This window comes from Cryptomeria japonica, chromosome 6 (assembly GCF_030272615.1).
Source record: "Cryptomeria japonica chromosome 6, Sugi_1.0, whole genome shotgun sequence".
Taxonomy (NCBI): Eukaryota; Viridiplantae; Streptophyta; class Pinopsida; order Cupressales; family Cupressaceae; genus Cryptomeria; species Cryptomeria japonica.
Genome location: NC_081410.1, coordinates 300420837 through 300492925, shown reverse-complemented (window position 1 = coordinate 300492925; position 72089 = coordinate 300420837).

Below are 72089 nucleotides of genomic sequence, written 5' to 3'. Positions count from 1 at the left end.
GCTTCTTTTTAATCAAGCTAATCAACCTGGCAGGGCAACATTCTAAATTTATTATTGGGAAATGAATCAGATCGACTTGGAAACTATCTTAAAACCGTAAAATCATCAAAAAATTCAAAAACATCATAAAAATTGTGAAAAATTTAAAAAAATCAAAAAATTATTTGATTAATCTTCTGAGGGGGCATCCTCGTACTGCATTTTATCAATCGGCTTCTAGGGCATTTCACATCAAATCATATCACATCAACATCATCAACTCAAAATTTCTTTGAACCAATGTGTCATCATGCATCGCTTCAAAGAGGGGCAAAATGTATACACCTAAAAATGGTTTGGAGATTATTGATTAAGTACGCAATTATTTAATTAATAACCCTTCCCAATTAATTGAATTCATAAGTAATTTAATTAATTTCCCTAATTCATCTACTTGTAAATAAATCTAAATAATTTATTTATATAGTTTGCATCATATCCCCCTTTGATTAATTAATCCAAATTAATTAATTAATTCCCCCCCATTTAATTCAATTCTTCTAATCCCTTAATTAAAATTAACAAATTCCAAGTTTGTTGAGTTTAATATCTTTTTTCTAATTATTTGAATTTCTAAATTCAAATTGAGCGCATGGCTCCTAACTTGTAACCACCTAGCCTAACCACCCCTTAACCTAACCCATTCTATCTAATCCTGGGTCTAACTAACCCTACCCTAGCTTGCACATCCTAACTTCCTTATCCTAACCTCATGTGGGTTGGATATTCCCTCTTGGAGACACATGACACCTTTGCCACATGTCTTCTCCTTTTTGGCACTTACCTTCTTGTGGGAAACTTGTTAGAGATTCCTTGACACTTGTCACCACAGAGATGACATGTGTCCCTCCCTCCAACCTCTTCTCCAACTTCTTCAATTCTAGCCCTTGATATCTTTAGATCAAATCTAGACCGTCGATTCCTTCAACCTCAACTTTGGCCTTGGAATTCCTATAAATACCCCTCATTTTGGAGCAATAAGGATCCCTTGCATCATAGCTTTTTGCATAGTTATTATAGGTATTTACATTCTAATCATTTAACATAATTGGTAATTAGATCATGTTTGATATAGTTTTTATCATGTTAATCTAGTTTCTATATCAAATCATGTAGCTTAATCAATCATTTTAGCTTATCATACATCAAATCATTTGCATAATAATGATCAAGTAGCTACTCAACTTTTGCCACTTTGGAGGTCATTGCTTGCTGAGAGCCAACAATCCAACACCTTCAAGGTCCTCAAAAATAGAGGAAGATGGGACATCTTAAAGGAGGCCATTGGTTTGCATTTATTTAGTTTCCAATTTGCTTCCTATTCACATTTGTTGTTTCATCTATGTGCTTGTTTATTATGATTGATACTAATTATAGCAACACAATATAGATAGACTATATATTCACGATATGATGAATTATATCTTTCAAATTCATAGTCAACGCTCCCTTCCCTTCTATCGAGAGGACATGTATTTTCATAATAATGTAACTCTTTATCACTCCTTTTAATAAGTCACACCTCTTCCCGAATCTCATCATTTAGAAGGTATTTTCCTTAACAAAGTCAAATCACATCTTATTAATTTTGAATTGCATCATTTGATATTTATTCAATTGTTCTTTCACCTTTTGTCTTATTAGAATGATCTTTGTAAATTGAACCTTTTGAAAACAATAACATATTTTTGTCTAGTATGATTGTTGTCACTTTTTTGTCTTGTTCTTTTAATGGCAGCTTTATACTCATGAATTGTAGCTTTGGACATTTTTTCAGATTTTTCTTTTTCTTGATTTGTCTTTCTATTTTGTTATCTTCCGATTTTTGTCTTATTATTTTGTCTCTTGCATGCTTTTTTATATATAATATTTGAATTTTTGTAATATAGTTGTTATGTATATATTCAAGATTACTTAATCCACATTAATTTGCCAACTAATATATCTGAATCATACTTTTCTTTCTTACATTGGAATGTCATTAATTGAATCATCATTTTTGCCTTGTAATAGACTACCATTATAATATACTTAGCATTAATCTTAGTTTTGTATGATAGATTGATTATTTGCCTAAATTAGAACATTTAATTGCTTTCTAATTTTGTTTTATTGTTGTCTTATAAAGTTGCTCTTTATACAAAATTGCTTCATCTTTATCAAGTATTTGCTTCTATTGTAGACAATTCGTTTCATGTTTCATGTGCTATTTATATATTGGTGTCATGTAGGAGCATTTGGTGGTGTAAGGGAAATCCTGCATCACCCAAAAATATTTCCTTTTTCATAGTTTTCTTTTAATGTTTTTGCATTTCTGAATACCTATTTGGATGAATAAGAAATTCCAACTATCATAATTGTGCAGCTGTTTTTTCTAGCCAAACCACTATTTTTAGAAAGTTTCAATTTGAAGGAAGATGGAGCCATAAATTTGTGGAAAGCTTCAAAATGGAAAAATAAGCACTTTGGTGAAAGAATCAAGTCAAAATCATTCACGATTTGAAAGTTAATCAAGTTTTAGTTTCTCGAAAAACTACTAAAAAATCTTTCAAGTCAGCTTTGAGGTATTAAATGGCCCCAAACGACCCCAAAAATGGCATGAATCAACAAAGTGAACTTTCAGCATATTCCTCACTCAGAGAGATTTCCGACAGTTCAAATGGCGGGTCAATCTGATTCCCAGATCAAAATTTATGGTTGTTGGAAGTTGGACATTTTTTTAGAAAGTTTCCAGTTTTCAAATTTGGCTCAATTTCGAATTCAAATTGTATGTTTTTGCGCTATGTACCACCAATTTTTAATTTTTAAATTGTAATTTTGGTTCCAAAGCAGGAAAAAGGCTATTTAGGAAACTTGTGGGTAAGTTTTTGGAGTTAGTTTTTGGGGGTTAAAAAAGTGGATTGTGAGAGAAGGGTTTTCCAAAATTTTGTAAGTTGTGTTGTAGCCTGTGAAGATTTAATCCTCCTATATGTAACTGCGTGTATTCAAGATATTTTTCAAATAATAATAATAAAATCTTTTGTTGCAAATTGTTGTGTTTTTCTATGTCTTGGGTACTGCCCTCATCAAGTGGTATCAGAGCAGGTTGTTTTTGAGCATATGGACAGATTGTTGAATGTGAGATAGTTTGCACCAAGACTTGTGATTGTGGGCTCAAATTCAAGATGCCTCCAAGAGTGACGTTTGGTGATATAAATGCTCATGGCAGAAATGTTGGCAGAAGAAATGCTTTAGTAGACGATGGTTTTAGGGCCCTCAAGAGAGGAATTGATGCATTGTGAAAGGAGCTTCGAAGAGGGTTTAATTTCAGAAGAGGAGAAGGTGAAGGTGAAAAATAGGTTGAAAATAGATCTAGGGAGGAAGTAAAAGAAGCAGTAGATCAAAATCAGGCTTGACTGTTAAGGGCAATTTCTCATATTGAGAAGAGACCCAGAATCAAAGTTGCCAATTAATCTAGAAATCTAAACTCGAAAGAGCTGATTGACTGGATTAATGAGATAAATGAGTATTTTGAGTATGAGGAGATAAAGGACCCTGTGCATGTGAAAAAGTGAAAAGAGGTCTGATAGCTATAGGTACAACACTTCAATTAAGTCATTACATGTATGGTTAGTAAATCAATAATCAATAAATAATAAACCATAACAAAGCGACTAATTGCCTTCTAAAAGATGCGAGTATAAGATTGCTCTCAGATTTTTATAAGTAATACCAGTGACTAGACTACACCAAGATGAAGGATTTAATCTATATGAGCATGATATGGATGCAAGATGGATGAATAATTCAAGCAATAGTGATTCAAGCAATATGGATTCAAATAATAATGGAATAAACTAAATATGGATGCAAATAATTAAAAAAACACAATGTATTCAATGACTCTAGAGAAAAATCAGCATAATAATAATCTCCAAGGTTTTTCTCAAATATCTCTGGAGTGATTTGGATGAGAGGTGAAGGCTGAATTTATAGAGAATTCTCAAGAGAGATAATGAAAAAGCTCAATTTAGGATTAATTGAAATAATTAAGAAATCAGGTTCAGTTAACCTTGAGATAGATTCCAATTATAGTTTAATTGAAATGCATTTAGATAGGAAGTTCAAGTTGCATTAGAAATAAGAATTAATTAATTCTATGCATTTGTGATAAAAATAGACAAATTCTTTGATTTATTCAAGAAAAGAGTCTTTTTAATGCAACTGAACTTCTTTTTCTCAAAAGCTTTGAGTTCTAATTTTAGAGAATGATTAATAATTAATTAATTGCTTTTTTAATTTCAAGTTCTAAATTTAGAAAAAGAAATAATATCTCAAGTTTGATTTCTCTCTCAATTCAATTCTTTTATTCTATTTTCAGATTAATTCCTCTTTTGCATGATTAAATGACAAATTTATTAATTAATTAAATATGCTAGGATATTTAATAAATTAAACAGGATAATTGATCAAAAATGATATTCTTGGAATGATTCAATTAATTAAATAAATATTTAATTAATATTGAGTAATTGATTTGCCATGTGACATATGATGATTAAAGAATTAATAATGTGCTCAAAGTTGATTTAATTGCCTTTCGTTAGGATCTTGGTGATGTTGTCAAGATTAGGGGCCCATGGTTTAGATGACCAATTTTAGGGTATTACATTTTCCCCTCTTTGAATTAATGTGTGAGAAGCGCGATTGGTTCAAAGAATATGTGATGTCTAAGAGATACCAGTTTTGAACTTGATTGATCATGAACCATATAAAGAGCAAGGTGTTTAGCTTGATTTGAAGCGATGAAGCTGAACATAGTTGATTAAAGTGATACCGATCCCGAACTTGATTGAACTAGGAACAATAGAGAGCAAAGATACTGAACTTGAACTTGATTGATCAAGAAGAGAATCTTACTAATCTAGAACTTGATTGAACTAGACGCAGTGAGCGAAGATAAAATTGATCCTGAACTTGATGGATCAAGACACGATGAGCGAAGATAAAATGTCCAACTTGATTTGATGCGATGAAAATGAACACCTTCTTAGATTGAGAGTGTGATCAAAGATACTCTTTAAACTTTTGATTCAGTTTAAATGAATAATCAACTTTATGAAAAGCAATGAAACTGATTAATGTTACGAGACTGATTCAGAAGAAGACAAATATCAGCTTGATTTGAAGCGATGAAACTAATATGCCCCTAGCGATTGATTTGGTTCAGATGATCGAGAGAACTCAACTTGATATGAAGCAATGAAGCTAAGATGCCCCTTAGCAATAAGAATTTGATTTTCTTTAGTCAAAAAGATTTTTTTCTTGACTTTTGATGAAGATTTGAAAATTTTCTCATCTTTGAAGATATGAGGTCATGAGGTCATGAGTATGCCCCCTTGGGAGCGAAATCAAAAGATAGTGAGGGTACATGATTATAGGAAATTTTTGGCAATGATAATTATTTGAGCACAAATTGATTTAGAGGAATTTTTGAAAATTCTGCGTCGATTGACGAGAAAGGAGTTGAGATTCAACGTTGATTAATGAGAATTTGAGTACAAAGTTGAAGCGAGAATGAGCCTCTGATGAAAACGTGCTACGTGGTCCAGATTGTGAAATTGAATAGGAAAATGATCTCGTATTTTGATTTCAATCCTGAAAATAGAATCAGAATGAGGAAATTAGCTAAGGGTACAATTTTCATGTCCATTGGAGCAAGTTGAAAAATTAGGGTTTTGACTATATACGGGGTAAAAGTGTCATTTTCAAATCATTTTAACCCTCCAAGTTTTAAAATTCAAAAAGTTTTTTGTGAAGAAAAAATGGTGGTTCCCACTCATGAGCATTGATTTGAGCACTAGAGACGACATAATTGATCGTGAAACTATGAGCCAACGGTAAGTGATCTATCTTAAGCCAGTTATTCATTTTATTTTTGAATTTTTTTGTTGTTTTTTTTAATTTTTAGCACGTTTAAGTTGGGTTTTCTTGTTTTGTCATGCGAGATAGGATCTTGTCTCATACGACAAACTGATGAAGTTTGTTTTGTCGTTTAAGCCTACTAGTTTTGTCTTTTGAGGCCTACCCTTGTATTGTACGACAACATTCAAAAGAGCCCCTTTTGTTGTCCTAAGTCTAGTCCTATATCGTATGGGAGTCTTTTGTCGTATGAGGCCTATTCCCGACTCATATGAGTTTCTGCCCTTGTGTGTTTTATCGTTTGAAAAATAGTGAGCATTTTTGAAGGTGCAAACTTGAAATTTTGATTTGGCAATTAACGTAGCTGAATTTGCATGATGTTTTACTTCTCTTGTAGGCTTATTTGAAATGTTTTCTGATGCTTCTTTGTTTGATTTTTGCAGGTTTGATTGCCTCATGTTCTTTTCAAATGTGTCTATCCACCGACAATGACTTTAGTGCAGCAGTTGTCAGATTTGGACCGAGCACATATTGATTTATGCGGATTCACCCACCTTCCTGATTTACTCGATATTCGTGTGAATCACAGTATGCTCACTGCACTATTTGAGAGATTTCATTTTGAGCATAACATGTTCCACTTGCCAGTTGGGGAGATGACCATCACTCTCGAGGACATTTATAGGTTTCTCTGTATTCCTTTTGCTGGGGGTAAGGTAGATTATGATGCAGCGCAACTTCCTGGGTTACTAGCTGTCAGACATGTTTTCAGGGATCTAGATTTTTTGACACGTTCTATCAGTTGGGACGTGATGATGAGTAGGTACAGTGAGGATTTTCCACTTGCTTACATCTTGGCAGGGTTTGTCGATTGTTTTCTTATGCCAGACAGGGAACAACAGGGATTTTTGTGTGGATGGGGCAGGATGCTGGAGAGGCTTATTGAGACCCCTTAGAGGTTAGGCTGGGGTTCATGTATATTGGCCCACATGTATCGCGAGATGCATGAGATTGTTTATAGGGAGGGGAAGAGCATGGCTACCAAAGTATTGATTTTACAGGTATGGGCCTGGGAGCACCTCCCAGTATGCAGGCCAATTGTAGATGATGATAGGGATCCTGGTCAGCCCTTTGTATATAGATATTCAGGTTATGTTACTCAGCCCCATCTAGGTAAGACAAATTTTTGGAGATGATAGCTGGATGATTCGATTGTCGTGATATGGAGACCTTACATGGGTTTAGAGCCATGGGATGATTGGAGGATTGTTCGTAGAGATCTATTCGTGACTCACCCCCTCATTGGCAGATCGCAGACTGTGGTTGAGAGATTCATGGTTTCTCAAGTGATGAGGCAATATGGTAGACCTCAGGGGATCTCATAGAAGTTCAATGCATATGCACGATATGCAGATGAGGAGAGGTAGGGATGGGCACTGAGGTTATCTTATGCCCTCGGTATGCAAGAGTTGACTGGGTTACAATGATTCAGGTGGGATTACATGGATGACATTGCAGATGCGAGGGTATTACCCCAGTACAGGGATTGGTTCTAGCAACATCCATTCCCTAGATTCACTGATCCGGCTGAGTAGGCACCTCATATAGAAGAGGTTGAGGATGATGCCCCTGCATAGGGATAGGGACATGTACAAAGATAGGGACAAAGAGCCAAGGATCCGAGGCAGGCAGGTGGTGATCCTAGTGCTAGTAGTAGTAGGGTTCCAGCGGGAGGTAGACAACAGAGGGGTGAGGGTGGATCCCTAGGGAGTTTTGGTGTTAGGTTAGCCGGAGGTGAGGAGGAGCGAGTAGCTCCTAGATAGGTTAGGCAAAGATGGGATGAGCAGGGTGGAGCCAAAGGTGGAGATGGGAGTGGAGAGCTAGCGAGGGAGCAGGGGGCCGATGCAGCATGGTCGATGAGAGCACGCCTAGTGGATCTCTAGTCACAGTTGATAGTGGCACAAACTCAGCTAGCAGAGTGAGACCGATAGGTAGCAGAGATGAGAGCAGAGTGAGACTCTTTGCGGCAGGAGGTACTCCATCAGACGAGTAGGGAAGCGTATTATGTTGTAGCTTACAGCATAGCAGTTCCAGTTGCACAACAAGTTGTTCCATACTCGCAGTACATGGCATGATCAGAGGAAGCACGAGCACCTCGTTAGGAACCCAGTCAGTAGGATCCTCCTCCTCCACCACCTGGCAATGAGGGAGAGGCCAATAGCTAGATATTCTTTTTGTAGCTCTGAGATTTTTTGTAGACACACCCATTTTTTGTAGCCCTTACAATTCTTGCTTCGATGAGAGCTTGTATATGTCAGTTGACATTATTTTGTACCCTCAGATTTGATGATTATATATTTATGAGATCTTATTTGACTTCATTGTACTTGTGTTGATTCATTTTTTAGATGCTTTCTATATGCTTTATTCTATATGTATGCATATCTTTTCAGTATGGATGTATGTAATGCAAGTAATTATGGATGTCTATTTTTATTTCTTTTCTTATGCGAATAAATGAATGCACATGAGTAATGCAAAAATTTATTTTTCTATGCAATAAGGTGAATGAAAATGAGTAATAATAAAATGTATGGATCTATATAAGATGCTTATGTATGCAACTAACATCTCAAAACACAAGTACTCGATCAAAGAAATGATGAAAAAGAGACCACTCAGCTAAGAAATGATGATGCATCCAACTCTCATTCAAAAGATAAAGAGATTATTACCATACCGAAATCACTCTAAATTCAAAAAATACAGAATAAAATGCAAAATGAGATGCAAAATGAAATGCAACCTAAACCTAGTCACTGGATTTAAAATGCTTAAGTTTCATCACTGAGCATAACAAACATAATAGGCAGATTAGAGTTCCTTTCTTTTCATGTGCAATATTAATTATCTTGTCCGCAATGACCCTTTTTTCATTCATATCCTTGGATAGATTTCACAGGGACCCAGATTGCGTGATAAAGAAATTCCCTAAAAGCAGACAAAGAAATGATGGGAACCTCCCTGTAGCATACAAATAAGTGGAGTCAAGGTATGTGCGGTGATTTCACCTTGATGTGAAGGCTCTTATCACAGACACCCAGCTTATTAGATGTTTCCAGATCATCAGAATCACTCCTACAAGTAGAAAACAAAGAAAATATTATGCCCCCAATCCTTGCTTCTCTTAGTCAAGATAGACTTCCTTGAGTTACTCCAAGGGATAATAATTGAAAACCAATATAAAAGATAACATACAAAGACAATTTTCATTCATAGCTCAAACTGTTTAGTGATTGTTTTCAGTAATGTTGTTTTGCTTGTTTACTTAGTGATAAAACACTTCAGTAGTCAGGAGACAGGTGACTGACTCGGAGTGGATGACCAGGTTTCACTGATGGAAAGATGACTTGGTTGATACTACTTAGGACATGTAATGTGCTCTGTTGATTAACCTAAGACTACGACATTGATCTGTTTCAAGCCATGAGGGTTCCAACAAACCATGATGTCACAAAAGTGACTGAAATATATGTACAGGCAATAATAAAGATGCATGAAAGCGAGAAATGCCAATGTTGCATTGATAGATGGAGCATTGAGTACAAGAGGCACCTTTTTGCCAAGTTTTCACCTACTTGACAGAGATTCTTTTTTTTTTTTACCAAGATGCATGTTTACCAGGTTTTCACCAGGGCATAATTTATTTATTTTTTCCTTTTTTCAGGACTTTTTATGATTTTATGATTTTTTTTTAGGACTTTTTCAGCTGTATAGGTTGCTGAAGTAGAGAATTCTAAGTGAAGAATTTCTTCAAATGGATGGTGTTAATTGGTTCACAAAGCTATTCTCCTTCCAATGTTGATAGCTGATAGGCACCAAAGCCAAATACTATAGTGATGATGTAGGGACCCAGCCAGTTGGGTTCAAACTTCCCTTTGTTGTCTCGAAACTGTTGATTTTTAGGATTTTCTCTCAGAAGTAGGTCACCAACCTAAAATTCTCTTTGTCAAACCTTCTTGTTATATCCTCTGGACATTCTCTTTTGATGCACTCTGAGATGATCAAACGCCACTTGCCAACGTTCATCCAACAATTTGAGTTCTTGCAATCTAGATATCCTATAGTCTTCATCAATAACAAGACCTTGCAAAGAAACTCTTAGAAATGGTATTTCCACTTCAATAGGTAATATTGCTTCAGACCCTTACACCAAAGAAAAAAGTGTAGCCCAAATAGGTGTTTTGATACTTGTTCTATAAGCTCATAATGCAGGATTGAGTTGTAGATGCCAATCCTTCCCATATTTATTTTATTGTTTTGTGTAAGATAGTCAACAAGTTTTTGTTAGATGCCTCAGCTTATCCATTACCTTGAGGGTAATATACAGATGACCAATTTTGTCTAATTTTGAATTTCTCACAAAGCTCATCTAGATCTTTATTCTTGAATTGTCCTCCATTGTCAATCACGATGGATGAAGGTATCCCATAACTGCAAATGATATGGTTTAGAATGAACAGAGCTACTTGTTTACCGATTGCTTTGGTGAGCGGAACTGCTTCTACCCATTTAGTGAAGTACTTAGTGGCAGTTATGATAAACTCATGTCTATTGGATGATGCAGGATAGATCTGACCAATGAGATCAAAGGCTCATTGCTGGAAAGGCCAATGTGTGATGAAGGGGATGGGATCCCTTGCTGGAGCATGTATGAGATTTCCATGTAGTTGACACTTCTCACAAGTCTTAGCAAATTTAATAGCATCTTTCTCCATGTATGGCCAGTAGTAGCTAGCCCGTAGTAGTTTACAAGCTAAAGTAAGACCATTTGAATTAGATCCACAAATACCTTCATGGACTTCTGATAATGCATGTTTAGATTCATCAGTTTCTAGACACCTAAGCAATGTACTGTCCAAACTTTGTCTAAACAAATCACTAGCAATGATGACATACTGTGAAGCGTTTCGGGTTAAGTTCCTTTTCTCATTACGGGTAAGATTTTCTGGAACAATTTGGTCACACAGACAAGAGTAAATATGGTTATATCGAGATGAGTCACGTCCAATAATAAAATAGACTATTTGGGACTCAGGAGAATCATAGGCAGGGTAATGTAACTCTTCCACCAGGAATTCAAAGCGAAAATTAGATCCTGTAACTCGGGTAGAGATGCCAAGGTGGCCATAGCATCTGTTGCTCTGTTTGCTAATCTAGGAATCTGTGGAATGCTACAAAAGTAAAATACTTATTGAGATCATCAACCATCCTCTTATAAGGCATCAGTTTCTCATCTTGAGTCTGATATGTATCATTGATTTGATTGATAATTAGTTGAGAATCTCCATAGATATGTAATTCAACAACCTTCCATTCAATAGCTAGCTTGAGCCCATTTACGAAAGCTTCATACTCTGCAATATTATTTGTACAAGGGAAAAGAATCTTGTAAGCCTTCAGGATTAAATATTTTTGAGGAGTGATAAATAGTATTCTAGCACCAGAACCATTTTGGGTGAAAGATCCATCAAAGAACATCTTCCATGATTGTTGAGTAAGGTGCATTATTGATTCATCTGGAAACTCTATATGCAACTGTTGAGTGTCTTCAAGTGGAGCTTCAACGAGTTGATCTGCAATTACCTGTCCTTTGATGGCTTTGTGTTCCACATATTCAATATCAAACTTTATAATTACCATGACCCATTTTGCCAATCTTTTGGTGAGTGTTGCTTTGTTGAGAAGATACTTGAGTGGATCAATCATAGCTACTAGCTTGATGGAATGTGCCAATATGTAGTGTCTCAATTTTTGTGATGCAAAGACTAATGCCAAGCATGCTTTTTCTATTATAGTGTAGTTTATTTCATAAGACACCAATGTTCTTCTGATGTAATATATCGCTCTCTCTTTTTTATTTTCATCTTGTTGTGCCAGAAGTACCCCTAATGATGAATCAGTGGCTGATATGTATAAGATCAATGGTTTTCCCTAAATTGGTGGCATCAGTATTGGTGGATTAGACAGGTACTCTTTGATCTACTAAAGGTGTTGTTTGCATTCTTGATCCCAGTTGTATATTACTCCTTTCCTTAATACTTTTGTGAAAGGTTGAGCTTTGTTTGCCAACTAAGAAATGAAGCGTCTGATTGATTGGAGACATCCCTGTAAACTTCTCATATGACTGATGTTCTTCAGAGGTGAAATTTCCATTATAGCTTGGACCTTCTGAGGATCAACCTTGATTCTATTTTTTAAAATGATGTAGCCAAGTAGTTTACCAGATGTCACTCTAAATGCACATTTTTTTGGATTTAGTCAGAGTTTGAATTTTTCCATTCCATCTAGTATAGGGCCTAGCTCTTGAATATGCGTGGATCTCTTCATAGTCTTTACTAAAGTGTTATCAACATATTCATCCATATTCTTATGCATCATATCATGAAATATAGTTGTTACTGCTCTTTGATAAGTTGCTCCTACGTTCTTGAACTCAAATGGCATGACATTCTAGCAAAAGGTTCCCAATGCACAGGTGAAAGCTGTCTTTTCTTGATCTCTGGGAGCTATTTTGATCTGATTATAACTAGAGAATCCATACATTAGTGAGTACATCTCATACCCATTAGTCATATCAGCTATCATACCAATGTTTGGTAATGGAAAGTCATCCTTCAGACAAGCTTTGTTGAGATCTTTGAAGTCTGTGCAAACCCTAATAGATTTGTCTACCTTTGACACATGTACTATGTTTGAAATCCATTCTACATAGTCTATAGCTCTGATAAATCCATCTTTTAGCAATTTTTCTAACTCGATTTTGACTAGTAGTGCCACGTGAGGGTGCATCTTACAGAGTTTTTGCTTTACTAGTTTAACTCCTAGTGTGACAAAAAGATGATGCATGGTAAGATCAGGATCTAGGCCTGGCATATCAGAGTATGTCCATGCAAAATTGATCTTCTTTTCTGAAAAGAGATGAGTGAAATCTTTCAATTCTTCTGCTGATAATGATTGAGCTACATGAATGATGTGTGGTGTCTCTTGACTCCCAATGTTCACTGGCTGAGTTGGCTCAATCAATATAGAAGATCTCTCTTGGAAGTGACTTGGAAATATATCAAGTATCTCACCTTCAGGCACCTCAGAGAGGTTTTCACCCTTAGGTATGTCCTTTATTTTCTCTTTTTAGATTTTGACACCGCCACAATGTGGTTTTTGCCATCATATCTTTTATTTTTATTTTTCTTATTTTTGTGAATAAGATACTTGATATCTGTTTCGGTCATGTTTTCACTTTGTTCACTGGTGGAAGAGTTCATGGGTTCAACTGTGTTGAGGTAATAGGCTAACATATAGTCATTGGCAAAAGTAGGTATATTCATGGGATGGTTTTGTAAAGTACAATCAATTAGTTCTGGATGTAGTAAGGATAAATGTTGGATAGGTTCGAGGGAGTTCACGGTATTGTCATCACAACTGCAGAACAAAAAGTCAAGTTCCAAAAGGATACCTTGCGTAAATATCTCGAGACCAAGAATAGTCAGAACATGATTATTAAAGTGCACGTTAATATTTAGTTGACCTAATCTAATAGACATACTTGTAGTGTCGTTCTCTACGCCAGACTGAACTTCATATCGAGGTTCGACAACAATAAGATTAGTAGACAGATTTTCATCATTTACATCAGATGATTCAGAGTTTGATGTTGAGTAGATATTTTCATAAACATGACTGTTGTTAGAGTCATCAGAGTCATCGGATGAAATTTATGAGTCTTCTTCAAGTGGTTGAGTGAACATATTTATGGTATCAACACCAACATCTTTAATGCTAAAAGTTCCTTCAAGATTTGTCTCATTTAGCATTTGTATCTGACACACCTGTTGACATGATCTTGATGGTTTTGTGACTCCTTGTCATCTACTCCATTCAGCTTCCTCTAGAATGATGACTGGTTTTGCTTCTGTAGCTTCCAATTCTTCTTATGTAGTGCTATACCTGATTTGTTCTATCTTAGTAGAGGGGTACATAATAGATGATAAACTTTCTGGTATTCTTCCTTCTTTCAATCCTTGTTCATAGTTTGCTTGTCCTTTTAGTCTGATTTCATGTATCTCCTTTTCTAGTTTTATGTGCATCAACTCTTGAGTATCATCTGTGATACTATTAGTCTCTTTTGGAGTTTCTATACTGGATGTATCTAAGAGGTGGTTTGGATCCCATTCATACTCATTTGAGTCAGTCTCTGAATCATCTACTTGCTGCTGACCAGTGTATGTGACTGGAACTTTCAATGGTGCAAACAATTTTCTGATTCTTTCTACTTTGTCTCTTATATCCTCTGGGACCTCAACTCCTTGTATTGTTGTAGCTGACACCATTGGAGCTTGAGTGCTGAATACTTCTTCTTTCTTGATTGTTGGTTCCTCTTTTTATTTTACACACTCTCCTTGAGTTTGTTGAGTGTTTGTTTCTTGTAATGTTGAAGGCGATATCCTTTTCTGCCACTTAGATTTAGAAGCATGTTTTTGGTCTGATGTCTTTTTTGGATTGTACCCTAGTCTAGCCTTATCATTTGTTGATTTTGTTTGCAGCTAAATCGGTTCAATAATACCCTCTTGATGTTTTCCCAGGGGACCAGTACCTAAATATCCCATGCATTGAATCATTTTGTAGCCTGGAGCATATTGTGTTGATGAAATCTCACAATGTCGTACTTCTTTGTTTTCACTATTTTCCTTAAAAAGCCATTTTAAAATAACATCTTCTTCTATTTCATCTGCTAGGGAAGTAGAAGATTGTACAAAAAGGCCATCATATATAATAATCAGAGTTGAAGTCTGTGTTTTCATAGCCTCTGATGGTTTTCCCAACTATTTTGGTGATGGAGGGAGAGAGACTAATGAAAGTACCGATTCTATCTTGTAGCCATCCATGCCAGTATTTGTAATCTTCAATTTCTTTTCTAAGTCTTTCATTAGAGATTTCAGATTTTAATTTGTAGAAGCTGCCCTATTATGAGGCACAAAAGTATCAACACCTTTTGTCAATGCATTACAGGGGACATTTGTATCAACAAGAATATTGACCTCAACTTCGTTATAAGGAAATTTTAAGCATTGATGGTATGTAGATGGAACTGCCTTCATTTCATGAATCCATGGCCTGCCCAGTAAGATATTGTAGGACAAAGGAAGATCAAGTACCTAGAAAATGGCATCTCTTTGTACAGGTCCCACCCTTATTGGTAATGATACCAAACCTTTAGAGGTCATTTCCTCTTCATCATAGGCTTTAGTTGTTATTTTCTTGCCCAGATCAATGACGTTTTCAAAAAATCCTAGTTGTCTAAGCAGACTGTAAGTATAGATATTGAACCCCATGATTCCATCTATAAAAACATGTTTGACTCTGTGTTTATGGATTATGGCTTCAATGTGCAATGGCTGGTTATGTGGATGATTTAGCGAGTTGTCATCTTCTTCAGAGAAGGTTAGATAGTGAGGTGAATTTAGATGACCCACCATAGATTGAAACCGATCAATATCTAAATCTTTTGGAACATTAGTGGTGAGAAAGGCGTTGTCCAAGATTTCTTTGTGAGCAGAAGAGATTTTTAGTAATTCAAAGAAGGAAATTTGAGCATTTGTCTTTTTCAATTGTTCAACAACGCTATATCCAGAGGATGATGATGAAGTTAGCCTTTTAAATTTATCAAATGTTTTTTCTTTTTGTTTGTTTGACAAGGATGGTAGGTTTGATGTTTCTTGAGCCAGAGTTGAAGAACTAGCTCCTTGAAGAGTGACTTTCTTTTGGGAACGGGTTATAGCTCTTGCATATCATGATTCATTTTGTTTATCTTGGACTATAATCACATTGCAATATTCAAATTGGGAAGGATCAATCATGTTGATGACGTTGTTGTTCCTGGTATAAGTATAATTTACTTTAGCACCTCCTTTGGTCTTTGAGGATTCACCTTGTTTGTAAACAAGTAAATGGTCCTTAAATTCTTTGTGATCAGCATTGGTTGGGTGATTCTCGACAATAATTTTACCAGCGTCTATGAGATATTGAATCTCATGCTTGAGCTTCATGCAGTTGTTTGTGTTATGACCTTTATTCCAATGGTAGTCACAGTATTCATTTTCTCTACACCATTTTGGTTTGACTTCCAGATCATATGGCCTAGAATTATCTGGTAACGTTATCAGGTTGTTTGCCAATAGAGTTTTGAAAGCAGATTCCTATGATTCTTCCAGAGGAGTGAATTCACGTCTAGGTTTTGAAAGCCAAGGTTTCTCTTTGAACCATTCTTTTGTTTTCTTTGGATGATTTTTTGCTGCAGCTTCAGCTGCTTTGAGTGCTTGTGTGCCACTAGCCAAGTTGAATATCATGGGCTTTGAGTTGGTTTTATCATTGTCTACTACTCCATCATTAAAAATGTTCTTATTTTTGTCTTTTCCATTCTTCCAATACTTGTTCTTCTCTTTAGAGCTAGATCCTGGTTGTGTTTCTTTCCAAGACAAGATATCTCCTTTCTTTATAAGCACATCTTCCATTTGGATAGCATTATCTACCATTTTGTTAAATGATGGGTGTACTTGCATTTGGATACTATATTTCAATTCAGGGACCAGATTATTGATGAATATATCCATTTTCTCAGCATCTAGGATAGGCCATGAATACCTAGAGAACATCTTTCTTCAACGTTGGAGGAAAGTGAGAAAAGGCTCCCCTATTTTCTATTTGGTGTTGCAAAGTTCGATCATAGTGACAGGATGTCAAATGTTGTAGGAGTATTGTTGTAAAAATAGTTGGATTAATTATTGAAAAGTTTTAACCCCCATAGGTAGGCTTGAGAACCATTCCATTGCTTGACCCCCTAAACTCCTCGGGAAAAGGTTCATGAGATATGTTTGTTCGTGCATGAATTCCATATAGGTAGCAAAAAATTCTCTAACATGATCTTGAGGATCTGAGGTACCATCATATTTGTCAAATTTTGGGATCTCTATTCGTGAAGGAAATGGAGGCATATTTAGGCTTTTGTCAAATGGAAATGGGGATATTGTATCCAAAGAATATTGTTTTGGGGATTTCTCCTTGTTTTTCAGTTCTGTGATCTTAGTCTGTAAGGCTAGTAATTATCTGTGTACCATTATTATAGGTGATTCTTTCTTTTTATTAATGAGAGTTTGAATGTCACATCCAGTAGGAAGTTTGGCTCCTTGTTTTGCTAGTGCCAAGAAATAGTCTTCTTTCTCTTTAGCCATAATAGCTTTCATCATTTTTCGGAAATCTCTATCCTTTTGACATTTAAGAATATATTTTTCTGGAGGTTCAGAGTCTTCAGCTTCACTTGATGAGGAATTGTTATTGGTTTCATGAATACTGAAGTTGTCTTCATTATTTTATTTTGTCTCATGTATAGTGGGAGATTCAGGTTTGTCAAAAACTGGTACCTCTGATGATGAAGGTTTATCAGTGAATAGGTCCTTCACGTAATATAGGTTATTTTGATATGTGAAGGATTGTCCTTTTCCTTTGGCCTCTTTCTTACAAGAACTCTTGGTTTGAGTAGGCATTTTTATAGATTAGTGTGACCTAAATTTGTTTGTGATGTAGAGGTCAAGATCAAATTCAGAGCTAGTTGTTTGGTTAACGTATTGTTTGAGAGAAGCAACTAAGATTTAGTCTGGTTTTAGGAAAGATCTATCCTATATAAGATGTTTATCTAAGTTGATTCAAGAGAAGTGACTAAGATTTAGTCTGGTTTCAGGAATGATCTATTCTGTATATGATGTTATCTAAGTGACTTAAGTTTTGATAAGTAGTTGATTGAACTAGCTGAAAGATGATCGACCAAATCATGCAACACAAATGGCAGGGGTACACTGTCTTGATCTATTTATGCTGAAGATGATGATAACCAGTATTATGCTCGATGTAGACTATTTTAGGCCAGTTTGATTGTTCTGTACTGATAAAATCATAGATTCATACGACACATTTTACTGAGCTGGACGACAATTCAATAGCTTCAGGATGACAACAACAATGTTTTGTACGAGTTGCTGCCTTGTACCATATGATAGATGGGTATGTCTAGAATGACATACTAATCAATGCAATGTTTTATCGTACGACATAGGATTCAAGATGAAATGAAAATTCTCAGAACTAGACAACAGACAATCAAGACTCGTACGACACATGGTGTAGGCTCAAATGACAGATTGTTAGGACTGATGGGATTTTGTATGACACAAAATATGAAACCAGATGATAAATCAGAGGAATCGCAGGATTGTTTGCTAGACAGAGGTAAATTTTTGAGTTTTCAATGACTGAGTATGATAACTGAGTATGACTAATTCTAAGATGGATTGAGTTTTTGACTAGGATAAACTAGTTTTGATAGAGTTTTGATTTATGATAAGACTAGTTCTGACACAGACAAAGTTTTTGATCACTGAGTTTGTTTCTTGTTTTCTCTAGTTTTGCTATTCCAAATTTAGTTTGAGGGATGAAAACACAGAAAACACGTAGTATGAATAATAACTCCAATCACAACATGCAAACCCTACAAAATTTGGTGAGAGAAGAAAACCTTTTCTTGTAGACTCAGGTACACACCCAATAGCTAATTAGAATATGGCCACTGAGTCTCACGTAATGGATTCTCAACACCATATTATCTGACTCTAAACGCCAATGGGGGCACAAAATGACAAGTATCTTGGGAGAGTTACTATCTCTCTTATACAAATATTATCCCCCTTTTGGAGGTGAACCAGGTAGCTTCTAATTTTTAATTGGATCTAGTAAGGGGTCCATTCAGCATGTCAAGGTATAAACTCAATTAAGAGGTCTCCCAGCCTTGAAAACCAAGGTTCAATATACTCAAAGGTACTGAGGAGAGCTATTCCCAAGCATTATCGTTGACTTGATTTTCATCAAATCATGTTTATTTTATAGTGGGTTGGAGTACTTGGTGTTTAGCTATTCCCACTTAGGTTGTCCCCTCACACCGGCCATAACAGATTTAAGAGTTTTTAAGCTCCTTGGGAGGGCAAGCATGCTAAAGATGTACAAATCTCAAACAAAGAAAATGCCTCAAGGGTCTAGATTTCTGATTGTCTAAAAAGACAAGAGCATACTCTCCTACCTCTCAAAATTTACTTAAAACATGAAATACAGATTTGTTCTTTAACCAGATAGAAATTTAGGTACCTAAGAAATGAATTTAAAGAATACACGATGTTTGGTCGATTCTTCTCAGCCAACCTGCAAAGACAACGAATCAGTAGTCATATTATCTTTGTGTGACAAGCATATTCTTTGACAAGCATTCTGCAAAAACTGATTAGGCTATGAAAAATTCTAATTTAGACAGATAAACAACTAGGGTCAGTCGTCAGTATAATCAATTTGAACAGAAAACCATAATCATAAAATTTGCTTTTTTCTCTTTTTAACCATAAAAATTACAGAATCGTACGATAGTATTTACCTAATCGTACGATATAGGATTCCAGTTTGTACAACACCTACACTTTGTCATTTTGGCCTATGAGAAATATCGTATGATATTACGCAAAGACTGTACAGACGAAAATCCAAAAATTAAAAAATCTGAAAAATAACAAAAATAAAAAGTCAGTCTTGGAGGCCGAAAAATGTAGTCTTCTGCCCCACGGTGGGCACCAGAAATGTGTGTGAAAAAGTGAAAAGAGGTCTGATAGCTGCAGGCACAAAACTTCAATTAAGTTATTACATGTATGGTTAGTAAATCAATAATCAATAAATAATAAACTATAAAAAAGTGACTAATTTTCTTCTAAAAGATGCGAGTATAAGATTGCTCTTAGATTTTTATAAGCAATACCAGTGACTAGACTACACCAAGACGAAGGATTTAATCTATATGAGCATGATATGGATGCAAGATGGATGAATAATTCAAGCAATAGTGATTCAAGCTATATGGATTCAAGCAATAATGGAATAAACTAAATATGGATGCAAATAATAAAAAAAGCACAATGTATTCAATGACTCCAGAGCAAAATCAGCATAATAATAATCTCCAAGGTTTTTCTCAAATATCTCTAGGGTGGTTTGGATGAGAGCTGAAGGCTGAATTTATAGAGAATTCTCAAGAGAGATAATGAAAAAACTCAATTTAGGATTAATTGAAATGATTGAGAAATCAGGTTCAGATAACATTGAGATAGATTCCAATTATAGTTTAATTGAAATGCATTTAGATAGGAAGTTCAAGTTGCATTAGAAATAAGAATTAATTAATTCCATGCATTTGTGATAAAAATAGATAATTCTTTGATTTATTTAAGAAAATAGTCTTTTTAATGCAACTAAACTTCTTTTTCTCAAAAGCTTTGAGTTCTAATTTTAGAGAATGATTAATAATTAATTAATTGCTTTTCTAGTTTCAAGTTCTAAATTTAGAAAAAGAACTAATATCTCAAGTTTGATTTCTCTCTCAATTCAATTCTTTTATTCTATTTTTAGATTAATTCCTGTTTTGCATGATTAAATGGCAAATTTATTAATTAATTACATATGTTAGGATATTTAATAAATTAAATAGGATAATTGATCAAAAATGATATTCTTGGAATGATTCAATTAATTAAATAAATATTTAATTAATATTGAGCAATTGATTTGCCATGTGACATTTGATGATTAAAGAATTAATAATGTGCTCAAAGTTGATTTAATTGCCTTTGGTTACGACCTTGGTGATGTTGTCGAGATTTGGGGCCCATGGTTTAGATGACCAATTTTAGGGTATTACAGACCCAAACCAGGTCAAGTTTGAAAAAACAAAGCTAAAGAGGTCCAGCTTGAAAGAAATAGGAGAGGAAAGGGAAAGGTCACTAGATGGGAATGGATGGTTGAGAAGTTGAAGAAACAATTCATTCTAATGGACTAAGTGTTGGATCTTCTGAATAAATTGCAAGGATTGAAGCAAGGTGGAAGATCTGTCAAGGAGTATATAGAGGAATTTTACAAAATGATCATCAGAACAAGCCATACAAAGGCCTGCAAGGAGAAAGTTGCCCATTACCTTAATTGGTTACGACCAAGTATTCAAGAAGAGTTGAGCCAGGTCCAAATGGACAATATGGAATATGCTTATAAATTTGCATTGAAAGTGGAAGATAAATTTAATAAGAGATTTGAAGGGAAGCAGAATGGGAAAGGTGAAGGTGGAAGAGGTGGTGGAAGATCCTTTGGGAATCGAAATGAGGATTAGAAGAAAAATGAAGATGTGGGTACTAGCCAAAATTAGAAGAGTAATAATTTATATCATCCTTATGATTAGAACAATGGTGAACAATGAGGAAGAGGAAGAGGAAGACTTGGACAAGGGTACAAGAGAGGTGTTTTTAGAGGAACCTATTTTTAGTGTGGTGAAGAAGGGCATAGAGCCTATGAATGTCCATAACACCAAGGAAGGACAACGAGAAGAAATGATGGCCATGCACAAGTTGCATGTGCAGATGAAGAAGTCCAGTTTGAACATTTTGATGAAGTTGAAAGGGGAGAAGCCCTATTTATCAAGAGAACCCTAATAAATGAGGAGAAAGAACTAGATCAAAGGAAGAGTTTATTTTGTACTAGATGTGAATGTGAGGATAAGTGTTTTGATGTGATTATTAATTATGGAAGCACTGATAATCTGGTGTCTGAAGATATGGTCATAATGTTGAAGCTAAAAAGGGAAAAACATGCACATCCGTATCAAATAGACTGGTTGCACAATGACCATAAAGTTCTGGTCCATAAGTAGTGCCTGGTAAAATTCAAGATTGGTAGCTACCGTAATGAGGTACTACATGACATCATACCCATGGATGCATTTCATATGTTGTTAGGGAGGCCATGGCAGTTTGATAGGTGTTTTGTACATGATGGCCATGCTAATACCTATACCTTAACAAAGGATGGAGTTTCTCATAAGCTAAATCCCCTAAAGGAGGTGGAAGAAAAGGTATGTAGTAGTGCTACAATATGTTTCATTGATGGAAGAAATTTTTTGGAAGGCATAAAACACAAACCTATGTGTTTCACTTTGATTCCTAGACTAGATAGAGTAGATAGTAAAGAGGTGCTTATAGAAGTTTTTGGTTTGTTGAATGCGTTTTAGGACATTGTGTCTGATAATGTGCCTAAGGGTTTACCACCAGTGAGGAAGATCAGTCATCAGATTCACTTGATCCCTGGAGCTAGTTTTTCAAATAAGGTAGCCCATAGAATGACTCCTACAAAAAATGAAGAGTTGAATAGACAAGTTTAAAGGTTGTTGAGAAAAGGATTGATCAAAGAGACCTCAAGTCCATGTGGGGTACCTGCAGTACTATCACCAAAGAAGGATGGGGAGTGGAGGATGTGTACAGACTCTAGGGCCATAAACAAGCTAACAATCAAGTACATATTTCCCTTGCCAAGGATGGATGACCTTATGGACCATTTGAGTGGAGCTCAGTACTTCACAAAGATTGATCTGAAGAGTGGATATCACTAGATCTAGATCAGTGAAGGAGATGAGTGCAAGACCATATTCAAAACCAAAGAAGGCTTGTTTGAGTTGTTAGCCATGCCTTTTGGGCTAACCAATGCACCGAGCACATTCATGTGGCTCATGAATGAGACACTAAAAGAATTTATGGGCAAGTTTGTTACTGTCTATTGAGGTGATATTTTGATTTTTAGTAAGACATTGGATGAGAATTTAATGCATATTCATAGAGTCTTTGAGATGCTGAGAGGGAAAATTATTGATTAATTTGAAGTGTAGTTTTGTGAAGGAGGAGTTGGTGTAATTGGGGTTTGTTGTCTCAATAGAAGGTCTTAAGATGGACCCAAAGAAGGTGAAGGCTATTCTGGAATGGCCTACCCTGAGGATTGCTACTGAGGTGAGGTATTTCATGGTTTGGATAGCTTTAATAGAAAGTTCATTAGAAACTTCAGTAGTATTAGTGCACCCTTGACTAAAACAATGATAGGGGATAGAAAAGAGTTCAAGTGAAGCATAGGAGAAGCAAAAATTTTTGACATGTTGAAGAATAAGGTGACAGAGAAACTTGTTTTAGCCCTTCCAGATTTTAACAAGGTGTTCCAGGTGGATTGTGATGTTAGTGGTAGAGCTATTGGAGCTGTTTTGAGCCAGGAAGGTAGGCCCATTGCATATTTCAGTGAAAAGCTAAGTGATGCGAAGAAGAAGTATTCTATTTATGATCAAGAATTTTATGCAATAGTTTAGACATTAAAGAAACAGAGACATTATTTATTGCCAAAAGAGTTTGTTTTGTATACTGATCATCAAGCACTACCGTACTTAAAAAGCCAAGGAAAATTGAATCAAAGACATTTGAAGTGGGTGGAGTTTTTGCAGAGTTACAGTTTTTTCTTGAGACATAGGAGTGGGAAGTATAACACAATGCAAATGCCTTAAGTAGGAGGCAGATTTTGTTGAGAGAGATGCAGTTTGAAGTGGTTGGGTTCAATGAACTCAAGACCTTGTATCCCGAGGATCCAGATTTTGCAAAATCTAAGAAAGCTTGCAAGGAAACTATTAATTTAGATAGGAGAAGATGGTTGGATTTCATAATCCAGGATCACATGTTGTTTAAAGGAAGCCAATTATGTATTCCCAGGAGTTCCATGAGGGAGAACTTGATAAAGGAGAAACATAGTGGAAGAATGGCAAGACATTTTGGTTGAGATAAGACCATTGCCATTATCAGTGAACACAATTATTGGCCTCAGTTATTATAGGATGTGAAGAAATTTGTGCAAAGTTGTAGAGTGTGTTATATGGCTAAAGGAGTAAGTCAGAATACGAGGCTATATCATCCATTACTTGTACTTGAGAGGCCATGGGAGGATATAAGCATGGATTTTGTTCTTGGTTTACCAAGGACACAAAGAGAAAATGATTTAGTATTTGTGGTGGTTGATAGGTTTTCAAAGATGGCACATTTCATTCCATGCCAGAAGACCTATGATGTTGTCCACATTGTTGATTTATTCTTCAAGGAGGTGGTGAGACCAAAAAGTATGGTTTTATATCGTGATACCAAGTTTTTTGGATACTTTTGGAGGGCCTTGTGGAATAAATTGAAGACAGAGTTGAAGTTCAATTCTTTACACTATTCATAGACTGATGGGCAGATAGAAGTGGTGAATAGGAGTCTGGGTAACCTACTGAGATGCTTGGTAGGAGATAAACCCAAGGGATGTGATCTAATCTTACCATGGGCAGAATTTGCTTACAAAAATAATGTCAACAAGAGCACTGGTAGATCACCATTCCAAATTGTTTATGGATGCAGTCCAAGGATCTCTCTAGAATTAAGGAAGATGGACTAGGAGAAGCACACAAGTTCCAAAGCCAAAGACTTTGTAGAACACATCGAGAATATACATGAAGAGGTGAAGAAGCACATTAACAAGATGAACTTGCAGTATAAGGCTAAAGTAGATCAACAAAGGAGGTATAAGGAGTTCTAGATTGGTGATGAGGTGATGTTCTATTTGATGAAAGGAAGGTTCCCAGTGGGAACATACAATAAGATGAAGATGAAGAAGTTTGGTCCCTGCAAGATTTTGAAGAAGCATGATTCAGGGAATGGATATGAGGTAGAGTTGCCAAATGGAATTAATATTTCTCCCGTGTTCAACATTGCAAACTTAACAAAATATCATGAAGGTGGCACAGGGAGGAACCAGTGTTTGCCTACTTCAAAGAGGAGGAGATCGAAGCAATTTTGGATAGAAAAGTGGGAAGGACTACTAGAAATAGGCAGTATGAGGAATATATGGTGAAATGGAGGAGAAGACCTATTGAAGATTCATCATGGTTGTCCAAGACAGAGGTTGATTATTTGGGTTTTCCTCAACCAACCGAGACGTGACAGGGTCACTTCTCAAACAACTCTGGGTGTCTAATGTAAGAGCATCTAGTGGTGTAAGGGAAATCCTACATCACCCAAAAATATTTCCTTTTTGATAGTTTATTTTAATGTTTTTGCATTTTTGGATACCCATTTGGATGAATAAGAAATTACAACTGTCAGAATTGTGCATCTGCTTTTTCTAGCCAACTTACTATTTTTGGAAAGTTTCAATTTTAAGGCAAATAGAGCCAAATTTTTTTGGGACGCTTCAGAATGAAAAAATAAGCACTTTGGTGAAAGAATCCAGTCAAAATCATTCACGGTTTCAAATTTATTCAAGTTTCAATTTCCCAAAAAACTGCTAAAATTTCTTCTGTCAAATTTGAAGCATTAAATGACCCTGAATGGTCCTAAAAATGGTGAAAATCGATGGAGTGGATTCTAAGAATATTCCTCACTCAAAGAGATTTCTAACGGTTCAAACGATGCATCAATCCGATTCTCGGATCAAAAGTTATGGTTGTCGGAAGTTGGACAATTTTTCAGAAAGTTTCCAGTTTTCAAATTTGGCTCAATTTCGAAATTCAAATTGTATGTTTTGGTACTACATCACCAAATTTTAATTTTTAAATTGTAATTTTGGCTCCAAACCAAGAAAAAGTCTATTTAAGAAACTTGTGGGTCAATTTTTGCAATTAGTTTTGGGGGGTTAGAAAATTGGATTGTGAGAGAAGGGTTTTCCAAAATTTTGTAATTTGTGTTGCATCCTGTGAGGATTTAATCCTCCTATATGTAATTGCATATATTGAAGATATCTTTTAAATAATAATAAATTAAATATTTTTTTGTAAATTATTGTGTTTTTCTGTGTCTCAACTATCCCCTTCATCATGGTGCTTTACAATTTGCTAATCCAAACTCAAAGTACTTCATGTCTTCATCATCAATTTACTATTGTATTAGCTCATGGCAAGTCTACTTCTTGAGCATCAACATTGCGATGCTTGAATCATTTGTGTAGATGTTATGAGGATTTATATGCTATGATTACCATCTTTTATTACTTGAGCATATACAACGTTCTTCTTTTCTTACTAATTCTTTTTTATTCATAACTACCTATAATATGAGTTATCTAGTGAGTCGGCCAATATCTAGATATGTCCTTTGCCAGTTTTCCTTAATATAGTCATTACTTTTCTTGCAAATAATTTAGTCCGCCTTATTCTTTATCAACTTCACTATAAGCTTCCATCTCATTCAATGTTCACACTCTTGTATATGATCATCTTTGACTTTGACATCAATGACAACATTTATAAGAATCTCCTCCTTTGTCATTGATAGCAACACAAAATTTCTAATTCCCCCCCTTTCTAGATCTCCCTCCCTTTGACATCAAAGGCAAAGGGATGTCCATGAAACTTTTTTGCATGAATGTATCATTAGAAACATCTGATTGTAAATTCATGATAATTGTATAACAATATAATTCTCCCCTTGTTGAAGATTCTCTAGTGCTCCCTCTATCAAGTATTCTTTCATGCTCACCCTTGCTCTAATACTCATCCTTCTCCATTTATTGATTCTTTGTATCTTGATTTAATGAGGTAACATACTTTCTCTATCTTCTTGAGTTTCACAAGTTAGGAACTTAGCTATCCCATCAGTTCCTTATGTATATTGTTTATCCATGGCTAGTAGATGAGGATCATCTTTTGATATCTTTATTAGAGTATTCATACCTTCAAGATTTTTTATTTCCATGTCAAAATGTTTGTCATGCTCTTTTCTATCCTCTTTTATGGGAATTTCTTCTTCTATCACTTGTTCTCAAATTATAATCATTATCTTTTGTATTCTTCAATCTCTTCATGTGCATGGGTCAAGAGTGTTCAGTCTTTTATTATCTAAGATCTTGTATAGGTATATGCCAATCTATTACTTTTCCTTCTTCCCAATCTACTGTGTAATGCTTGCCAAAATACCCTAGAGAAAAATAAACATCTAACATGCAAATAGAGATTTTTTTTTTAAATACTCGAATGCATCACACAAGTAACTCAAATGAATATAATCATCTAGTCTAAAAACATTTATTCTTACATATAATCAACTTACAATCATGATTATAATAACATAAGTATGCAAGCATAAATATTTAACATCACATTGATCATCATTCCCTAGGGTATCTCAATTCCATTACTTAACATAAGGGCGTAACAACATAATATATCTCAATTATATCCTTCCTACATATATTCTACAATCATATCATCTAAGATCATAGAAACACATACATTTACATTGGCCTTTATGCATATACAATACAATCACATTCACTCCTAAATATAGGTTCATTTTAAATGCACCAAATCCAAAAGTTCCTAACACTTAGTCCTAACTAATTAAGAAATTATCCAATGTCCAAAAGATAACATTTCTAAGCACAATCTTTTCCATACAAAACTAAACCATTATTTCCATTTTCAATTCATATGATACATATATTACTTAATCTTAATAATATCAATTATTTCATCATGAACTTAACTTCCAACTACATGAATAATAAATATCGAAGATACATCATATGCCCAACAAGGATTACAACCACATCTTCAACTACAAGTATAATAATCACAACCTACTATGTCAATTCCCAATTACAAAATATTACAATATTGTCTTACATCAAGGTACATAGTCTCTAATCTACAAGTATGGCTATCTCATAATATATGATACAATAATAATGTCACTATTATATGAAGTACATAATAACTAATCCAAGTATCCATTCATAAGTTGAAGAGATAAGGGATCCACATCCACACACACATACATTCAGCAAAGAAAATCTCAATGGAAGAAGGCATCAAACCACCCCCTCATGCTATGAAGAATGACACAAGGTCCCACACACAATCTAGACTTAGGCTGACACTTAACAACTAAAGGAAACAAACGTAACCATAACCACAACTAAATATAAATCACATGAACCATAAACCAAGATACAATACAAGGCTAATCAAAAGCATAAAACTCCCAAAGGCTATCAATAAAGCATGGCATAAGTAACAAGGACACATGTACGAAAGAGTGTCATCACATGCTACTCTCACAAAGAAGGGATATCCATGGGTCTTTTCCCTGGCACCATTGATAGACATATGAAACCGTCTCTACCTATGTGAGAATCAAGGGAGTTCGGTTTTCCATCTCCATGACATTCTCATGCTCATCCTGAGTCTCCACTTAAGGGCTATGAGATGGGGCACCCAAAAAAAACCAATTTATTATCTTGATTAGATGAATCCTAAATACCCAATCCATCTAATTAATTATTAATATTATCACTTGATTACACAAAAAAAAATTCAATGACATCCTGGAAGTCTATACCCACAAGCACCCTTACACATAATATCTTAGTGGCCTATTCTCACGTGACCTTGACCAACTCATGAAAGCCACTCCCCCTAACCATGTTCCCAGACCTTAGGGTGAACAACAATACATAAACAACAACAAGAAGGCTCTTACAAAATATTCCACAAAAATCCCATACAAGGATCCGTATAACCAATCTAAATCATAAGGCCACAATACCATAATCACATATCAATTACTTATCCAACCAAGAGCCTCATAGAAATATCATGTAACACAAAGCAAGAAATTATCTATCTTATGCACAATTATCCATAGCAAGGCAAAACCATCTTTTTGAATCATAAGATGCAAATAATATCATTGATCATGAAAACCAACTCTAGAAATCACAAGAATCCAAAAAAAAGTCTCTGGTGAAAGTACAAATTAAGAAAAATTGACTCAAAAAGCCAAAAAAAACCATAAACAAGAAAATAAGATAGTCTAGTGCATCTGCAGAAATAAACAGTCCATACACAACCTTCTTTGGTGCCTCTATAAACTAGAATCACACATATACATAAAAGAATAACACTTTTTCTAGCCAGACTAGAGCATTGTTGGATATTGTTGAGAAGATTGTTGGAATAACATGTTGTCATTGATGTCAACATATTCTTTCGTGTATTCCAGTGTTGCAGTCAAATTGGATGAGTTGGTTTGGCTAGTGTGTTACAAATGTGTTATTGTAGTTTAATGGGTTCTCAAATAAGTATCTCTAGTTGATTCAGCAGAAGTTTCAGTGGTCTGCATGATGTTTTGACCAAGTTGAGAGATCTGGTATTAAGGTTGGTTATTCAATTGTTCGTGTTATTCATTATTTTGGTCTATTCTCCTCATTACTCTGGAACTGCAATATCTTTGTTTGTGGATTCGACAGAATGTCTGGGACAATCATATGTGTGCTAAATTCAAATGGTCCGGGATTTGGAGGTCTACAAGTGACTCTTTCATTTTGACAATAAATTTTCTTCAGGTTCAGTAAGTGGTGATGTTGTGGTAATTCACATTGCTTAAGGATGTTTCTAGACCATGTTCTATCTGTGTTGATGGCCTGCATTGATTATTGTGCGCATTGTTGATCATTTTTTGATTTGGTGGTGTTCTTTGTGTTATGCATCATTCGTGATGATTGTAGCATGTTGCGGATATTCAAGGTACAATATTTGGAGGTGTTTCTTGCATGTGGTGTTGTTTTAGGTCTATACTATATCTTAGCTGACATTGTTTTGGTCTGCATGTATTGCTCTAGCATGTGAGGTTATTATTTTATAATCTGTGTTAACAGTTTAGCTGACCTTGAAATATAAGTTAATGATTCATATAAATATATGTAATATTCACGTGAGAGATGTATCTGCATGAGTGAACAATGATTTGATCTTTCACTAGCAGAGGAGAAGTGTGAAGAAGTGTGAAGAGGTGTGAAAGAGAAGAGTTTTAGTTTTTGCTTACCCAGCAGCATTCACGAGTCACTCATTCAACTGTCCTTTGGAGAGCCTGACCTCCCGATGAACCACCCCAGCATTAGAGCAGGCAGCACCAGAGAGAGAGTAGCCTACCCACCACCACTACCAGAACGTCCTAGCTATAGTTGTCTATAGGAATGGGGTTAGTGGGATCTTCCTCCCACAGGCAAGCCCAAAGAATGTTAACTTCAGAGTGCGCAAGAGGGGTGGGCATTGAGGTGAAGATAGGATAGGGAGGAGGGTGGGCATTGAGGTGAAGATAGGATAGGGAGGAGGGTGGGCAGTCAAGTGGAGAGAGAAGGGAATAGACATGAGAAGATGATACTTTATCAGTTCATGATTCTCTGGATGTAATCCAAATGTTTTTGTAAGGTAGTCAGCTTTCCCAAGGGTTGTAGCCCTTCTTGTTTTTTGATTTGAGCAGTGAGCTCTAGGAAATATTCCTGAATGCATGTGTATTCCCCATTGTAATATTTCACTTACTCCTAATAGAGTATTATCTCATTGTGGGTAGGTTTCCACCATGGTTTTTTCCTTAACCGGGTTTTCCATGTAAAAAATCTTGGTGTTATGTGTGATTAATGTGGTGTTGTTTTATTATTTCACTATTTATTATCAGATCTGATTTTGTGTTTGAGTTGTGTAGAGCTTGAGAGAAAATTGATTCACACCCCCTCTCAGTTTGTTGCATTTTTTCCAACAATTGGTATTAGAGATAGATCCTCTGAAAAAAGATTGATCCCTTGAGGATATCTAGGATGGAAAAATTTTCTCTTAAGAAGGATAGTCCGAGATTTGATGGAACAAATTACACTCTTTGGAAGAACAGATGGAATGTCATTTGAGATGCATTAGTGAAGACTATTGGAAGATTACTAAGAATGTGTATAATGCTCCTCCAAATCATCCTACAACTCTGGATGAGATTAAAGAAGTTGAATTCAACATTAGAGATAAGGAAGCATTGCTAAGTGACTTGTCTGATTCTTAGATGACTAATGTAATGAATTTGAAGACTGCTCATGAGATTTGGAAGAAGCTAGAGACTTTGTATGAAAGTGACAACCATGTGAAAGTTTCTAAGTTGCAGAGCTTGAAGGGAAAGTATGAGATGCTGAAGATGGGTGAAGATGAGAACATTACCTCATTTATGTAGAAAGTGAATGAGCTTGTCTTTAACATTAGATGTGCTAGTGGAGTGTTGGAAGAGTTTGAGATTGTACCTAAAGTGTTGAGATTATTGCCTCATGTTTACAAGCATAAGGTTGATGCTATTGAGGAGATCCGGACTATGACAAATGTGACTAGAGACATGCTGATTGGTAAGCTTGTTGGCTTTGAGTTGAGAAAGTTTGGTGAAGCCCCTCCTAAGTTTGAATCTGCATTCAAATCCACTGTGTCGGGGAAGCATAAATATGATCCAGGAGAAAGTTCTACAAGGGTATCTAGGTATGAGAAGGAGATGAGAGATCTTGAAGAAGAAGAAAGAGAGCTTGAAGATCTTGAAGCCCTAATTTATAGAAGATTGCCTAAGGGTGTTGATAAGTATGAAGGAAAGTTGCCTCTTAAATATTTTTCATGCAATAAGATAGGACATTTTGCCTCAAGGTGTTCGGAAAGAGTTTCTAAGAAGCCATTAAAGCCATACAAGTCTAATTATCATAAGAAGTGTTATTTTGTTGTTGATGAAGGTGTGATAGATGATGAGTCTAAGAAAGGAAATTCAGGAAATGAGTGGGTGTTCATTGCTATCAAGGAAGATGATCCGGTTACTACTGATTCTACAAGCTGCATTAATTAAGAGAAAGCCTTAGCTTCTAAGGTTGAAGAGAAAGATGAATGGGTTATTTATAGTGGTATAGTAAGATCTAGAGATGACAAAGCTGGTATAATCTATGGTAGAGGTTCTATTTATCTTGATGGTAAGCATAACATTGATGATGTCTCATATGTTGAAGGTCTAAAATATAATGTTTTGAGTGTTGGACAGATGGTTGATAAGGGATATGATTTGCAATTCAAGAATGGCAAATGTAAGATCTTGAGTACCTTCATAATAGAGATTGCATTGGGTACAAAGACTAAAGGTAATATCTTTCACTTGAATGTTAGTGGTAAAAGTTGTTTGATTGTGCAGATTGATGAAAGTTAGTTATGGCATAGAAGGATGTGTCATGTGAATTTTGACAGCATGGTTAAGATAAGTTCTACTCAAGTAGTGAGAGATCTACCTAAGATTGTAAGGCCCTCTAATCCAGTATGTAAGGAATGTTAGTTAGGCAAGCAGACAAGAGTTTCTTTCAAAAGAAAACAACATACTTCTAATGGAATATTGGATCTTGTGCATGTTGACTTGTGTGGTCCTTTTAGACTGATAAGCTTGTAGAGTGATAGGTATTTAATGTTTTTAATTGATGAATATTCAAGCATGATGTGGGTTACTTTCTTAAGGGAGAAGTATGAAGCCTTGGAGAAGTTCAAGATTTTCAAAGCTATGGCTGAAATAGAGACTGGTCTAAAGATGAAGTTTTTGAGATCTGACAGAGGTGGTGAATTTAATTCTGGCGAGTTCAATTCTTTTTGTGAAGATCATGGGGTGAAGAGATAGTTAGTTTCTCCGTAGACCCCTTAATAGAATGGTGTTGTGGAGAGGAAGAATAGGATAATTCAGGAAACTGCTAGAACCATGGTGATTAAAGGAAATGTTCCACATATCAACTTGAGAGAAGCTATGAGTACTATAGTGTATACCTTTAACCAGGTGCATATCAAATGTGATACCGATAAAATCCTTATAAGTTATGGTTTGGTCATGTTCCTATAGATAGATATTTCAGAATTTTTGGTAGTAAGTGCTATATCAGAAGAGATGAAGATCTACGGAATTTTGATACTAGAAGTGATGAAGGAATCTTTCTTGGCTATTCTACTAAGAGTAAGGCCTATCAGTGTTATAACAAGATATTCAGGAAGATAGTTGAAAGTGCTAATATGAAGATTGATGAAGGAAATGAGAGATAAATCGAGAAAATATTAAGAATCCCGGGCATATAAGGTTAAATCATTTAGAGAATAAGATCATAGGAGATAACAATATAGGTGAGATAACTAGGAGAAGAATTGCTGAAGAGTATTGCTTGATTTCTAAGATTGAACCTAAGGATGTTGATGAAGCTTGTAAAGCTGAAAATTGGGTTAAAGCGATGGAAGAAGAATTGAATCAGATTGAAAAGAATAGTACATGGATTCTTGTTCCTAGACCTAAGGATAAGAATGTAATTCGAACTAAATGGGTGTTTTGAAATAAATTGAATGAACAAGGTGCAGTTGTTAGGAATACTGCAAGACTTATTTACAAGGGTTATTCTTAGATGGAAGGTATTGATTTTGAGGATACTTTTGCTCTGGTAGCTAGAATTGAAGTTAGATTATTTATTGCTTATGCTGCTTACAAATATTTCAAGATATATCAAATGAATGTCAAGTTATCCTTTCTTAATGGTGAACTAGAAGAAGAAGTTTATATTGAGCAACTGGATGGTTTTCAGTTGACAGATCAAAAAGATATGGTTTGTAGGTTGAAGAAAACATTGTATAGATTGAAGCAAGAACCAAGAGCTTGGTATGTCAAATTGGATAAGTATTTGATAAAGCTTGAATTTAATAAAGGTACTATTGATAGTAATCTATACTTCAAGATTGATAATGATAACATCTTAATTGTTGAAGTTTTTGTTGATGACATTATTTTTTATGGAAATGATGGTTTATGAAAGAAGTTTGTTGATGATATGCAGAATGAGTTTGAGATGTCTATGATTGGTGACATGAAATTCTTTTTGGGATTGAAAATTACTTAGTTGGATAAAGATATTTTCATATCACAGTCTAAATATGTGAAGGAATGAAGAAGTTTGGTTTAGATGATGCAAAGCATGTTGGTACACCTATGGTGACCAGATGTAAGTTGAAAAACGATGATGATTCTCCGAAAGCAAATCAAACTAGATACATATATATGATTGGTGGATTGTTGTATTTGAATCAAACTAGATGAGATATTATAAATGGTGTTTGTCTTGTTGCTAGATTTCAAGCTGGTCGTAAGGAATCTCATTTAGTTGTTGTGAGAAGAATTTTTAGATATTTGAAAGGGACATTTGATTTTGGTTTGTGGTATCCTAGAGATGATGACTTTACTTTGAGTGCTTTCACTGATGTTGATGACAAAAAGAGTACTAGTGGTCATTCATTTATCTTGGGTAAGACATTGGTTTCATGGATGAGTAAGAGGTAGAATGGTATATATTTATCTAATGTAGAAGCTAAATACATTGCTCATGCTAGAAATTATACTCAAGTGATTTGGATGAAGCAAATTTTGAAGGATATTAGAGTCATTTTTATGAGCCTATTTCTATATACTGTGATAATTCAATTGATATAAACATTTCTAAGAATTTGGTGCTGCACTCAAAGACTAAGCATATATCAATCTTCATTTCATTTCTTGAGAGAAGAGGTGAATGAGAAGGAAGTCATATTGGAGTATCTATCTACAAAGGAATAAATTGTAGATATATTCATGAAGCCTTTGCCTAAGGACACTTTTCAGTATCTCAGAGAGAAGCTAGTAGTAACTACCTCTCCTGATGAGAACTAAGATGCATGGATTTACATTAGTATGGTGGACATCACAAAGATATATTGTAATCTAGATTGATGAGTGTGCCTGTTACTTAGGGGGAGTAGTCAGTGTTGTGGTTCAGTGGTTCAAATTCGGTTATTTGCCTAAGGGGTAGAGATTAACTTGTAAGAAGGAAAAAATAATGATTTGTATGTACCTTTTGCATTGATGTCAAAGGGGGAGAGAAGCATATAAAAATCTTCTATATCCTATGCTGATCTCAAGAGGAAATTATTGAGAGTTGTGAGAGATTGTTGGTTGTTGATTTCTTTCATTGCAGTGATTGTGCTCTTGTGGGTGAATACTTTATTTGCTGTTTGGTTTGCATTTATCTTAACCAGTTTGTTAGTAAATCTGTTGTATTGGTTAACTTCTAAATTTATTAAGGGTTTGAGTTCACTTATTTTTGATATACTAATTCACCCCCCTCTTAGTATTCATCAATTGGTATTAGAGCCAACCTTTCTATAAGTTTAACCACTTGGAAGGAGATATGGGGGAATACACTATGAGGGAGCTTACTCATTGTCTCACTCAGATTGAGAAAGCCTTTGATGAACTTAAAGTTAAATATAAAGCCTTTCTAGCAAAGAGAAGAGAGCATGCTGAGAAATTGATGGAGCTTACTGAAAATAGTTCTTTTGATGAAGCAGACATGGAAGCCCTAGTTGAAGAAGTTGAAAAACTAAATGAATCTAATGCTAACCTGAGAAGGGAACTGGAAGGACTGACTATCAGAATGTGCCAAGAGAATGAGAACCAGAGGAAAGTTGAAGACCTGGTAAAAGACAAAGATCATGAGATCTCCAAGCTGAAGCAAGAAATCAGTGCACTTACTGTTCATCTCCAAGAGAGTAAAGAGGAAAAATAAGAAATGCAAGGTGAACTAAACATGGCTATTTTTGAGAATGCAACTTGAAGGAATCCAATGCTTCTATTTCCAAGGAACTCACCGAGTCAAAGGAAATACTTGACGAATTCAATAAGAGTACTGTTAAGCTAGAACAAAAGCTTGAATTAGCAAAATTGGTAAAGAATACCACTGGACTTGGTTTTTCTGGTTATGAGGAAGGTGAGACCTCTGGAACAAAAGATGGAGCATCAAAGAAGCAACCGACACCAAAGGATAAAGGTAAGCAAAAGTTTAAACCCATTTGCTTTAATTGTCTCAAGGAAGGACATACTGCTAATGTGTGTAGAAATAAGGCTTACAATAATTTTCCTTATTTTCTAAACAATAAGCCTAGATCCAATAAATTCAATGGTGGTAACTGTTATGCATGCAACAAGTTTGGGCATAGAACATTTGAATGCAAGTTTGTTATGCACAACACCAGGAGATATCCTCAAAGGAATCAAGGAGTTTTTTGTGAATCCTTTGTGAACTAGAATCCAAATCGGTATAATGCCTATGATCATCAGTCAGGTGGTGGTGGCTATCAAGCGACAACCGGTTGGAGAGAAACCTATTTGATTTGCCATGGTAGTGGTCACCCTGTTGCAAGATGCAAGAGGAAGAATGGTAGAATGAACAATGGACCATGGAGAACACTTGGAATGGTATTCCATCATTGCAACAAACCGAGACACCCTGCCAGAACCTGCAAAATGAGAATGAACCTATTAGATGACATACCAGTCACTCCAGAAAGGAAGATTGATGTTGAAACTGTTTAAGAAGGAATGAATAAAACATGGAAGAAGAAACCTAAAGAAGTGTCACAGGAAGAACCGGTTTCTGCACCTAGTGTGGAAGTCTCTGAACCGACAAACTGAGCTTCAGAAAAGCTTAGGGGGGGAACCAATCGGTAAAATGTTTTGAACCCCTGGTTTACACCAGCAAAAGACCTTAACTAGTATGTGTTACCTGTCAATCGGAAAAAGATCAGAAATGGTAAAAGGAAAAATTAGGGTTTATAATCTAATGGTGGAGCATTTATTATGGTAGGTGAAGAATTTGTTTAAAAGGGATTTTCAAGTCATTTTCACCTATTAATTTGCGAGCAAAGAAATTTTCAAGTGCAGAGTGACCAAAGGCGATTCGACTCATGATTCAGAGTGAATTGAAATCTAGTAGAAGAATTCTGAGGTACTTGCAACCTATCAGTGAAGAACACTAAGTGGTATTCAAAAAATCGAAGTGGTGAAGTGTACATTGTATTGATAAACCCTAAATTTTGAAATTCTGAAGGTATTTATCAAAATTCTTGTTTATCAGTTCATCATGGATTCTGCATCGCACTCCAGTCCTAGTGCATCTGTTGATTCAGCGAACTTTATCCAATGGAAGATGAAATATAATTCCCTATCCCAGATACCCACTGGAGTCATAGTGGAAGATGATATTTCAGGGTACATTGATTTTAAATTGGAAGACCTTGGATCTCTAGTGATCCATTCCCAGCTAGGTCTATTCTGTGGGGATGACAAAAAGATCAAACCAGAATACAACATCCTAGAGAGGAAGAAACTTCACAATGTGGTGTACTTTCTTGAAGAATTTATGGAAGATCACATCCACATCATCCTGACCAGAGTGCATGGAAACAAGATGTATCTCAAAAGGACACATGACATAACGCCTGAAGTCATTCATGCTATCATTGGTTTCTGCAACATTGGTGAGGTGCTAGCCCTAAGAAAAGTCATCAAGATAGAAATGACTAAACTCACCAAAATATATGAGCAACCAACGGGAATGACCGTCAACACCATCAAGGATGATTTGGTCAATTATGCCTGCATGGTGATCAGATACTAGACATTATATGCTAGTAGAATAAACTCTGTCTCTGTTACTACGGTAAATGCCACCTACAGAATGATCATGGAAGATGCGTCATTTGATCTATGTACCTTTATGTAGAAGCAACTATTAATAAACTTGAAGTCTATCAAACAGGACAGTGCCTTAAGATTTAAATTTGCACAACTTTTGGTAGGTCTGTTTTTCTACTTTCAAGGCTATTTTTTGAGAGTGATATTCAATGGTTTGCTGACCAACCGGTTACCAAACAAATTAGAGAAAGTCTTCAAGTGGTGGTAACCAGATATCCTGAAGTCTTGAATAAATATTTTGATGAATTCAAGTGGAAGATGAGCCAGCGAATGAGGATATCTGGCGATATTGTTAAGAAGTATGAAGAGGACATATGCTTTACCATCAGAGTAGATGAGTGTGTAATGGAGGCAGTGGATCCCAGAAAAGAAAAAGTTGAACACTATGGGATATGAGGTGATGCAGGACATGCTAGATGGGTATGCCTCTACCCTACTTGCCTCGCCTCTTGATCCGAAGAAGAAGAGAACTGACACCTTCTTGGAAAGGATAAAACTAGTTGAAGAACCTTCAGTAAAGAAGGGAAAGGCAGTGCCATCAGTATCGGCACCTGTTACCTCAACAAGTCCTAAAGTGACCAAGCAGTCACCTACCAAGAAGAAATCGAAAGTTGCACCCACCAAGGTTTTTGAAAGGAAGCGGAAGATGAAGAGAAACACACTGGATTTTGAGGATACAGAACCTGAAGTGCAGCCTTAGAAGACTAGGCAAACTAGGAAGAAGGCAAAGACAACCAGTAATGAACCGACATCATCAGCACCAGTAAATATAGACATTTCCTGTTACAAACCATTGACACATTGTCAAAGGACTATCAAGAATGTTAGGAGAAAAGTGCTAAGTGATTTAATAGATCGCTTTGATGATTTTAATGATAATGAAAAAGAGGAAGTTGAACAGGAAGTCATTCAATATCTATGTATTAATGACCGGTCGCCATCAAAAATTAGATCGGTGACACCAGATTCTTTATACAATTCTTTAGATAACAAATGCTACATTGCCATTGAAAAAGAACAGGAAATAAGAGAGGAAATCTTTGCACAATATTTTCCTAATGTGTCAAATTCTGAGCTCTATGAAATCATGGATAAGTACAAAGGCCTCTTCTTCATGAGAAGAAGAAGACTCTTGTTACTAGAAGGCAAAGTCTCTAAAGTGGTGAAAGATACACACTCCCATGCCAAAGTAGCTCTAAGGTTGCACCAAGTGTTTGAAGCCAACAAGAAGGCTGAACAAGAACCAGAAACTAGAAAACCGGATGAGGTATATGACAGTGAAGGAGAACTGGTTCCAGAACAGATGGACACTATTGACATTGATGCTTTGGATGGTGAATATGTCACTCCAGATGCAGCAAAGGAAAAGGCTAATAAAGAAAAGGCAGACAAGGAAGAGCAGGATAAAGAAAAAGAAGAAAAGAAGAAGCTAGACAAAGAAAAGGTTGACAAAGAGAAAGTGAAATAAGAAGAAAAGAGAAAAAAAGATGAGAAAAGAAAAGAGGAAGAAAAGAGGAAACTAAATGAAGAAAAGAAGAAGGATGAAGAAAAGAAGAAGGAAGAAGAAAAGAAGATGGAAGAAGAGAAGAAAAAGAAAGAAGAAGAGGAGCAAAGGAAGGCAGAAGAGGAAAAGCGAAGAGCCGAAGAGAAGAAGGAAGCGGCAAAGAGCACACAAGTGGAGACCCCAAAGGCAACCGGTGGTCAAGCCAAAATGGCTGACATCACTAGTCCTATTGACCTCCAATATGAAAATGAATCGGAGCTACTCCAAAGCATTAAGCTTGCACAAGAATGACTGGAAGCATTAAGGAAGAAAAAGGAGCAAGATGTTATTCAAACTGCGGTTGACACTCTTACCAGTTTGATTCCCAGGACTAACCTCCCCAGTACCGATTCTTCTTTGGCCCAACTAAAGCTTCTTTGTATAGTTGTAGAGGACCAGGTACAATACTTGGAAGAAGTTGCTGAAGCGAATGCACTGAAGAAGCATCAAAAGGCACTAAACACTGCCTTAGTGAAGAAATTGAACGAGCTCCGGTCTAAACTTCTGAAACAACAGAAGAACATAAGAGATGCTATGGATGAGGGAAAGCTACTGTTAAGAAAAATAAGCCAACCCCATCTATTTTGTTATGATGTGCTTGCACAGAAGGAAAAACTGCAATCTGATTTGCAGGCATACATAAGCACCTTTAAGATGCCCTATGATTCCTTCACTACATATGGGCAAACTGTTCACTGGTTTCAGCTCCAGTCTGCCAGAATTGAAGTGGAGATTAGCAACAGGACCAAAGATTTACAAGAACTTCAACTGGTTTTATTACCTAAACTGCAAATTCTTCAGAAGTGCTTTCTTAATCTGGAAGCATTAACAACCACTCAAGAGATGAGCACAATTGATGCCATAGAAGAATAGGTATCATAGATGCAGATGGAAAGTGAGGTGGCTACCTCATTACTAGAGTCATGGTCACTATCCATGAAGAATTTTATGCAGGATTTTAAATCAATCTTTGATAAGTTTCACTCATTATTGTTATAAACACTTATTTATTTTAATGATAATGAGAAACAGGGGTTATTCTGCAGTACTTTGTCATTATTTTTGATTTAGTAAAAACAAGTTTTAGGGGACCCGAAACCCGATTACAATTTGAAAGATGAGCATTAAAGAGATGAAACAAAACAACTGCAAAACACGAGCACAAAAACCAGTAGCTAAGAAAAAGACAACAAGAAGCCAACAAGAAGTTGGCTCCAAACCTAGAATTACAAATTAATTTAAAACTTTAATAGATTCCTCAGCATTCTGAACCAAGAGCATCATCACCTTGGCCACTTCCCTCAGGTCATTTCTTTCCTCTCTCAGCTAACTATCTTTCGTATTGATCTCCACCCCAGTAGTGTTTTGCCTTGTTCTATGCCTGGGAGTCTTGTGGGTGGTGCTAGAAGTTGGAACATCATCAATGATAACCAGATTCTTATCCTAATTTTTTCTTTCCACATGATCCACCAAAGCATTCATGTTCTATGACGAGACTTTGAGGACCTGGAGACTATGGTTCATGAAGTTTTTTAGAGCCTTCTCGGTATGGGCAACCCGGGTGTTGATGTTGTCTTTATCCTCTTCAACCTATTCTTTCAAAGTTCTTATAACATCCTCTAGGTGTTTCAAATCCCCTTTGATCAAATATTTTTCCAGCCAATCCTCCATCTCGATTTCCTCTTCATCTTTACTGATTTCTTTCTCATCATTCTTTTTCCCAGAGTCCTTAATCAACTTACTAATCTTATTTTCCAACTCCCTCTATTTACTTTGCATGCTAGTAATGTTGTTGACAACCCATTTCTGGAAGTTGAAGGACTCCAGAGTATAGTTACGGGCAGTATTCAAGTTGGTGTTCATAGAATCCCTACCCTGTTTAGTGTCCACAGAGTTAGGATTGTCATCCTCCTTAGAATTTAGAGCAACATTCCTACTGTCTGAGCCCATAGGGTTAGAGTGAGGGTTTTCAGAGTTACCCCATTCATCCTCTTCACCAATGTTCTCCTCCTTTTCATACTCCATATCAGTTTCAAAATCCTTACCCTTTTCCTCCTCCATATCATAGCGCACCTCCATTTCCACATTATCTATGTCAGCTCTCCTTTTTTTGTGGGTAGAGGCATTAGGTTGTTCCTCATCTGAATTTGAATCTTTGCCGCTCTCAGAGATATGAGCATTCATGATCAGAGGGTCATCTTTGGTCACCCTAGCCTTGTCCTTCATATGTTCATAAATGAGCAATATAAGCCCCTGATGGGCTATAGGGTAAGAGTTAGGAATTTTAGCGTGGTCAGCAAGACTCTCATTCAGAGAAGATGCTAAAGAAAAAGGCAGGGATATTTTGGCCCCATGACGGAGGTGGTTCAAAATAGCAAAGTGATAGTTATAGATTTTTGTAAATCTACCGTCAATAGTTAAATACTCCATTAAAACCCTTAAAACTTTTTGCCAAAAGGGCTTTACCTGCTGGGGAATGTAATAAGAAATGTTGTCTTTCTTCACAAGCTTTCCCTTCTCATCCTCCAATTTTGAGAATATTTTGAATGCTTTAGCTGCATAGTTCCAATCTCTGTAGAATTTGGTGCCCTCCTTCTGAAGACCCATGACCTCTACGACCAGGTTCTCATCAATTTTCCATATCTCCTCGAACAGGGTGACTCTGTTGTTACTCCAGCCTCTGGCAAAACTGTGAGAAACAAAATTTCTGCTTCTGTTAAGCTTTCCAATAGAGTCAATATGATGAATACTAAGAGGGGGGGTGAATTAGTATGCCAAAAAACACTGCACTGAAACACTTAAACAATCTAAAGATAAACCGGTAAAACAGTTTAGCAGACAGACTGGTTATCACACATGCAAACCAAAATACAAATCAAGCATTCACCCACAAAAGAAATACAACCATAACACAAGATATTTGACGTGGAAACCCAAATGGGAAAAACCACAGTGAGATGGAAATCACAAGTCACTATCTGCAGAATAGAAACCAGACCGGTTAAGGTCTTACAATGTTCTTCACCAGAACAGATCCTGTTAGGAATCTCAATCTCTATTAGGAGATAAGTCCGATCAAGGACTACCTTGCTAGAGGATTTTAGATTCACATAGGTGAACCACCTTGTTAGAGGATTTTACAAAAGGCTTTTGGGCCTACCTGGTTAAGGGCTACAGACTTGTCAAAGATGTGAGTAATCAACAAGTGTTTGATCTATCTAATAGCACAGACTGCTCGGTTAGATCCTTGATAGCTCATTCTTAATGCACTCCTACATTACTTCAGTCTTCTACACATTCATATTCTTTCCAACTCCTCAACCTCCTTAAACCTTAGCCTCAACATTGACTATCACAACAACAATAATAACAACACCCTAAAACCCTAGACATGATGTCCTTATAAAGGAAACTGATTTCATGTCGGTCCAATGGGATTGCATTACAATTTCCTAGGTTCAATGAACCTGGACATACTAGGTAGTATGTCACAAAAATCATCACTACAGTGTTGGCACCGTCAAACAATCGGTGGATAGGTAACTCATCACAGAGTATTACCGGTTCATACAAAATACCGGTTGCCGGTTTATCAAAAATGAAGACTGGTCAAAATGTGTTATGCCGCTTTAATCCCTTGTACCGCTTGAGGTCAACATGCCGCTTTAGACCGGTAAAAACATTCTGCAAAACATCAATAGTCTAATGACTATAATACAACATACTTGCAACATATCGGTTGAAACAAATACCGGTTGTGCTCTAACTCATACATATAAAGAGGATCTTAATGCAACTGTGTGTCCATCAATGACAATCACAATATGAACATCAAGAATGCCAACAATCTCCCCCTTTGGCATTGATGGCAACACTTAGGAAAATAAAATTTTGACATCTAAGTGTTTTACAACAAAATTATGCCATTAGCAAAATTGCTCCCCCTAAGCATATACACTATCCCTTTAACAATACAATGAATAGCAATTTTGCATACAGAGCATAAACATTGAGATATCAGAGCAGATAGCATATAGAAAAAAATTTAAATACCAGATAGTGCTCCCCTTTACTTCTCCAAAATAGAATACTTCTCCCCCTTTGCCAACAATGACAAAGTACAGCTAAGCAACCCTGTGTCCATTTGATATATATAAATAATAAAAGTTTATGACAATAAGGAATAGTACTTGTTAGAAATAGATTTATAGTCCTGCAAGAATTGCTTCATTGATAGAGACTAGGACTCAAGTAGGGAGGAGGCCACTTCTTTCTCTGTTTGCATCTGGGAGACCTGTTCTTCCATGGCATCAACTGTGCTCATCTCCTATGTAACTATCAAGGCATCCAGGTTCAGATAACACCTTTGAATAATTTGTAGACGTGGAAGTAAAACCAGTTGTAGCTACTGCAAATCTCTAGACCGTGTGCTGATCTCTTGCTCCATTTTGGCTGTCTGGATCTGAAACCAGTGAATGGTTTGCCCATAAGTTGCAAAGGAATCATAAGGCAGCTTGAATGTGCTCAAGTAACACTGTAAGTCTGTTTGAAGCTTTTTCTTTTGATCTAGCACATCATCATAAAACAGATGGGGTTGACAGATTTTGTTGAGTAGCAATACCCCTCATCTAGAGCGTCCCTTATATCCTTTTGTTCTTTCTTCAGTTCAGACTGGAGCTCATTCAACTTTTTCACCAGAGCTATATTAAGATCCATTTGATGCTCCTTGACATTAGCCTCTGCTGCCTCTTCAAGACTCTGCACTTGATCATCTACTAATGTGCATAGGAGCTTTAGTCTAGCTAATGAAGAATCGGTGTTTGGAAGATTTGTACTAGGTATCAAACTGGTAAGTGTGTCCATAGGCGCTTGAATTATATCCTGCTCCTTCTTCCTTCAAATGATTTCAAGGCACTCTTGAGCAACCTTGATGCTCTGCATTAGCTCCGATTCACTTGCAGACTGGAGATCGATAGGACTGGTGATATCAACTGGTTTGACTTGACTCCCAGTTGCCTTCGGAGTCTCCATCTGTGTGCTCTTCTCCGCTTCTCCTGTCTTTTCCTTTTCTGCTTTCTTTTCTTCTTCTTCCTTCATCTTTTTCTCTGCTTCCTTCTTCTTTTCCTGTTCCTTGTCTTCTTCTTCCTTCTTCTTCCTTGCAGCTTCCTTCCTCTTCTCCTCTTCTTTCTTTTCCTCTTCCTTCTTCTTCTTTTCTTCTTCCTTCCACTTTTCCTCTTCTTTATCTTCCTCTTCCTTCTTCTTCTTTTCCTCATCCTTCCGCTTCTTCCCTTCTTTATCTTCCTCTTCCTCTTTCTTTTTCCTCTCATCTTCTTGCCTCTTCTTCTCTTCACCTTTTCTTTTCTCCTCTTCCTCTTTTCTCTTCTCTTCCTCTTTCCGCTTTACCTCATCTTCATCCCTCTTCTTCTTCTCCACCTATTCGCTAGCCACTTCCTTTCTATCCTTGGCTTGCACATTGCCCTATTCGGCCTGTTGCTCTTGGCCTGTTCCCTCAAAAGGTATGTCCTGAGTGACATCTTCTACATCCAGGGCATCGACATCAATAGTGTCGATTGGTTCTACAACCAGATTTCCTTCATCATCAAATGCTTCATCCGGTTTGGATATAACTGGTTCTTCTTCTGCTTGCCGATTGGCCAAATGTGCTTTGTGAGTCTGGACAACAATTTGCATAAACAAATGGGTGTCCTTTTTGACATCAGTAACTCTACCTTCTAACAGCCAGAGTCTTCTTTTTCTAGTGAAGAAGAGTCCTTTATTTAGATCAATAACATCATATAATTCATAATTTGACAGGTCGGGAAAGTATTGCGCAAAAACCTTCTCTCTAATTTCCTATTCTTTCTCTATGGCAATGCGCCATCTATTATCTAATGGCATATATAAAGAATCCAGTGTCTGAGACTTAATCTCTGAGGGTGACCGGTCATTACTACACAGATACTGAATTATTTCCTTTTCAACCGCTTCCTTTTCATCCTCATTAAAGTCATCAAAACACTCAAGTAAATCATTTAACACTTTTCTCCTAATATTCTTTATTTTTCTTTGACAATGTGTCAAAGGTTTATAGGAGGAGATATCTATATTTACCGGTGTAGAAGATGCGAGTTCATTCTTGGTATTCTTCTTTGCTTGACGTGTTTTCTTTGGCTTTTCCTCAAACAAGGTTTCTTCTGAGTCCAAAGAGTTGCTTCTCATCTTCCTCTTTCTCTAGAACACTTTAGCCAGTACAGCTTTTGGTTTCTTCTTAGTTGGTGACCCCTTGGTCACTTTTGGAGTTGTAGTAGTAACCAGTGCAAATGCTGCAGGCACTGCCTTTGCCTTCTTCTTTGCTGGTTCTTTTTCTTTCATTGCTGGTGGTTCCTTAGCCAGTGCTATCCTCTCTAGGTAGGTGTCGGTTCTCTTCACCTTAGGATCAAGTGGTGAGGCAATAAGGGTAGAGGCATACCCTTCCAACATGTCATACATCACCTCATAGCTCATTGGCTCCACTTCTTCCATTCTAGGCTCAACAACCTCCATTATGCATTTGTCCACCTAGATGGTGAAACAGATGTCATCTTCATATTTATTGATGATGTCACCTGAGATCCTCACTCTTTGGCTCATCTTCCTTCTGAACTCATCGAAATACTTGTTTAGAATATCAGGGTAACCGGTTCCAAGTGCTTCAATGCTTTCCTTGATTTGCTTGGTTACCAGTTGGTCACCAGACCACTGAACATCTCCTACTCCTGGGAAGTATCCTTGAAATTAAAAGAACAACCCAACCAATAGCTGTCCAAAATTGAACCTCAATGCATTATCTTGTTTGATTGATTTTAGGTTCAATAGGAGTTGCCTCTGCATATCAGTGCACAGATCGAATGATGCATCCTCCTTTATCATCTGGTAAGTGGCATTTACCGTTGTAGTAGATACAGAGTTGATTCTGCTAGCTAAGAACGTTCGGTAGCCTATCACCATGTAGGCATACTTAACTAGATCATCCTTGATTGAATTTACAGTCATGCCCTGTGAGTCACTCACTGAACCCGTGAGCTTGGACATCTCAGTTTTGCTAACTGTCCTTAGGGCTGGCACATCCCCTGTATTGCAGAAATGGGTGATGGCATGAATTGTCTGTGGTATAATATCATGCATTATCTCCAAGTACATATTGTCACCATGGACCCTGCTCAGAATAATCCTTATATGATCTTCTGTGAAATCCTCTAGGAAGTAAACAACATTGTGGAGTTTCTTCTTCTCCAGAATACTATACTCTGGTTTGATCATCTTATCTTGTCCACAAAACAAACCTAGCTAAGTATGGATAGCTAGAGACCCTAGGTCTTCAAGTTTACAATCAATATAATCTGAGATTCCCTCTTCTACTATCACTCTAGTCGGAACTTGTGATAGGGCATTATATTTTGACTTCCGTTGAATAAAAATTTTAGACTCAATAGATGCACTAGAAATGGTATGAGATGCGGAAGCCATTATAGAGATTTTAAGAACTCAAGAAATACCTTTCAAAACACGTGAATTTAGGGCTTTCTGATTCTCCTTCACTCCTCACTTTATCGGTAGCTAAATCACTGCTTTGTGTTCTCCACTTGACAATTTGCTATTTGAATTTGAATCTCCTTCGTGGTTTCTCAATTTCTCCAAATCTCTACACAAATCGCCTTTTCATCGCTCTGCTCTTTGAAAACCTCTTCTTCACTCAAAAACTGATAGTGAGAAATGATTTCAAAAATACTTTTGAACATAGTCCTCACCTATTGTCATTAATGCTCCTCCATTAGGGCATAAACCCTAATTGTCCTTTTTACCATTTTCGGTCTTCTGCCAAGCAACAAGTATCATATATCGGTTAAGGTCTTTTGCCAGTATAAACTGGGGGTTTGAAAACATTTTGCCGTTTGCTCCCCCTTAGCCTTTTGAGGCTTAGTTTGCCAGTTCCAATATTTCCACACTAGGTGCAGATACTGGTTCCTCTTCCAACATTACTGGTTTCCTCTTCTAGGTTTTGTTCATGTCCACTTGAACTATTTCAACATTAATTATTCCTTCTTGAGTGACTGGTATATCATCAGATATACTCTTTCTGCTTCTGCAGAATCTTACAATGTGACCTGGTTTGTTGCAGTGATAGCAAATCAATCCAGGTGCTCTCCAAGGTCCATTGTTCATGTTTCCATTCTTCCTTCTGCATGTTGCAACAGTGTGACTATGATCATGATAGATCATACAATTTGCTCTCCATCTAGTTGCCACTTGATGGCCACTGTTTCTTGGCTGATGATTGAAGACATTAAACCAGTTGTGATTCCAGTTCACAAAAGGTTCAGGACCAACTCCTTGCGTCCTCTGAGGATATCTTCCAGTGTCATTCATGACAGACCTGCATTCAAATTCTCTATGCCCATACTTGTTGCATGCATAACAATGACCATTGAAATTATTGGATCTAGGTATATTGTTAATAAAGTAAGGAAAATTATTGTAGGCTTTGCTCCTACATACATTGGTAGTGTGTCCTTTTTTAAGATAGTTAAAGAAAATAGGTTTGAATTTTTTCTTACCTTTTCCTTTGAATGCTGGTTGCTTCTTTGATGCTTCAACATTTGTTCTTGAGGATTCTCCTTCCTCATCTCCAAAGAAACCAAGTCCATTGGTATTCTTTACCGGTCTAGCCGACTCAAGCTTTTGCTCTAGCTTGACAATACTTTTGTTGAACTTAGCAAGTATTTCCTTTGACTTAGAGAGTTATTTGGAAATAGTAGCATTTGTTTCCAATAGGTTTTCATTCTCAGAGATGGCTGTGTTCAGTTCTCCTTGTATGTCTTCCTTTTCCACCTTTCTTGCATGGAGTTGAGCATTTAGGGAACTCATCTCTTGTTTCAACTTGGAGATCTCACAATCTCTTTCTTTCACTAGGTCTTCAGTTTTTCTCCAGTTCTCAAGCTCTTGACACATCCGAATAGTCAGTCCTTCCAACTCCTTTCTCAGGTTGGAGTTTGATTCATTCAACTTATTTACTTCTGCAATTAGGGCTTCCATGTCTGCTTCATCAGCAAAACTATTTTCAGATAGCTCCATCAACTTTTCTGCATGTTCTCTCCGTTTTGCTTGAGATGCCTTGTATTTGACCATAAGATCATCATAGGCTTGCTCAGACTGAGTGAGCCATTGAGTAAGTTCCCTCAAGGTGTATTCCCCCATATCTCTTTCCAAGTGGTTAAACTTATATAAAGGTAGGCTCTGATACCAATTGATGAATACTAAGAGGGGGGGTGAATTAGTATGCCAAAAAACACTACACTGAAACACTTAAACAGTCTAAAGATAAATCGGTAAAATAGTTTAATAGACAGACTGGTTATCACACATGCAAACCAAAATGCAAATAAAGCATTCACCCACAAAATCAATACAACCATAACACAAGATATTTGATGTGGAAACCCAAATGGGAAAAACCATGGTGAGATGGAACTCACAAGTCACTATCTGTAGAATAGAAACCAGACTGGTTAAGGTCAGACCAGTTAAGGTCTTACAATGTTCTTCACCAGAACAAATCCTAGTAGGAATCTCAATCTCTGTTAGGAGATAAGTCCGATCAAGGGCTACCTTGCTAGAGGATTTTAGATTCACATAGGTGAACCACCTTGTTAGAGGATTTTATAAAAGGCTTTTGGGCCTACCCAGTTAAGGACTACAAACTTGTCAAAGATGTGAGTAATCAACAAGTGTTTGATCTATCTAGTAACACAGACTACTCGGTTAGATCCTTGATAGCTCATTCTTAATGCACTCCTGCATTACTTCAGTCTTCTACACATTCATATGCTTTCCAACTCCTCAACCTCCTTAAACCCTAGCTGCAACATTGACTATTGCAACAACAATAATAACAACACCCTAAAACCCTAGACATGATTTCCTTATAAAGGAAACTAATTTCATGTCAGTCCAATGGGATTGCATTACAATTTCCTAGGTTCAATGAACCTGGACATACTAGGTATTACGTCACAAAAAGCATCACTACAGTGTTAGCACCGTCAAAGAATCAGTGGATAGGTAACTCATCACAAAATGCCAGCTGGTAACTCATCATAGAGTATTACTGGTTCATACAAAATACTGGTTGCTGGTTTATCAAAAATGAAGACTAGTCAAAATGTGTTATGACGCTTTAATCCCTCGTACCGCTTGAGGTCAACATGCCACTTTAGACCGGTAAACACATTCTGCAAAACATCAATAGTCTAATGACTATAATACAACATACTTGCAACATATCAGTTGGAACAAATACCAGTTGTGCTCTAACTCATACATATAAAGAGGATCTTAATGCAAGTGTGTGTCCATCAATGACAATCACAACATGAACATCAAGAATGCCAACAAGTAAAGCTATATTTGTGAAGTCTTCTCCAGACTTTTCATTCACTCTTCCAATTTTTGCATCCTGGGGGCTTGTTCCTATTTAAATTACCACCCAATTTGAGCTCCAAGTAGAAGTACCAACAGCTATAATTCACAGTCCGCAGATGAAACCCCAAATGCTTGTAAATTCTGGAGTTACAGAATAGAGGCTCTTTTGTTATTTTGAAACTTATGTTTATGGCCGTACAATCCCAACAATTATGATTATAATCTTCCTCATGGATATTATCATGGAAATGATGCCAAAATGAACTCATTAACTGGCAATTAATCCACCCCCAAAATCTATCTTTGGAATTCATTGGCAAAGGGGGAGTAGTATCTAAAATTTTGGTGAATGTTATGTATACTTGTATGTTATTTCTTTAAGGGAGTAGTATACATTGTATTTTCTACAAAAAGGGATAGTGTATATGCTTAAGGGGAGTAATTTTGATTATGGCATATTTTTGTTGTAAAACACTTAGATGTCAAAATTTTCCTAAGTGTTGCCATCAATGCCAACGGGGGAGATTGCTGACATTTTGATGATGTTTTTATTGTCATTGATGGACATACACTTGTTTTATGATCACTTCCCTATGTATGAGTTATGCTTAACTGGTAATTGTTCCAACCGGTATTATGAATTATAGTCTTTAGACTATCGGTGTTTTGTAGAAACTGTTTACTAGTCACAAAGCGCTATGAAGACCTCAAGTGGTTCAAGGATCCCAAAATGGTATGAAGGAACAAAGCGGTTGTTAATGTTTTCCCAGTCTTCATTTTGTCAAACCAGTAATTAGTAAAATGTATGAACCGGTAGTCGGTAATAAAGTAAAATGTATGAACCGGTAATCGGTAATACACCGGTATTACTCTGTGATGAGTTACCAATTGGTATTTTTGTGATGAGTTATCATCCACTGACACTTTGGCAGTGATTTTGTGTCGTGTTACCAAATGTGTCTAGATGCACTGAACCTAGGAACTTGCAATGTAATCCTACTGGACCGACATGAAATCGGATTCCTTTATAAGGACATCATGTCTAGGGTTTTAAGTGTTGAAAAGGTTTGAGAAGTGCATAAGGTTTTTGTATGTGCGATCACAAAAGAGAAGATTAGGTTTGTGTGAAGAAACAGAGGGTGGAGATACTGAAGACTGAAGTAATGCTAAATGTGCATTAACAATGAGCTATTAAGGATCTAATCAAGCATACTATGCTAGTATCTAGATCACTCACTTGTTGATTACTCACATCTTCGACAAGTCTGAAACCCTTAACTGGGTAGGCCTGACAAAGCCTTTGTAAATCCTCTAACAAGGTGGTTCACAACTATGGATCTAAAATCCTCTCACAAGGTAGTCTTTAATAGGACTTATCTCCTAAAAGAGATCTAGATTCCTAACAGGATCTGTTCTGGTGAAGAACATTGTATGACCTTAACTGGTTTGGTTACTATTCTACAGATAGTTACTTGTGAGTTTCAGCTCACCATGGTTTTTCCCTTTTGGGTTTCCATGCCAAAACCTCTTGTGTTATGGTGATTGTTCTCTTGTGGGTGAATGCTTCATTTGTTGTTTGGTTTGCATTTATCTTAACTGGTTTGTTAGTAAATCTGTTGTACTGGTTAATTGCTAAATTGCTTAAGGGTTTGAGTTCACTTATTTTTGGTATACTAATTCACCCCCACTCTTAGTATTCATCAGTCTGCAAGTGAATCTTTTAGTTTGATAGTCAATTTTCTCAAGGTTTGGTAAGTGGTGATGTTGCGGTCGTTGCTATGGTAATTCATGTTGCTTGTGGATGTTTCTAGATTGCGCTCTATCCATTTTCATAGTCTACATTGTTCATTGTGTGTGTTGTTGATCATTTTCTTGATCTGGTGGTGTTCTTCATGTTATACAAAATTCATGATGATTATAGCATGTTGTGGATATTTGAGGTGCAATCTTTGGAGGTGTTTCTTGCATGCGGTGTTGGTTTAGGTCCAGACTATGTCTTAGCCAACATTATTTTGGTCCACATGTATTGTTGTAGCATGTGAGGTTATTATTTTATAATGTGTTGAGGGTTTAGTCGACCTTGAAATATAGGTTGATGATTTGTATAAATATATGTAATATGCATGTGAGAGATGTATTTGCATGATCGAACAATGATTTGATCTTTTAGTAGCAGAGGAGAAGTGCGAAGAAGTAAGAAAGAGTATAGATTGAGTTTGTGCTTAACCGAAACTATAACCAGGCATGAGAGGATGTTATTTTATTAGTTCATCATTCTTCGGATGTAATCTGAATGTTTTTGTAAGGCAGCGAGCCTTCCCAAGGGTTGTAACCCTTCTTGTTTTGTGATTTGAGCAATGAGCTCTAGGCAATGTGTTTGAATGCATGTGCATTCCCCATTGTAACATTTTCACTTACTCCTAACAGGGTATTATCTCATTGTGGGTAGGTTTCTACCATTGTTTTTCTCTTAATCGGGTTTTCCATGTCAAAAATCTTGGTATTATGTGTGTTATTAATGTGGTGTTGTTTTATTCTTTCACTATTTATTATCAGATCTGAGTTTGTGTTTGAGTTGTGTAGAGCTTGAGAGAAAACCGATTCACCCCTCCTCTTAATTTTTTGTATTGTTGACAACACACATATGTATAGTAAAATAGTGATTTTACACAAAACATTAGTTCATATGCCTAATTTGGCAACACATTCACTCAGATAAGTAGCACTTTTGATCCACAGTGTAGCACATATAACCTCTAGACTAGCACATATACCCAATCAGGTAGCGCATTCATCCAATACTCTAGTGCTTTTGCAACAATGAGGTAAAAAGTCTCAAACACGACATGGAAACAATCGATTAAGTAAAATATTAACTTAAAAGATAAATTAATGCCAAAACAAGTCCACACAAAGCACTATCATACAAAATCAAGGGTACTATATAGATGATTAAATACATAATCCAACCATGGCGAAGCAAATGCTTCTTGACTCATAATCAAACATCTTCCGACAACACACAGAAGCAAACTCTCGATAACAGGAAAATATATGGAAATTCCCAGATATGCATAGTGACTAGACAACAAATCTTCCAAGACAAAACAAATAACCAAATATGAAACATTAGATTACATAGCAAGATCAAATTCTCCAATCTCCATAGACAAACATAAACCATTGAACAAGTTCACAATATTGCACAAGAGCAAAGCTCAAGATTCCCATTTAGATAAAACTACTGAAATACAATAATCCCAAGATTATAATGATCTATACATATATTTTGTATATAATTTTATTACACCCAATTTCCATTCCCACAAACAATCTTTTTGAAAGCAAAATGCAAAAGAGAGTAAAATCCTCCAACTTGGAAAATAGAGTTATGGACCGAGAAATTTGATGAAGCGCAATCCAAAAGAGAAATCCACAATCCAACAAAATCCAAGCCAAGCCCCAATCCGATTGTTTTTAAAACCAAAATCTTCAAGCAATACAAATATTTCTCCAGCCAAAACACCCCCTCCATAAAATCAGAAAACTAAATTTATGAAAATTAATCCAAAACTATACAATCTCCCAACCAATCAAAATAATCCAAAGTATAATAAACCATACCTATAATACCCAAAATTGGGGTAAGAAATAATAAAATAATATTAACGTCCAACTCTAACTCACAAGGGCCAATAATAAAAAAGGGTAGGTAGATAAAATAATTAAATAAATAAATAAAAGGTGGTAAATAATAGAAAAAACCTAATACTAATAAATAAATAAATAATCAAATAATATTATCTCACTAACACAAATCCCAACAAGGCCGATCAAAACAAGGGGTAAATAAATAAATTATAACAAATAAATATCCAATAAATAGATAAACCAATAATAAATAAATAACCAATAAACTACTAGATAAACAAACAAACAAACAAACAAACAAACAAACAAACAAACAAATAAATGTACGGATATATATATAAATGCTCCAGCCAATATAATTTAAACTCAATACCATGAATATCTCCCGTATATATAAATAATCTTTCATACATAATTATAAATGCCAAATGTTATAATCCACAAAATAACATTAGTAAATAATTATCCTCAATAATTAAATATGTCATCCATTAATTTAATTTAATATTAATAAACTATATAAGTCAATTGATTAATTAATAATTTAATTAATAATCACAAATCCTCAAGACAATCCAACATAGGATAACATGAAATACCACATGATGCTAAAAAAAGAAACTCTAGCCAAGACACCAAAACTGATAGGATACCAACTAAACCTAGAGTGTAGAATAGGATCTCCTATCACCTCCGATCAACTTGTCATTTGTCACAACCCTCCTTTATCACCTTTTGATTTAAATACAAACTCTATTATATTTCTTTTGGATAAACTATTGAATGAATAATATAAAGGAATAAAAATAATAAATCACACACACACATGGAATATATATATATATATATATATATATATATATATATATATATATATATATATATATATATATATATATATTTAATTGGTTATTTAAATTCCCTCACCCAAAATATGGCACATGTTGTAGGAAGAATAAGAAGCTTCTAGAGGCTTCTCCACCACCTTGCATGTAACTCCTCCCACTAAGTCTAATCAATTTGCATGAAGGCCAAATTGGGAGAGAATCTCTATTTTTTTTATTAAAAAAATTAGGTAGTGGAATTTGGAATTTTTTTCTTATAAAAGATGTACAAGTTTCAAAAAGAGGTGTTGGCTATTCCATAAGAAATTCTTCAAATAAAATTTTCCTTTGTAGTCAATTTTCATTTTCAGCTAAGAATTTTGTTTGGGAGGACTTCTCTTCCAAGTTGAAGGATCAAGGGAGATTCATAGGGGATTCTACACCATTTTCAAGCATCCAGGTTCTTTCAATTTAGTTCTTTTATTTTATTTTTATGCATCTTATCCTTGCTGCAAATTAGATTAGATTAATTTGTTTAAGAAATCAGATCCATTAGTTTCAAATTTTTGATAGGAATTAGATTCATTTTTTAAGAAATTAGATCAATCTTGGGTTAATATATTGCTGAAACTAGTTGAAATCTGTTTGTAGTAGATTAGTTGAAGAATAAAAATATTGTCTTTCAATTTCTTGTTGTAGATTGGATACTGTTAATTAAAATATTGTCTTTCAATTTCTTGCTGTAGATTGGATACTGTTAGTTTGAAGAATAAAAATATTGTCTTTCAATTTCTTGCTGTAGATTGGATACTGTTAATTAAAATATTGTCTTTCAATTTCTTCCTGTAGATTGGATACTGTTAGTTTGAAGAATAAAAATATTGTCTTTCAATTTCTTGTTGTAGATTGGATATTGTCAGTTTGAAGAATTAAAAATATTGTCTTTCGATTTCTTGCTGTAGATTGGATATTTGTTAGTTGAAGAATTAAAATATTGTCTTCCAATTCCTTGCTGTGAATAAAATCTTGTTTTTTTCTTATTTCTTTTTGAATGAATTAAATCTTCCTGTAGGAATAAATTTATCTCTGTAAATTTTAGATTAAAATCAGATTAACGAAATACAATTATAAGCTTACATTTACCAGCATAATCATCTACCTTTCATGGCTGGAAACGATTTACTTCTCTGGATTATTTATCTCTAGGAATAACTCTCTGTGAAGAAGCAAAATATAAGTTATCTTTATATACACATCTGGCTTTCAATCATTTGTACTCTGCTGGGATCGAATTATTCTCCCTGGATTGTTTTATCTCTCTGGGTTATTTACTCCTGAGAATGAACCCTTATTATTGCTTTAATATTTTAATTTATTTTATTTTTATCCTTAATGTTTGAAATCTACTCTCTATCTATTTAAATTAACCTGTAAAAAACACATATATATATATATATACACGGAATTGATTAAACTATCGCATGAGAAATAATGCAAGTAAATTAACATTGCAACGCAGTACGTAGAAAGTACAGTGACTGGTTGCATGGGATATCGGCCCGCAGGCGGAGTTAATAACCCTGCAGGGGGGAGTGGTACCGTTACGGTACCCTCCACTAACCTACGGTCACTGCTACGGCAATGGCCGCAGGGTAGTGGAGGGGACCGTGGGGCCCCCCTCCCACTAAATGCCTTGGGCGCGCAATACCATGACCTTTATATTTCAAATTCTTTTTTTATGGAAATTATTTGTTAATACTTGGTAATAAAGTTTTAGTTGTTAATAATTGATAAACTTTAGATCTTTTTTTTATATATAGTTATTAATAAGTTTTGGATTAATTAGTAATAATTATTAATAACTTATTAATAGTTATTACTAATGTAATTGGTAATAATTATTAATAAATTATTGATAATTATTATTAATAGTGAAGTAAATTTGGAAAAATTTAATAATTAATAGAGATTATCGTACGGTAGATTATTGTAAAAGAATGGGACCTCCCAATCCATTGAGAATCTATTTGATCCTTGGGCGATAAATTTAAGCTTACTTAAATCTTCAAGTCTTATGATTAATCCCAAAAATGTAAACTAATTGCTAGTAACTCTATATTTAATTGTTCTTACAATAAGAGTAAACACTTTTTTCATTTTGTATGCAATGACATTATTTTACCTTGCTTTTATTCCGCATTCATTATCTACATGCAATTGCTCATAAGTTCACAATTATCATGCCAATTGTAGAATAACGATATTTCTCTTTTTCAAATAGTATTTAAAGTTTAAATTGTGTACATCCATTTCATAATTATATTTTCAAGCATGATGTTAGTTTAGAAAACTAAACAAAGGAAGTTGGAAAACCAAAACTAGCAGCGTTTGGTATATATGGTGCCTCTAGGTCACGCTTATGGGTAATGTCATCGTGTTGAACTACTGCACTTAATGCCTAATAAAGCTGCATTAACGACGTCTGTGGCATCGTCCCTATAAATCGTCGGGGAGTAATAAGGGTCATTTGGAAGTTAAAATCCAAGGGGTGGGTAATCCCCCTTGGATCGATAATTTAATAAGATAACTTTTAAATGATTTTCACATCCGTTGAGATAAACCATAGTAAACCCCTTTTAGGGATGGTCAAGTTAAAAGCTCTCATAAAATTGATTTCTTTTTTTGAAGGGATATTGGTGATTTGCAATTGGGTGATGCTCATGATAAGTTTTAGGGTCTAGTTATTTTCTTTTTTAGGCCACAAGCAATAGGCCATCTTGAGCCTTCGCTTAAGTGCTACCATCGTGGGTAGCAACCGCAGAAAAACTGTCTGGGACACTGACCCTAGAAAGGGTTGCGTACCCACAAATCAGTTTACATCAAACCATAGAATAGAAAATAGAACTACATATTTTACGCCTTGATCCCGTGCCGAAGCGGGTATGTAGGCAGTCTTGGGATGGAGTTGTCCCTCGTACTCAAGCGTTCGTGGGTGGGGTCTAGGCTTGGTTGAGTAAGAATCCTAATTGAAAGATAAGATAATCAAATTTAATTCAATGCATAATCGGAAGGAATCCCGTATGGATTCGCTTGACTTCCCGAGGCTTTAAGCCAAATTCCGAGGCGGAATTCAAGCTTGTATTATTTTCAATTACTCCTAAGGACGGCGACCTCGATGCATTCTTGTTAGAAGAGTGTAGTACTTAGTGAGTGGCTCAGGACCCGAATGGTCTCGATGAGTCTAAGTCTCTGGCCAGAGCATCTCCTATCCCATTTGGATGGATGCCTACCCCGTATGGGTAGATGCCTATCCCATATTGGATAGATGGAATTTTATGTCCCGTATGGACAATTGCCTAACCCGTATGGTTAGAAGCTCATCCCAGATGGATGAATGCCTAATCCTAATTGGATGGATGCCCAGAGTATGCAATTGAATAAAACATAATGAAGAAAAAAAAAATAATACTCAATTTTGTTGAATCAATTTTGGTGGGTTATTACATCATTGGAATTAAAGACACACTCAAACTTGTGGAACCATGTGGAGTTGATGTCTAGTACCTACAAACCTGTAACCACCAATGTATACACAACGACATATGTGTATGTATGGCATATAATATGTAATAAGAAGACTGATGAAAGAGAGTTACAACGTCATACCATACTCGTAGGTGAGTGGTATGGCATTGTCTCCTTCACTAACATAGTAGTAAAATAATTATGAAAAATATAGCATCATGTTCATCATCATTACCAGTGTAAATATGAACTGAGGTTAGCACATAACAAGGTACCATCATATCATCATAAGCACATATAAACCTCAAATGCATAATGAGTACACATAATTCACCAATCCTAAGTCCCTCATCATAATAGTCCTAAAAATATTGTCAACCACATATCACCATAGTGTCTCATCTATCAATATGAAATGTCTAGAACAAGATAAATCATCATAAGGAATAATCATGAACCACATGTCCTAAATGGTGCAATAATCACAAGGCTCGACATAATCCTATCTTCAATAATCAAACTAGAGATTTGACTCAACATAATAACCATAGTAAATCCACTATTGTCAAAGAGAATATCAATATTAAGAATGAAACAAGAGGCATACAGAACATGAACAAATCTAAAGGGTTTATCACATCCTCTCATAAAGGGTGAATCGGGGAGAGGCACTACATTCTCCCCCTAGAGCTTGACTTAATCATGAAGATTAAGGTGAAGACATGCACACATTAGTATAAAACTTCCTTGAATATAGCCAAATTATATCTTCCCTTTAGGATAATTATAAACAGTATACCTCATCTTCTCATTAAAGGATTCATCAATGAATAAAACATCTTAGTTTCAACATTTTCCTTGTCCCAAAGTAGATATTAATAACAAAAATTCTCTTTCTATGCTTCAATTATTCTAATTAATATTTTACACAAGAGATAAAAACAAGACACAACACTTTTTCTAGCTAATGAACATACCAATTTGTTAAAATACCTTCAAGAAAACACCACTTAACCATATTTGCAGAGAAAATCTATAAATCCGATCACTAAGCTAGCATCTAAAAATGAAAATTACAGTAACTCACACTTTTAAAAGCATGACAACACTCCTTTTAACATAGATATGTACACAAATAAGAAGGTAAATATACATTTTACACAATATTTTATACTTAGACACACCCCTATATTATTGAAGAAGCCATGTCATACATCTATATGAGGGAAAAATCTCATAAATAAGATTCCTCAAAACAAATATAACCAAGATATCACACATTTCCATAAATATATAACCCATATACTTAAGAGAAAACAAGATTTATGACATTCAAACATCTCAGTCTCCACACCACAACACCAAACATGAAGCACAACACCATCTTAACTAAGGAGAAGGAGTAATCTCACTAGCTGATACAAACATTCGAGGCACCCTTATCAATAAATCATTCATAGGCATCCTCATTACTTAGTTATACATGAAACATACATAAGCACTCATTGAAGACAAGATATCTACAATTTATTTACATTTAACTATTATTATATGTTACAAATTTATCAAATCCAAATGGACTTCCATCTAACATTACATACAATATAGAAAGTTACGAATGTTTTTCATTTAGGGGACATATTCCATTTACTCATTCAACACTATTATTAACTAATTTTCCACCATGTCTAGTGCACTTCTCCGTGGTATCCTCCCTTACACACACTATCAGAGGTTCAAAATGAACATGATAGAAACAACACTTGACACAAAATGAGGGACCACAAAACTCAACATTCGAAATGACCACTATAGACAAATAAAAATATAAATCCCAAAGAAAGGATCATCAAATTCAACATTAAATCACAAAAAATTGCCCGCAAAATAAACAAGAAATAAAGAGTGACAAGTGCCACCATATAGAACAAAATAAATGAAATAAGAATAAAGAAATCTAAAAAAATCAAATTAACTCCAATGATCTTTCACACAAATCACAAATAACTCAAGGCAATACAACCAACTCATCCAAATCCACATCACGAGGTGACCAAGATTGGTCACACCAAAGGGAGTAACTGCTACACAACACCTAAGGGTACAATACCCTGAATGTGTTAAAGAGTGCATGACAGACATTTAAGACCATAAATTTATTTATATATGCATATTCCTTTATCATATTTAATGCAATGCAATCTTTTATGAAAGTCTAGATAATTATCCTTATGAAAGAAGACAAATTCTAGGAAAAGATAAAGTGTCTCATACACACACAAGGAATACACTCATATCATGACTAATATTTAAGATATCCTATCTATAAATGATCACATTTACCCAGTTATAATAGAAATAGGTATTAGATGCTCAACTAATCGCTTGATGATAAACTACAATACACATCGCTTCTCTAATTGCAAAATAGCATATAGATGATTAGAATGTCCTTCATGATGCCATTAAACAAAACAACATTGCTTATAAGAGACACATCTCATTACTTTATACTAAGAAAAAATTAATATTAGTTTTCAATCACACCTACTCCTATCACTTATGATCATTTCCTAGCATACCATTAACCAGTCAATTTGTCTATATTAAGCATAAACTAGATATCATAGCCTTACTTGCATTTCCATTTTCATTTAATGTCACACAAATTCAAATACCTACATTATTCTATTCAAACTCATCTCCTATTAGTGCTTTACTATAATCATTCATAAACTTAATATGTTCAGCAAATCAGGGAAAATTGTTATTCAAAAACACATTCTAACCTCATTCAATTCATTATAAATCCATCCTACTAGAATTCATTGAGCAAGCAGTTTCTTAAAATTTAAATAAGATAAGAAGATAGCGTCTTTCCTTGATCTATCCATTTGATCAAGCAAAATATTTCATCAAAACCACACAACTCCTTCATGAAGCCAATACTTTTTCTTACCAAATCAAATAAAGACACAATGGTATGATTTGAAATCTTCGATACTATACATGCAATGCACCAACTTTACTTCATTCAACACATTTATTATAACATGATATTTTAACCTATAAATTTGTAAAACTTTTTACATTATTTATGCAAAAGATATCACAATCCTTCCTAACTAATTCTTCTTTAAAATGAAAATCATGGATACAATACATAAAGTTAATCTTCAATGAAAATTTATTCCATCCAATTTTTATTTTATTTTATGAAAAATCATATTCATCAATGAATATTCAATGCTTCTTTTAATATCAAATAGACTCCTAAGCACTATGAATCTTATACTCAATCAGAGAGAAGAGGAAGAAAGAGTATTGTGAAACAATCATTATATGAACACAAAAATTATACTTAGATAATTGATTTCTCTATACATTCCATATTTATTATTCAATGCATCTACTTACAACATTCTCTATGATATGCAAATCCAAACTTTCGTGAGGTCTCCTAACATTACAAATGCAACTAGAAGTCTCAATTCCTTATTAAAAGATATGATTTACTCAAATAATCTTTCCTTACATGTATAATCTCTCTCTCTCACACACAAAGATATGTATATATAAAAACCCAATAGCTCTTATTTATTACCCATGCATCATTGGTTAACTTCCTTATACTATACATGGGAGAATAAAAGAAAGAGAAGGGCATCATTAAGTTACTATTTACATATTTATAAAGATACATTTTACACAAGTTCCTCAAATTCACATCATGATCTACACTAAATCATTTATACATGCATAATACAAACACTTCAATATACTATTCATAAGGAAATCAATGTATAATACCAACGTAACAAGCTAATCCTATAAACATAGCATTAGTTAAGAGAATACATAATTTTCTCTCACTCTATAGCATAAACATTTATATAGAAAAAATAACCTTTAACATTTAGGTAAGCACTAGAAATTACAAAGCAAAGAAAGTTCACATAGAGTCATATAAACATCACTTGCATCCAGGAGGCATGCATAAGAAATGAATACACATATTGCACACAATTATGATTTCTAAAAAGAATTTGCAATGCCTGCCAAAAAAGCTAACTAACATGCTAATAGAAATAAAAAAATTTAAAACATCACTTAATGCAATATATTCAACTAACTACTCATATTCATTTAACATCCAATTACAAGATATACACATATCCATCACAAACATAATCATTTAAACACAATATGCAAACGGAAATAAACACAACTCTACAAATAATATTCCCTAGGGTATCTCAACGCCATTACTTACAACATCACAATTGCTACTATAATCTAATGAATTCTAACTCAACTAACATTTCTCTTTCATGCATACATAAAGCACCTTCACTATTCTAACTATCATGAATACATCCATTAATAATGCAAATCCCATTAAACCCCCTTAAGTTTCATTGTAAAGCACCAATTCCAAATGTCCCTAATACCCATATAACATTCGTTGATATTATCAATTTCCCATTCTAGTATCATCTACCATGCTCTTTTCCATCCCTAACCATCTAAGAAATGCACCATTAATAGATCCATTTATATTATTTCCATTAATTTGCATAGGCATTCACATAACACTAAATGAATATCAATATAACAAATTCCATTATTTAACAATATCCAAGATACAACAAGATACAACATCATATCCTCTTACAAGTATTACGATCTTGATCTAATACATCAACCATTTTACATCAAAGAGAATAGCTCTCAACTACGAATACATTTACATCATGAATTATACACATACATATACCATATGAATCATATACATCAACCTACTATGAGTATCCATCCATAAGATGTTCAGCGATAAAGGAATCCATACCCATGCACAAGAAAACCCAATGAATAAAATCCCAATGGAATAAAGAATCAAACCACTTGACCATGTGGAACCCTAAGGAACCACCCCTCATGCTAGGAGATGACACAAGATCCCACTCATACTCTAGATCTAGGATAACACCTAAAAACCAAAGGATACAACCAAGACCATATAAAAAGGCTAACTTAAAGAGCATGACACAAACACAAGACCTCCAGAGGCAACACATCAAAACAAGACTCAAGGTGCTAGGACCTACACGTAGGGAAAGAGTGTCATTGCATGTGATAATAATGGGAACCTGGGCACCTATCTTGACATCCAAGATGCTCATGTGAAGCCATCCCAACCTTGAAGGAGTAAGGGAGATTAGCTTACTTGGGCTACCAAGGCCTTACCAATCCTATCTCAGATTACCACCCCTAGGCAAGGCAGTGGGATGACCAACCATTTATTATCTTATAAAGATGAACTATACTACCCAACCCTCATAGAATTAATTAAATAAATTATCACTTGATTACAAAGGTAAAATACCAATGAGGTATTCTGGCAGTCCAAATCTTGGGTAACCTAGTTGTCTACTCCTTGCAACCCTAGTCACTCACTTAGAAGTCCACTCCCCCTAGAATGCACCTAGACCTTAGGGTGAAAAATATATACAAAATAATATAACATGACCAAGGGTTCTCAACAATACATGACCTGGTAATCAAAGGTTATAAATCAGATAAATAACTTCAAATGCCATCATAGAAGCCTCATAAATAGTATACAATCAATCCATAATAACAAGATCATAACCAGCATGTGCTTGGGTAAATAATCACAAATAACACATAAAATTTATTCCAATCAATAAATTGGCCCTCAGACAACTTAGGAACCTTGATAATCAAAAGATAATATCCCTTGGGAATAAATAGAACTGGTTAATCAACTCACAAAACCCAAAATGATCAAAACACAAAAGGCAGGGTAGTTTAGCGCATCCATGGGAAATAGTGGCACATAGAGAACTTCTTTTAGCGCATAGAGAACTTTTTTTAGCATATCCATGTTAGAGTCTAAAAATCAAAAGATAGAGAAAATGGTGCATGTAACACATATAGTGGCACATATAGCACCCATAATAGCACATAGGACTCAAATTTTAGTGTATACAACTCATTCCATAGTGCATCCAGAGCATTTTGTAGTGCATTAGGAGCATAGTACAAAACTTGAAAAAATAGAACTATGACTTACGATTCACTTCCAAAACATACTAAGATTACATTTTGACACCAATTCGACTCACACAGAGCACAAATATACGTATATGTCATGGAACAAGAAACAATCTCAATAATCAATTGATATATGAATAAAAATCTCTCAAAGAGCCACCAAAAACTCTCGACAATACATGGAGAGTAATTTAGTAACTTCAAAGTTGAGCATAAGAAAATACAAAAGAATATTCATCAAATCCCAATAAACATCAATCTCAGGCTGCATAGAAAAATACCAAGGAAGAATCACAACAAGCTCATCACAGACACAGAAAGCACACACAATTGTGCACGAGAATGATAATAAGCCTTCACGGTAATAGTTCCACAAAAATATAGATACATTTATACATATTCCCCCCAAACTTTATAATATAACTATAATAAAAATTATAATATTACTCGCAATCATTTCCAGAAACCTCCCGACAAACAATCTTTTATAAGACATGGAGAAAAAAAGCCTTTTCCAAAATGAAATTGCAGAGGAAAAACTCCACCAACCTGAAAAAAAGAAGTAATGGCAACATGAATTCGATGAAGAGTACCCAAAATCTACCAAGATCCAAAGACAAATCCAATCAACTCCACACAAACCAAGAATTGTAATGCCCTGCTAGGAAACCCTGAAGGGATAAAGCTAAAACACAAGAATAGAGTGCACATAATTTTTATTTTTATTTTTAAATGTAAACAAAACACAATGATACAATGAGATATCATAAGTTTAGATAACACAGAGGAAGACTAAATAACACCTAAAGAGTTTCCCAATGCGATTACTTAATTCAACATTAACTCAACTCATGCTTAATTAATCCAATTAAGTTGATTAACTTAATGACATGATAATACTTAAAACAAGGATAATTTCTTTCAGTAAGTTAATATTATAGATAACATGATAAGGTTCATCCATTGAGGTTAAAAGTATAGATAACATGATTAGGTTCATCCAAAAAAATTTAACCATACATTACGTTCAAACTTTTATTAAAACATAAGTCTTGCATCTAAATTTCATTGCATACTTTAATTTCATTATCAACAACTGATTACATTACATTAATCAAATCTACATTCTCTCACGATCCAAATTACTGCATTTAAATAAGATGACTACATAAATGCATTTAAGATTAACTTTCTCTAATCCACATTTTACGTTCTAACATAATGCCATCCATACATGCTAAATTAAAAAGAAACATAAGAATGTAAAACACCACATAACACTTGAAATGATATCAGAGTTCACCCCTAGTGGGCTACATCTTCAGGTCTGCTCAACTGCAAGACCCCTTTGATAATTAAATAATAGAGAAGAATACATAAGTTTCACATCATTTACAATCATGCCATCAAGGTGAACATAACCAATAATACATAGGACCACATCGGTCAAATAAATACATGAATGATCCCTAAATAGGAAAGGATCCAACTGAACATAATAAGAAGCAATTATAAAAGATCAACTGGAGCATCCGCAAAACTAAATCTTTGCAACCCAAGGTCTAACATGATATCAGGTTCTCACACGGGCATAAACATCAAGACGACTCCTCAACAATGCTCCTATCAAGACAACACAACAACACACTAGCAAACATAAGGGACAAGTGTTATCACATAACCTAGTATGGTTACCATGGCAGGCCTTCCTAGGCTCTAGCCCCATCCACTAGGTTACCCTAGAATTCTATTCCAAACCTCCGGCCCATCCAAACCTCATGTGACCCACACATCCTTTCGTGAAGACAAGGATGATGGTTTGCCAATTCAGGCCTTCTCACTGCATGTTGAGTCTGTACTAGCACTCATCCCATACATGAGGCATAATTAACTTACTCAGTGATTCATTAACTAACTCTCTAATATGCTATTAGGTTATCACTTATTAGACACACTTCCAATGGGTTACGCAATAGCCACTTTGGGCGCGACCCCCAATCGAAAGCCACTTTCCCATATGACACTAGACCATAATCCAACAACTCCTAAAACCTAGGAATACACAAGGTCAAGAATACGGAGTTTCAAAATGACAGGAATACCCACTTTTTCAAACCAGACTTCATACAAGGTGCACTAACTGATGATACTCTAACTAGAGACCTGACCAATGATGGTCAACCACAAACCAACATTCAACACTCACATAAAGGACATGACCGGATACAAACCATCACATGAAAATAATAAATACTTGAGATCAAGGACATAAGCAGGTATCCAAATCAACAAATGACAATAATCAACAATCACAACCAAGGACTTGCCATTTCATAAGCAAATGTGAATACAGAGATTTAAACATGCATAGGCATATACCGGTAAGGACAATCTTTTTCCATATTGATTAAACATTAAAAATCGATCTAGTTTTCTAAAGGATCTAAGTTTGATTGTAGTTATCTACCTCATCTAGGTATAGATCGTTCATGGTTTTCTAACTCACTAAGTTCGTTTGCATCAAAACATTACATAAATACATCATTACGAGTTTTTAAACCAAATTCACATGAATATAATTAGATAAACATTAACCATCGAAATATGATATCTAATCTTCAAATAAAACATCATTGTCATACTGGTTCGAAAATAATTTCTCCAAGTTCATCTTTTCTAGAACCAAGTTACACTTTTCAGATTAAGGAAATATACATTTAAAGGAACCAAAAATAGACAAACATTTCCCAAATTGACAAATTACTTCCTTATGCACATATAGAAAAATACCAAAATTAAATATTAATTAATATATATTTATTAATCCGCGATTAATAAAATATAACCAATTAATAATTAATAACAAAATTAACAAATCAAGTATTTAATTAGAAAAATATGCATTAATAACAAAATAAAATTTGAATATTAATTAATGTATATTTACCATTATACAATTAATTAATAACAAATTAATCATAAATTATTAATTAATGACAAATTTAATCATAATTAAAACTTTATTTAAAATTAACTATTATTATAATATTATATTTTTTTCTTAACAAATATATATATATAGAGAGAGATTTACATAAACCCAAAAGAGGGGGGGTACCCACGTGGGTCCCTTGGTATCCCACGCTACCATTGGTAGCACTGCTACCAAATGGTAGCAGATCGCTACCATTTGTAGTGCTGCTACCACTTGGTAGTAGATCACTACGTTTGGTAGCGCTGATACCAATTGGTAGCAGATCTCTACCATTGGTAGCGTGCTACCTCCCCGCGTGGTGGGGGTTTTCCCTGCCACGTGGGATTTATTATTATTATTATTATTATTTTTTAATTTCTTATTTATTTTTTAAAAATTCTTTACTGTGAAAAAAATAATAGCTCACAGTCCAAGAATTTAGTCTCAACAGAGACTTAAAACAATTTTTCAGAAAACCAGAGGATTTTCTAATATTTGCATTTTTTTATTTCAAACAAAACCCCCAAATTTTATTAATGCACAGTCTCATAGAGAGACTTAAATATATTTTCTAGAATGTCCATGAACAACAAATATTGATAATTTTTCCAAAATAACCAAACCAATATCGATAATTTTTTTTCCAGAATACCATGGTTTTCTAAATAGTAAAAATTTGTTGAATAACCATTCAATTAAACAAATATTTTTTCAAACAAAGCCATATTTGGGCATGGAATTAATTCTCACAAATCTATTCCCCAATTTGCCAAACTTCAACTAATTCCCAATATGAAACTTAATAAGAGAACATTAAATGGGGATTTAACAAGTTTATTGCGAACAGTCAACTTTTAATCTGGAATTTATCACAAACATAACTAGAAAACTTTAGATCCATAAATCTCTATTTAGAAAATAAACCTAGAGGTAAACCAGAAACCTACCTTATTCTGCAATCCTAGAGAGATTGAAGGAGAGCCCAACTTGCAATCTCTAGATTGATTCTTCTTTTCCAGAAATATTTTCCCCAAAATTTCTCCAGAACCTCTTGAAAAATGTCTCCTGGCCATTTTTTTCCAAAAATCATTCCTTCCAAAATATTTTTCCAACCCTAGGTTAAATGCCCAATTTTGTTTTTGACCAAAAATCTCATTTCTAAAATAAAAATACTTTTACACAATTTATTTCTGTTACTACTTACTAAGGTGCCATTTGTTTTATGTCCAAAGTCATTCTATATACTCTAGTCGGTTATTAATACCGAAACATTCAGTTGGTAAGCACAAAGCAGTCAGTTATAGAAGAAAGTAGTCATAGAGCTTAGTATACACAGAGCTGTTTACCGAGCAGCAAAAATGATACACCGAGTGAAACGTGTTACTAGATTCATTGAACCTAGACACATATGGGAAACATGTTACAAGATCAAGGAATAGGAAATCATTATCACTTAGGAAATTGCACCTTAAAGATTTTGTATGATCTTGAGGTCATCTATCCAATGAAATATTTTGTATGGTTATTCATTCGATGAATCATGTTTGTAAGATCGAAGCATGAACAGATCACTGACATAAGAGATCTATTTATACAACATGAATTGAGCATCAAAAAGTGAAGGTGTATGAAGCAAGACATGTGTAATAGATAAGGAAGCACTGAGTGTTGTGACTGTTAGAGACATAGAGGTCATCGAGAAGGATTTCAGAGAACAGTCAAGGAACAGAGTAAATAGAAGGGTTTACCAAGTTAATCTATGGATTACCGAGGTATGCTATAAGCAAGGTAATCTCATTTTGAGTACATAGAATCTACTATAACATTCCAGATGTGAAGTTGCAGATATTTTGTAATATTGTGTTGTAATATTTTGAGTTGTAAGAGAAACCTTTAATAGGGTAAAAGACTCTAACAAAGTCTATAAATTGTAAAGCCTTTAACTAGGTCCAGCATTTAGAATAAGTGTTGTAAAATCCTTTAGCAAGGTAGATCTAACGATCTTGATACTCCTAATAGGGTAAGCTATAAGAAATAGCTAAACATGTAGCTCTAACCGAGAAACCTTTATTATTGCAGTAGTGAAGTTGTCGGTGCCATCCCCACCGCAGTTTTTCTCTCTAACCAAGAGTTTCTACATAACCAAAATATATGTGTTATGGAGTGAATCATGTATGATTGTTATTTATTTGTTTTAGCATTATATTATGTTACAACAGTTTTTGGTTTATGCATAGTAGTAAAGTTATTGTTGGAGAAAAGATTTGAAGTATTGATTCACCCCTCCCCTCTCAGTACATTATCTTTCCATATTGGGCCTAACAATTGGTATCAGAGCTTGAATCTTGGAAAAGGGTTTAATTTCCTAAAGAGAAAGATCTTATCAATGGAAGGCTATAGACAATCTCGAAAAATTGTGAATCTTCAAAATGAATTGGATCATGCTAATCAAGTGATTGCTAACATGCAGAAACAAATGCAAAAATCTCTGAAAGTTAGAAGAAGATTGTCTGATGATTTGTAGGACTCTCAAGAGTTAGTGGAACAAATTGAGACATCATCTGAGAATAGTATATCTGAAGAGACTGAAGAAATGATTGGAGAATTGAAAGAAAAGAACAAAGCACTGAGTGATCAGCTAAAAGCAATGAAAAGAGAACATGAACATTTCAGCACACAGATGACTGAAAATCTTGATGCATTGAGGACAACCGAGGATAAATTAAGAGATTTAGAAAGAGAAAAACAATAGCTTGAAGCATTAGTATCTGAAAGGAATGATGAAATCACAAGGTTGATAGGAATTCAGCAAAATCTGTCAGATCAATTGGGTTATGCACATCATGAAGCAAATTTGAAAGATGATGAGAATCAAGCATTGAAACTTGAAGTATCAAGGTTGACCGATGAACTTGAAACAAAGAAGAAATCCAAAGAAACACTGAAGAAGAGTCATGAAGCATCAAAGATGTTGGATGAGAAACTTAATACAAAAAGACCCAACAAAGTTGCAGGACTCAGTTATAAAGGAAAAGACTCTACCGAGAAGGGAATCCACACTACCGAGAGAGGAGAATCATCTAAGCAAGATAGAAACAAAAAGAACATCAAAGGAAGGAAGCTTATTTGCAATTACTATAGAAAACAAGGACATACTGCCAACATGTGCCAAATCAGAAAAGGTAAGCAACCAAATGTCACAAGGTCTAATGGTTATTGTAACAATTGCAATAAATATGGTTGCACATCTAACCAATGTAGGACAAAGTCTGCTAGCAATTATCAGAAGGCAAAATTCAAAGGGTTTGGTAAAAACTGCAATAGATATGGACATAGTACCGAGAAGTGTTGGTTTAAGAAGAAGAACTATATGTGGTCTGCACACCGAGCAAATACTAGAAGCTACCGAACTCACACAGATCTTGACTAACAGTATACTGCAGTACCATGGGATTACAATACAAGGATATGGTGTGAATGTTGTGGAAGATATGGACATATAAGTGCCAACTGCTTTATAAGGTTTGGAATGAACAACCGAAGATCATAGAGAAATCCTGGTATGGCATGTTTTCATTGTCACAAAGTTGGACACTTGGCTAGAGATTGAAGAGATCAACCTAGAGGAGACACTGAGGAAATAAGAAGCAAATTATAGATGATTTGGAAAAAAGAAGGAAATTGTGTCAGTTGAAGAAAGAACCTTACCTACTGAGTTAGGTGCACCTATTCCAAATTAATTGGTGAAGGTATGAAGGGACTGCATTCTCTCAAGGTTAAATCTTCACCGTTCCTATTTTATCATGTACTTAATTCAAAATCTGCATAGCTAAAGATGCATTAGGAAATTTGGAATTTTATCAAGTCTTTTGGAAGCCTGTCTAGTCGGTAAATGCAGGAGGTCTAGCTACTCAGTAAAAGCATAAAAAGGAAGTGGTACCGAGTGCATTTAATGTTTTCTTACCTAACTGCACGGAGCTCGATAAGGTAAAATTGTGTACTTAAAGCTTTTGCGTGGTCATTTTACACTTACCAAGTTTTCAAGAAAGTAGAGCAAAGCAATTCAAAGGCGATCAAACCTCCTCCGAAGTGAAATTCAAGGCATTTACATCAATCACAACTCATTGTCAAGCTAGTTTACCGATCATATTAGTTGTGAATATCTGTAAAGTGGAAAGTGTCTGTCGTTTAAAAGTTTTCAAACCCTAAGGATATTTTGTTAAGTGATTATCCAAAATTTGAAATGGCACCTAAGATCCAGAAGCCCGTTGTTGTTGAGAACATTGAAAAATCCTCACTGAAATACTCTCTAACTCCCAAAATAGCATTTGAACCGAATGATAAAATTGTATTTTCACTCATTCCGGATAGGGTTTTACTAGTTGAAGATGTCAGATTCTTCACTAAGTGTCGTGTTGAGGAACTAGGTCATGTTGAGATCAAGGACACATATGATTAATTGTGTACCAATGGAAAACTAGATAACAAGTTTGAACACATTAAAGTCAAGGGATTGACTAAATCCCTAACCTACTCACGAGTCTTCAAACCCTATTTGTGACCATGCCCGAGCTCAGAAAATGATTTCACAGAAGGAATTGATCACTTTAATTGGAGTAGAATCTGATTGCAGAGGTCTAAAACTGAATAATGTCACAGATGCAGAGCTGAAGTTTTCCATTAGAGTCATAGGCTATTGTTTCTTTCAATCGGCAAGAGAAAATAGTGTACCCTATGGAGCAGTCAATTTAGCCTATAAAATTATGAAGAAAGGTATGAAGATTGATCTATGCAAAGTGTTGTTGAAAAATCTGTTTGAAAATCTCAACACCATAAGGAAGCCAAAGAAGAAGAACTTGGAAAACACACAGAAGTTTGGATCACTTTTGTTATGCATGTTTTTCTATTTTGAGAAATTCTTTCCATCAGTTGGTAATGTAGTTTGGGAGCTACACTGACCAATCACCCATCAAATCAATGACTTCATCAAACAGCTAGGTGATAACTTCAATGATATTATGGATGATTATTTTAGCAAGTTTCAAGAAAATATGCATAACAGGTATAGGATTCCACCCAAGTTAGTGGAGAAATACAAGGATGATATATGCTTTGAAGTAGACACCGACTACTGCTATGTCAATGCGGTGGAACCGAGAACTCAATATTTGCCACCTATGGGTTATGAGATTGATTTTGACATTACACAACAACAAATAGATGCTTTTCTTGCTCTACCAAGGCATGCTACTGAGATGAGATATGGTACATATGAAGAAGTTAAAGAGAAAGTTAAAATGAGCATTGTAGTACTAAAGGCTACAAGAAAAGCAACAAAAATGATTAAGCCATTAACAGAGAAATTTGGAGAAGGTTCTTCCTCCACACCTGTCAAGAGCATTCAAGTCATCATCGAGGAGGAATCTGAAGCCCAAAAAGAAGCTATTACATTGAGCACCGAGTTGCCTAAAGGGAAAATTTTGAAAAGGAAGAAATAGGATACATTAAAGGTATCACCGAATCCTTCAGTAAAGTGCCCAAACACAAGATCATCTGCAATGTCACCGAGTAAGAAACCAAAGAATGTTGCCGCACCAAAGGTAACAAAAACTTATAAGAAATCTACTCGGAGACTCATTTTGACTAAAGAGTCCAGTGACACCGAATCTGAAGACGCAGGTAAATTTCATATTGTTAAGAGTCAAAAGAAAGAT